At 31.0% G+C, this 52059-nt stretch overlaps 5 protein-coding genes across 5 annotated transcripts; all 5 read left to right on the forward strand.

Moving 5' to 3' along the window:
• The first annotated feature begins 492 nt into the window (after positions 1-492).
• LOC114180813 (probable leucine-rich repeat receptor-like protein kinase At1g35710) lies at positions 493-1905 on the forward strand. Its single transcript, XM_028067102.1, has one exon. The coding sequence runs from the start codon at positions 493-495 to the stop codon at positions 1903-1905; it is 1413 nt and encodes a 470-aa protein (XP_027922903.1).
• A 3240-nt stretch (positions 1906-5145) lies between these two features.
• LOC114180814 (receptor-like protein EIX2) lies at positions 5146-7452 on the forward strand. The gene has a single exon (XM_028067103.1). It carries the CDS (start codon positions 5146-5148, stop codon positions 7450-7452), a length of 2307 nt encoding a protein of 768 aa, XP_027922904.1.
• Positions 7453-7568: 116 nt separating this feature from the next.
• Positions 7569-8598, forward strand: LOC114182069 (receptor-like protein EIX2). Its single transcript, XM_028068817.1, has one exon. It carries the CDS (start codon positions 7592-7594, stop codon positions 8489-8491), a length of 900 nt encoding a protein of 299 aa, XP_027924618.1. The 5' UTR covers positions 7569-7591; the 3' UTR covers positions 8492-8598.
• Positions 8599-14290: 5692 nt separating this feature from the next.
• On the forward strand, positions 14291-29833 carry LOC114180815 (receptor-like protein EIX2). The gene is made up of 4 exons (XM_028067104.1): positions 14291-15149; positions 15337-17611; positions 28812-28988; positions 29668-29833. The coding sequence occupies exons 1-4, from the start codon at positions 14342-14344 to the stop codon at positions 29831-29833; spliced, it is 3426 nt and encodes a 1141-aa protein (XP_027922905.1). The 5' UTR covers positions 14291-14341.
• Positions 29834-42921: 13088 nt separating this feature from the next.
• LOC114180227 lies at positions 42922-49438 on the forward strand. The gene is made up of 7 exons (XM_028066515.1): positions 42922-43140; positions 44627-46816; positions 47667-47752; positions 48119-48463; positions 48556-48777; positions 48861-48985; positions 49093-49438. Exons 1-7 carry the CDS (start codon positions 43138-43140, stop codon positions 49200-49202), a joined length of 3081 nt encoding a protein of 1026 aa, XP_027922316.1. The 5' UTR covers positions 42922-43137; the 3' UTR covers positions 49203-49438.
• The last annotated feature ends 2621 nt before the right edge of the window (positions 49439-52059 follow it).

Here is a 52059-nt window from a genome sequence, read left to right on the forward strand (position 1 = left end):
CAAACTTTGTCTGCCATTAAGAATTTAAGACCCTGATCTAAATGTATCTTATGTGAACCTCAGCATAATAATTAATTAATCAAATTTTACAGAAGGTTTGTTATACTACTGACATAATTAACTAAAGGTTTTGCTCTAGGTGATGAAGAATCACAAAACGGATTCAGAAAAGTAAAAGATGACTGCAACACAATGATTTATCTTTATCATGATTGCGATTTATTCTACATTATGACATCAGCATTGTGGTAATGCACTTTATGAACTAAGTGTTTCAGCAAAGAAAAAGAAAGAACAGAAAAAAGTTGTAAATTTGCTAGAGACGTAATGTAATAAAAAAAAAGGAAAATGAAATAAGAAAGGATAAATATCTACCGTATACACTGATTGTAATGGATTAGAAACAAGATTTATTTATTCATTTTGATTTTTTTTTCATAAAAAATGTTAATTTAGTTTTTTAATTTTTTAATTTTAATTTAATCTTGACGTATGATAATTAATGCAATTTATTGCAACTATTTCTATCCATCTCATTTTTCATTTCACTTTGGTGCCTTTGCCAGCCTCACCTACCTAAACTTATCTACTTCTTCCTTCCAAGGTCAAATTCCTTCACAAATCTCACACCTTTCCAAATTAGCCACCCTCGATCTTTCCTTTAACTTTGATTTAACGTGGAAAGAAGACAGTTGGAAGAGACTACTCCAAAATGCAACACATCTAACAGAGCTTGTTTTGGATTATACAGACATGTCTTCAATTTCAACCAAGACTCTCAATTTGTCTTCCTCTTTAGTTACTCTTAGTCTTTCAGGGACTCAGCTAAGAGAAAACTTGACAGACGGTATCTTTTGTTTACCAAATCTTCAACACCTCGATCTTTCATATAATTTGTACCTTAGAAGCCATCTTCCAAAAGTTAGTTGTAGCACTACTTCTCTTAATATCTTAGATCTTTCACTTTCTCAGTTCCAAGGCTCAATCCCTCCATCCTTCTCTAACCTCTCACATCTTACTTCATTGGACCTCTCATGTAACTCTCTTGTCGATTCAATCCCATCCTCACTCCTAACCCTTCCACGTCTCTCTTTTCTCAATCTCCTTAGTAATAGTCTTAGTGGTGAAATCCCAAATGTCTTTCCACAGGCAAACAAATTTAAAGAATTGCATTTCAATGGTAACAACTTAGGAGGTGAGCTGCCATCAACACTTTCAAATCTTCAACATCTCACTCTCTTGGATCTTTCAGTTAATAAATTCAGTGGTCAGATCCCAGACGTGTTTGTCGGGCTAACCAAATTGAATGTTCTCTATCTGTCATATAACAATTTTGAAGGAAAAATCCCATCTTCATTGTTTGGCTTAACTCAACTTTCGGAACTGAAATTTTCTTATAATAAGTTACAAGGCCCTTTGCCCGACAAAATATCAGGATTTTCCAGTCTAGTTAGCTTATCATTTGATAACAACTTGATGAATGGGTCAATTCCTTCATGGTGTTTATCCTTGCCATCTTTGGAGTATTTGTTTCTATGGAAAAATGAATTCACAGGGCTCGTCTATGCAAACATATCAAATTCCTTGATGTATCTAGATTTCTCCTACAACAAGTTACAAGGTAATATACCAGAAATAATTTTCAACCTTGTAAATCTTACTAAATTAGATCTATCATCCAACAACTTAAGTGGATATATTCACTTTTCACTTTTCTCTAAGCTTCCAAATTTGGAATATCTTCTCCTTTCCCAGAATGATCTGTTATCCCTAAATTTTGAATCTAATGTCAACTACACTTTTTCCTCGTTACTGATGTTGGACTTATCTTCTACAAGTTTAGTTGAATTTCCAAAATTAGCAGGAAAAGTACCACTGAAACTGGGTGAGGAATGGTATCACTGAAACTGTTGTTACTAACATCCAGAGTTAGCAGATTGGGAAAAGATGAGAAATTGAGTGTGAAGAGTACCTTTTATGCCATGATTTCTTTCTCAACTGGGTTTCAAGTTATTGACGAACAAATCCCTAACAGCAGGTTCATCCCAAAAGATTAGAATGATCGAATTGGAGAAAAAAGAAGAAGCGAAATGAAAACCTAAAGATATAAAGAGATCACCTTCGACGGCAACAATCTTCAACGGCGGCGAAACCTTCGACGGCGGCGAAACCTTCGACGGCAGCGAAATCTTCGACGGCGGTACAACCTTCGACGGCGGCGAGTGACGGAGACAGGATCTGTGTGGTTGAATCTCGGTGGAGAAAAAAGAAGAAGTGTGTGTGGACTGATCTGGATCGAAGAGAAAGTAAAAATCACAGTTCAGTGCACTGATGTGAACAGTTAACTGTTTGCAGTACAGTTTTTCTAACTTTAACTACAAAACAGTACAGTTTAATTTTACTGTTAATAATTCAGTTATTTTTGGTTTAAAACAGTACAATTAACCTAAGTACAGTACAATTCAGTTATTTTTGCCCAGCCCTAGTAGCAAGTAATAAATATTGTTTTTGGCAGCTGCTTCATTTTCAATTACGCCTCCCATTTGCCTCTACATCTCTCATCTGTAGCCTATCTTCTCCTCTAACCCTAAAAAGGAGGAAAACCATCATGAATGAAGGAGAAGATCCAAGGAGGAGCGTGAGAGCTTCTCAATACACTTAACAACCTCCGAGAGACTATCCCAAATGCCCAAAAGTGATTTCTATTCATGAAAGCAAGGAATCCCTCTAGACCCTTCAAAAGAACATGTTTAAATACCCATTTTTAACACATCAGTGTCGTCGATGCTTGGCGCTATAAGTTAATAAGTGAAACAACAGCTTTTGTGAAGCCATTGCCCGACACAATTGACGACTGCCTGACGCACTAGCCAAGGCTTGGCCACCCCCAATAGCCTCTGTGAAACAGTTTTTAGGTTAAAAGTGGTGTCAAATGACTTATATGTATAAGACTAATTCATATATATATATATATATATATATATATATATATATATATATATATATATATATATATATATATATATATAACCACAGTCTTTCAATGACTATAACACATATGAAAAATATATAAACTCAACAATTAGACCTATCAAAAAACAATCTCAGCAGAAGAATCCCATGGGGAGGACATTTTGAAACCTTTGATGACTCTTGTTTTGAAGGAAATGGGGTGGCTCGTTCTTAACGTGGACTTGTGTTGAACAAACGAAAATATTGTCTTGAAATTCTCTCAGAGTTTGGCTTCACTGCCTGCAAGCCTGCCGACACTCCTTCCAACCTCACTGTAAAACTGAATGCTGAGAGTGGTGATCTCTTGGATGATTCAACAAGCTTTAGACGTTTAATAAGAAAGCTCATTTATTTGACTAAACCCGTCCAGATATATCTTTTTGCCATTCACCTTGCAAAAAATCATTCTTTTCACGAAAGAAGCAAACACATTGAAGTGGATTGCCACTTCATACGAGCCAAAGTTGTTGAAGGACTCCTTATTCTCTCACATGTTCCATCCAAACATCAATTAATCGACGTGCTTACCACGTCTATGTATATATCCATCTTCTTTTTAAACCAATTTGTCCAAGAAGGGTCTACTCATCATCCATACTCCATCTTGAGAGGGGTTATTAGTGATACAAAAGATCCTTCCTCTGGCCTAACAACTTTGCAAAACTATTTCTGATAGACAATTGTTTTCTTTGTTTTATGTTGAACTCTTTTTTGGTGTATATAAACCTGTCTCTGTAATAATATCAGTTGACTTTATCTTTTCTCTCACAAGGATCGTTGTTCACCTTTCTTCAAACATGTTCTCGTATCACTAATAGTGGATATGAAGATGAGTGTGGATGAAGAGGAGAAAATAAAATTTTGTAAGTGGAGAAATTTGACATGTTTATTTGGATCTTTGGATTGAGAATAATTTACGGTTTAGTCAACAATAAATTAAATAAATATTAAAGATATATTATACTAGCATTGATCTAATCAATTCAATGCTAATTTAAATAGATAAAATTATTGTAGGTCTAACCAACACGGACTTAAATAAATATAAATATAAATACTTGGATTTTGACAAAAAAGATTTATCTATTTTGAACTAAAAAAATCAATTTCATCCTTATAATTAGGAAAATAGTATCTTCACTACGGTTATATTTCATTTATATTACAATAAAAAAAAGTTTTATTAATAGTTGATGTTATTGAGCACGCATTTGGTATGGTATGTGATAATTGTTGGTGTGTTTAGCATATGAAAAATTAATATTAGTATTAATAGGCAATTACCTTAATGACATACCAAACATGTGTTCAATTGCCTAAATGACTTTAATGAAATTTATTAAAACTAATGGAATTAAATCTTTGTGCTAAAATTGTTCTTTTCTTTTTTCTTAAATATGTTAATATTTATTTTATTTGACCGATTATTGTGTTAACCTTAGAGTTAATATAAACAAATATAAAGAAAAAATAAGTTTGAAAAACGTATTACTTTAATGTGAAAAGAATCGGTATTTGAATAAATATGTTTAATATCAGACCGTGACATGATAAATATTGCAAAAGTAGGAAACACGATAACAAGATCATTAAATTAAAAGGTGTGATAAACATAAAGGACACAAGATAATTATTTATTTATTTTTGGTTTCACATAACTGTAAGAGTCCTAACAACGAAACTTATATAATTATAGTAGAATGATAATTTCGGTTGGTTTTCGAGTCAAATTTACTCAATTTTTTTAATCTGTCTTTCTTTGTTCTTGTCTAATAAATGGATAAGCTGAGCCGCTCAGCGTTTTCTTCCACCTATTTTAATTGATAATGCCTTATTTTCTAAATGAAGTTAATGTCATTTTCATATCTATACCTGTTGTCGCATTTTGTTGGCCTGAAGGGTTTCCTTCGATTTTCCTTTCATTTAGTACGTTCAACCTTTGAAACTTTCTTCCTTGCTTGACTAGGAAATTAAATAAAAACAGGGCCAAGAAATTAATCCTCGCTCACGTATGCCAACTACTTAAAATATCCTAATGCTGAGCAAATAATAATTTTAATGGTGTTGTTGATTGATCTTTTATTCATACCACGGTTTAGAGCATAGAAGAAATTTCGTATCAAGAAAATAGTAATGGGCAGTTACTTTCTCAGACTATTGTTATCAGTGTTTGTTCTGCTTATCAAAGTATCCGTTCTTGGATTGAACTCGCCATCAGAGAGTTCTTATGTGAAATGCAAAGAGAGGGAGAAACAAGCACTCCTCAATTTCAAACTAAGTGTGGAAGATTACTATGGCATGCTGTTCACATGGAGGGACGATAACAGAGATTGCTGCAAATGGGAGGGTATTGAATGCAACAATGAAACTGGTCACATAGAGAAGCTTGATCTTCGTGGTTCAACATCGCATTATTTGTCAGGTTCAATCAATATCACTTCATTGGTTGACTTACAAAATTTGGAATATTTGGATCTCAGCTATAATATTTGTCTCGGATGTCAAATTCCAGCATCCATCGGCTCCTTTCAGAGCTTAAGATATCTCAATCTATCACAGTTAATTTTCATAGGGACAATTCCCTATGAACTGGGAGATCTATCAAAGTTAGAGTGTCTTGATCTTAAAAGTAATGATCTTCATGGAGAAGTTCCTTCACAACTTGGAAATCTGTCACAATTGAAGTATCTCGATCTTTCAAACAATCGACTTGCTCATGCAATTCCTTCTCAACTTGGAAGTCTATCACATTTGAGGTATCTCGATCTTTCTGGAAATCAACTTTCTCATTCAATTCCTTCTGAACTTGGAAATCTGTCACATTTGAGGTATCTCCACCTTTCTGGAAATTCACTTTCCGGAGCACTCCCTTTCCAGGTTGGAAATCTTCCTCTCTTGCATTCTCTTAGACTTGATGGACGTAACGGTCTTAATTTAAAGGATGAAAAGTGGCTAACTTCTCTCTCTTCATTAACAACTCTCAGTCTCTATTCATTTTCTTATCTTGACTTCTCTCATCCCTGGCTTCAAATTATTAGTGACCATCTTCCAAACTTACGAGAGTTGACTCTAGTCCGATGTGGTCTTTCAGATCATCATCTTTCATCTTTGTTTCCTTCTCAATCCAACATTTCCACTTCACTTTCCATCCTTTATCTCTCTGATAATATACTGACGTCATCAACATTTCAATCGTTGTCCAACTATAGCTCTAATCTCCAAGAGCTTCATCTTTCTGGTAATAACATTGTCTTGTCATCTCCTCCCTATCCAAACTTTCCTTCTCTTGTGCTCCTTGATCTCTCTTCTAATAATCTAACTCAAGCATCAATATTTCAAGGAAATCTCAATTTCAGCACCAAACTGCAGGTACTTATGTTGTCTGAATGCGGCCTCACTGATAAAAGCTTTCTTGTATCATCTGCTTACATTAAAAATTCTCATTCCCTTGTCACCCTTCATCTCTCGAATAATCTATTGAAATCATCCGTTGTATTTCATTGGCTTTGCAACTTCTCCGCCAATATTCAATGCCTTTCCCTACATTATACATTGTTAGAAGGTCCCATTCCAGATGCAGTTGGGAATGTAATGAAATCTCTTGAAGTTCTCGGAATTGGCTCCAACAAACTGAAAGGCGATATTCCAGCTTCCCTTGGGAGCATATGCACATTGAAGACATTATACCTTAACAGTAACAGCCTGAGTGGGAAAATTTCTAGCTTCATTCAGAATACCTCAAGGTGCAACAACCCTGCACTTGAGGTGTTAGATTTATCTAACAACTTAATTATTGGAGAAATACCAGAAAGCATTGGGTTGCTTCATCAGTTGCAGTTTCTTTTTCTTGAGGAGAATTATTTGGAGGGTGATATCAATGAATTGCATCTCACAAATTTGTCCCAATTGTTGAAACTAGACTTATCAGACAACTCATTGTCATTAAAGTTTGCTACCACTTGGATTCCACCCTTCCAATTACTTAGTTTGGGACTAGCTTCATGCAAGTTGGGTCCTAGCTTTCCAAGCTGGCTCCAGTCTCAAAATCAGCTAAGCTTCCTTGATATTTCTGATGCGGGGATTCATGACTTTGTACCAGATTGGTTTTGGAACAAGTTACAGTTTATAAGTAGGATAAATATGTCCTATAACCGTCTCAAAGGTGTGATTCCGAATCTAACAATGAAGTATGTCAACTATGGTCCCGAGGCAATAATTCTAAATTCAAATCAATTTGAAGGTGTAATTCCTACGTTTTTGTCACACGCTGGCACGTTGGATTTGTCAAGAAATAAGTTTTCAGATTTAAATACATTATTGTGCAGAAATAGAGTAATAAAAGACATGCATACTTTGGATTTATCAAATAATCAAATAATGGGACAAATGCCTGAGTGTTGGGAACATCTAAGTTCATTAGTCCATAGGTACTCTTGTTAACTTGCAGGCTCTGGTGCTACGAAACAACAATTTTAACGGAGAACTGCCACTTACATTGAAAAACTGTTCTAGATTAGATTTATTAGACGTGAGTAACAATTTGTTGTCTGGTCCAGTACCTTCTTGGATCGGGGAAAATATGCAACAATTGAAAATCTTGAGCTTGAGAGTAAATCACTTCTTTGGAAGTGTTCCTGTACAACTCTGCTGTTTGAGTCAAATTCAAGTGTTGGACCTCTCAAGGAATAACTTGTCAGGAGAAATGCCAACATGTCTGAGAAATTTTACCACATTGATGGAAAAGAGTGCATTCGTAGGGGAAATTGTGAGGAGACGAAAAATTTCAATTCAAAGATTTTTCGAATATATTTATGACTCTTATTTGTTACTGTCATGGAAAGGTCAGGATTATGAGTTTTGGGAGCCAGAGAATCTTCTTAAGAGCATTGACCTCTCAAGCAACAGGTTAACAGGTGAAGTACCGAAAGAGGTTGGATATTTAGTTGGATTGGTTTCTTTGAATTTATCAAGAAACAACTTTCATGGAGAGATTCCTTCTGAGATTGGGAATTTAAGTTTGCTAGAGTTTCTGGACTTATCAAGAAATAATTTGTCAGGCAGTATTCCTTCCACTCTTTCCAACATTGATAGTCTTGGTGTGTTAGACCTATCAAACAATAATCTGAGTGGAAGAATCCCTTTGGGAAGACACTTGCAAACCTTTGATGCCTCTAGTTTTGAAGGAAATATTGATCTTTGTGGAGAGCAACTCAACAAAAGTTGTCCAGGAGATGAGACAGTGCAAGAAACTCAACAACCAGCAATGGATGGTGAAGAAGACGATTCAATTTTGTATGGAGGATTGTACATGAGCTTGGGGCTAGGTTTCTTTGCAGGCTTTTGGGGTTTATTAGGATCAATGTTACTTTGGCAACCATGGAGAATTGCTTACATTAGAGTCTTGAACAGAATGATAGACTATATACTTGTAATGGCTGAGCTCAACTTTGCCAAGTGCCATAGGTGGCTAAAAGGATAGTTCATATGTGTGTTCTTCCAATAACTTCTTTCTTATAATTTGCTACTTCATTTCTCTATTTTGTTCAAATCAGTGAGAATGAATGTTTTTATGAAAATATATTGTTTATCTAGGGACCAATTAAGTTGTTTGACTTTACTTATTAAATAAATGTTTTTTCTTTTTTTAATGATAAGTATCCTTTTACTTCATTATATCTCTTCAGTTCACTTGTATGTCTCTTACACCCACAAAGTGGTATGCATTAATTTGAAATTTAAACATCGAGTTTGTCCAATTCTATTTTTTTAATTAGTTAGTGCCTTCACTAGTGCTAATTTTCCAAAAATCACTATTTTACTTGCAATAAATAAATCATAGATGGCATGTTGGGTTTCTTCATCACAACTAATTAATAGAATTTTCAGTTTATGGAAGCATATTGATTTGACTACTGTTGAAGGATAATCTGTTTGTAATTTTAGTTTATTTTCTTTAGCGTAAAATACATATTAACTATCACTTCAGTCTGAAGACAAGTGCAGAAAAATCTCAATCTCACAGCAGAATTGCATTATTCAATAATTGATCCACTGTGAGGAGGTTATCTAACAATGCTCTGCTGCCATGTGAAGTAAAATTTAATAACGGTGGTCGCACTTCAAGAACCATATATTCTTAAATATAAAACAACAATTTATAATTTATACAATCACATATTTCACCATCACAACTCAAGGCAAAAACTAATAACAGTTAAGAACTTTGTGCTTGTCTCTTAAATTGCTTAACTGATTCTTAAAATTTAGTCAAAGTAGTTTATCTATATATTTAATTAGAGAACTACATATACATTTAATGATATTTTTGTATAAATTTTGTTTTTTGTCACTAAAATACTTTTATTGATAATTTTAGTTTTTTCTTTAATCTTGAACTAGATCTTCCGTATTTTCACAACTAAACTATTTTAATTCATAAATAAATTATTTTAATTATACTTTTTATTTTCATATAGTATGAAAATATTAATGAATAAAATTTAATGTTGTGTTTGGTGGCTGAGAGGAAGCAGGGTATGGTAAGCTTATCTTCTACTTTGATTGATACTTTTGAAGAGTAGTTGATAGCAATTAAAGCTGATGTAGCAGTCATTTTCATCTGTGGAAAACTAATACACCGAAGATTTTGTACGATAGTTTTCGTTCCACCACTAATAATTCAATACAACTAAGCAAAAGCCAAACTCATGAACATTGATGAAATTCTTCATTCTTTTCTTCATAAACTAGTCTTTTATACTTAAACAGGATAAATATTTTTATATAATTGAGATTTATAATGATTAATTTTTAGTAAATAAATTAGATTTTAGATTTATGATGATAAAATTAAATATGTTAAAGTCCCGTCGTGGTTGAGGATTTCTTACGACTTAAAGACTCTTACTGCTTATTAAGTCAATTTAAAACCATAAATATATTTAGAATAAGTAATTGCATCTGTCACTTTCTTACATGCTCTGCTTTCAATATCCATAACAACAGATTCTAAAGACCCATCATGGTTGGATGATATGGTTAATCTAGGTGTTGCTCCTTCTCTTTGAATTGAGCTTTCAAGAATAAATTCAATCTTCCTCAATTTAGGTTTAGATAATTGCTCTTTTTATTTGGATAGATTTGGTATAATGTCCCATTTTCTTTATGGTATTTTCTTCGTGTGAAACCATATAATTGTTAGATTTTAATATACAATACAAATTACAAGGATATAACAAAGTCTGAAAAAAAATTACATTAAATATGTTTTAACAGTATTAGAACAGAGGTTCAATATTAAAAATAAGCTCCAAGTCCTTCATGTCCTCAACCTTATATAAAAGGTCTATATCTTCATCGTTTCTTCAACTTTTCTTCAAAATTAGCCTCTAAAATATCTTATTACTAAATTTCAGTCCTCAATTTTTCCATAACAGGACTAATATATTTGCTCTCATTCATTTGTAGCACGAAATTGCTGTGCAGTTTATGGGGGATTAGCTTCATAATTTCAATCTGGGATGAAGGCTTCATGGATTGCTGGATGCATAGGATATGTAGTATTTGAGGTTTATAATGTAATGCAATATATATGTCTGCTTCAAGAAACATATTGATTTCATTGTCTTTCATGTTGTCATATTATAATGTAAGAATTTTCATTCCATCTCAACGATTCTTCCACATTTTAGTTTCCTTTTAATAATATTTTTTTATGTATGCATATTTCGTGTTCTCTTCCCACATAGCTTTATTTGTCATTTGCAATCATCCATATTTGTACACAACTTCCTTTTCTTTCTTTATTAATTTTTCTGAAAAAAATAAATAAATTATCTCATGCAATAATTGAAATTATATTTTCAAGAATGAATTGATGCAAAACCCTAACTAATGGTTTTAGATTAAATTTGGAATCTGCCTGGACTCGATGCACATCATTTTAATTTTTAATTTTTTTCGAACAGATTTTGAAAAATTATTTATCATTATTGTAATATAGAAACTAAAAATTACAGAAATCATAAAAAAATAATTGGCAATTTTATTTGAGTAAAATATCATGTAAAAAGTAGAAAGTATATTCTAAACATTTTGCTTCTTTAATCATTCCATCTTTTTTTTTTCTCTTTTGAATGAATCCTATTAGCTTATAAATAATATAACATTAACAAATTATTAGTGAAATGAGACATTAAAATTAATAATAATAATAACTTTAACCATAATAATTATAATTAAATAGTTATATTTTCGTTAAAACATTAATAGTCATGTACAGTATATATCTGTAGTCAATTCTCATTAAAAAACATTAGGATTTTGTTTTTCATAAATCATATTAGGCATTATTCTGAAGTTTTAGTATCCTAACTAGATTACTATTCTAAAACATTATCAATAATTTTTTATAACATGAAATTTCGTTAAAAAATAAATAAATAAATACAAACAAGCATATTAGCCAAGCCAAGCTTATGATGAGAAAAAGAAATCATCCCAAAAAGCTAATAAAATATTTGGATACTTACAAAACATGTTATAGTTATAGTTTTACTCTAATTTATATTTGAATAAATTGTTCTGAATTATGTCAAACTTAATATATATGTATATAAAGGTAACATAGAATTAAACTAGGTAGTATTTAGTTGGAGGGTTACGTGGGCTTAATGGGAGGGAGGGGTGTGAGAAATATGGTGAGTTTGTTTTTGGTTTTTTGGCATCATAGTTTAGATTTTTATTTTTTGGTTTGTTTTGTTTTCTGATATTTTGAATGAATGAAGATGGAATAATGAGAATAATAGGAATAAAAGGAATAAGAAAGGCTATGTGAGAATTGTACAGAGGTGGTAAAGGAATGGATAGGGAAGAAAATTGGTTAAGATGGTGCTTCTGAGTGAAATTGTTAGAGAAGTTGATGAAGGAGAATGTGGGAAAACCCTACGTGAGGCATGGAGGTTCATTATGATGTGGTGGGTTGAAGAAAATGTGTTTGGTGTTGAAGGAATGAAGATGGGAGTTGATTGAAGATAATGAAGAGTGGAAGGAGAGTGTTTTGACGTTGGTTACAAATGGATGAATGGAAGAAAACGATGAAAACCATTTTGATAACTTATTTGTTAACTATTTAAATGATGTTGAAAAATATTATCATAGAAGTTGCACTGTAGTTTTAATAATTTTTGAACACCTAATTATCTCTTCTTACGTGGATATAAAACAAAAACAAACAAAATAAAATAAATGACCAGTACGAAAAAACTAATACGTTTTTCCATAGCTAATGTATGCATGTGATTGAGGAGCTTAATTTTCTAACCCATATTTTGGGTTGGAAAGACTTGGAAACTCAACAAAGAATGTATTCATTGATGTTGATATGAGCCTTGTTAATATCAAGGCTTTCTGCGTATACATGGGTTCCCCTTCATATATAACATTTCTGTGAAGTTGACAGATGAAGCTTGTTTTCAGGGAGACGTTTAATTCTTTTTTTTTCTTTTATTTTTCAAACATTAAATTTTGTATATTAATTCTGAAATTGAGGCTCTTCTAGCATGAAATTGTTTCATGATCCTAACACAATAATGACTTTCAACGTCACTAATTTTGTGTCGCATGTAGCAAAGTCTAAAGTTAAAAATGTGCAATTGCTTTTTTGTAAATATTTTTCTCAAATTGATGTCTGACATAGTTTTAACAGACGCCAAGTTCAAAATTAACATCGGGTAACTTTAGGTTTGACATTAATTTTGAATTTAACATATGTCAGGAGAGATCCAACGTCAATTTGGGATTATATATAGGGTAAAAAAAAGACACGAGAGTTCACATTTGTACTATTTCGTTACGTGCGAGCACCATTGCAGCAAGGTGTCCACCACAACAAGGTTTTGAGGTCCATTGCACTCCATATCACTCCCATTGCTTGTGGTGCTCATTTTCTATATAGAATTTAGTCTAATAGATTGGTTTTCGCATTATGATTAGTTTTCTTCAACTTTGGATTGTCCTTTCACTCTTGTTATGTAATGGCATTGGTTATCCCTATTGCTGATTGCATGTGATCTTTATCCATATGGTGGTTTTGTGCTTTGTTAAATTCTTAGAATGTTTGTCGTATTAAATATTTAAATTTATTGTTAGTTTTATCTTAGTTTTAATATGAATATTTAATTTTAGAGTTTTAATATGAGTACTAAATATATGAATATTTAGTTTTATCTTAGTGTTATCTTATTAAATTAGTAGGTGCATTTTACTTTATATTAAATTGTATTTTTAGTTTTGTTTAATTGTATGTTTGATTTTAAATTTATTAGTTGTACATTTATATAATTTAGATTCATTAGATGTGTTGGATGAATTTATAAATTATTTTTAGGTGCATTTATGTTGAGATTTATTATAACTTTAGTTGAACACTAAGCAGATTTTAGTTTTCAATTGAGTAAAAAGGCTTAAACATGAATAGTTTATATTAAATTTTGAATTGTCTGATCATTTCAAACAAATATTTTTCATTATTTGTTATAATATATACATTGAAATTTATGCATAAATTTGATAAAATTTTAGTTGAGATCGTTTTGTGTTGTTCTTCAGATTCGTACTTGATTGTGGTCATGAGTAATACTTTCATTTAATGTACTTTGGAGATCAATGTGCAATATTACTAAAATTTTATCAAATTTATGATGTCACACTTCTTTGTATATGTGTACTTTGGAGATCAATTTGCAATATTACCAAAATTTTATCAAATTTATGATGGCACACCTCTTTGTATACCTGTTAGTGAATTATGAAAAGTTTTTTTTTTTTTCAAATACGTAAGGCATCATATTTTTTTATCAATTAATATTTTAATATCATTGAAGTTAAATTGTATATGAAATAGACAAAATTAAACATCTAATTAACTCCTCTTATATGGATTTTCTTGTAACAAAAGTTCTACAAGAATTGTAAATAAAGAATCTGCTCTGTGAAAAATGTTAAATTAATGGGATAAGATCCATCTCCAAATCTTATATCATATTGTAATAAAGGAATGGGATGCGTCTCATAGTTTGATAGCATTATTCAGTCATGCGCGTGACCACAATAATTTGATCGATTATCTTTTCATTTTTATAATTATACCTTTGAAACTTTCTTCCTTGCTTGACTTGTAATTGGGGGCGTAGAAAGTAAGTCTCATTCATGCAAATTATGCAACTACTTAAACCCTGTTGCGGAGCATTTAATACATATAAAAAATCATAATTGGCAGTGTTTGTTCTTTACTCATATCATACACAAATTTCATATCTACAAAATTGCTATGGCCAGTTACTTCCTCAAAATACTGTTCGTAGTGTTTGTGTGCCTTCTGCATATCAAAGTATCCGTTCTTGGACTCAACTCATCTTCAGAGAGTTCATATGTGAAATGCATAGAGAGGGAGAGACAAGCACTCCTCAATTTCAAACCAAGTGTCCAACATTACCATGGCATGCTGTCTACATGGAGAGACGATGAAAATAACAGAGATTGTTGCAAATGGGAAGGTATTGAATGCAACAATGAAACTGGTCACGTACAGATGCTTGATCTTCGTGGTTCAGAATCGCATTATTTGTCAGGTTCATTTAATATCACTTCACTGGTTGGCTTACAAAAATTGGAATATTTGGATCTCAGCTCTAATCATCGTTCCATTGGAGGTCAAATTCCACCATCCATCGGCTCCTTTCAAAGGTTAAGATATCTCAATCTATCACAATCATTTTTCAAAGGTACAATTCCCTATCAACTAGGAAATCTCTCAAAATTAGAGTATCTTGGTCTTAAAGGAATTGATCTTTATGGAGAAATTCCTTCTCAACTTGGAAATCTTTCGAGTCTGCAATATCTTGATCTAAGTGCCAATTCTGACATCCATGGAGAGATTCCTCCTCAATTTGGGAGTCTGTCACATTTGAAGTATCTTGATCTTTCATACAATTTTCAAATCTATGGAAACATTCCTTATCAACTTGGAAGTCTGTCACATATGAGGTATCTCGATCTTTATCTAACTCGACTTTCCGGAGCACTGCCTTTCCAGGTTGGAAATCTTCCTCTCTTGCATTCTCTTAGACTTGATGGACGTAACGGTCTTAATTTAAAGGATGAAAAGTGGCTAACTTCTCTCTCTTCATTAACAACTCTCTTCATTAACAACTCTCAGTCTCTATTTATTTTTTAATCTTGACTTCTCTCATCCCTGGCTTCAAATTATCAGTGACCATCTTCCAAACTTACGAGAGTTAAGTCTATACGATTGTGCACTTTCAGATGGTGATATTTCATCTTCGTTTCCTTCTCAATCCAACATTTCCACTTCACTTTCCATCCTTGATCTCTCTGATAATATACTGACGTCATCAACATTTCAGCTGTTGTCCAACTATAGCTCTAATCTCCAAGAGCTTCATCTTTTTGGTAATAACATTGTCTTGTCATCTCCTCCCTATCCAAACTTTCCTTCTCTTGAGATCCTTGATCTCTCTTTTAATAATCTAACTCAAGCATCAATATTTCAAGGAAATCTCAACTTCAGCACCAAACTTGAAGAACTTATCTTGACTGAATGCGGCCTCACTGATAAAAGCTTTCTTGTGTCATCTGCTTACATTAAAAATTCTCATTCCCTTGTCACCCTTGATCTCTCGGATAATCTATTGAAATCATCCGTTGTATTTCATTGGCTTTGCAACTTCACTGTCAATCTTCAAAGTCTTTACCTTGATAATAACTTGTTAGAAGGTCCCATTCCAGACGGATTCTGGAAAGTAATGACCTCTCTCAAATATCTTAATCTCGGTTCTAACAAACTAAAAGGAAAGATTCCAGCATCCTTATGGTTTCTTTATCAGTTGAAGCTTCTTCGCCTTAACGATAATTACTTTGAGGGTGATATCAATGAATTGCAACTCACAAATTTGTCCCAATTGGCAACACTAGACTTATCAGGCAACTCATTGTCTCTAAAGTTTGCTACCACATGGACTCTACCCTTCCAATTATTTCAATTGGGCCTAGCTTCTTGCAAGTTGGGTCCTAGCTTTCCAAGTTGGCTCCAGACTCTAAGTCAGCTTGAATTTCTGGATATTTCTGATGCCGGAATCGATGACTTTGTACCAGATTGGTTTTGGAACAAGATACAGTTTATAAGTGACGTGAATATGTCTTACAACAGTCTCAAAGGTGTGATACCGAATTTAACGATGAAGTTAATGCACTACGGTCCAGATGCAATAATTCTAAATTCAAATAAACTTGAAGGTGTAATTCCTACATTTTTGTCACACGATCGCACGTTAGATCTCTCAGGCAATAAGTTTTCAGATATAAATACACTTTTGTGCAGGAATAGAGTAACAAACTATATGGAGACTTTGGATTTATCAAATAATCAAATAGCAGGACAACTACCGGAGTGTTGGGAACATCTAAGTTCACTACGATTTCTTGATCTAAGAAATAATAAATTATCTGGAAGGATTCCACAGTCCATGGGTACTCTTGTTAACTTGCGGGCTCTGGTCCTACGAAACAACAATTTAAATGGAGAACTGCCACTCACATTGAAAAACTGTTCTAGCTTAGGTTTCTTGGACGTGAGTAAAAATTTGTTGTCTGGTCCAGTACCTTCTTTGATTGGGGAAAATATGCAACAATTGAAAATCTTGAGCATGCGAATAAATCACTTCTTTGGAAGTGTTCCTGAACATCTCTGCTATTTGAGTCAAATTCAAGTGTTGGACCTCTCAAGGAATAACTTGTCAGGAGAAATGCCAACATGTCTGAGAAATTTTACCACATTGATGGAATGGAGTGTAGTCCCAAGGGATATTGTGAGGAAACGAAAAATTTCAACTCAAGAATCTTATGTCGATATTTATGACTCTTATTTGTCATTGGCATGGAAAGGTCAGGATTATGAGTTTTGGGAGCCAGAGAATCTTCTTAAGAGCATTGACCTCTCAAGCAACAGGTTAACAGGTGAAGTACCGAAAGAGGTTGGATATTTAGTTGGATTGGTTTCTTTGAATTTATCAAGAAACAACTTTCATGGAGAGATTCCTTCTGAGATTGGGAATTTAAGTTTGCTAGAGTTTCTGGACTTATCAAGAAATAATTTGTCAGGCAGTATTCCTTCCACTCTTTCCAACATTGATAGTCTTGGTGTGTTAGACCTATCAAACAATAATCTGAGTGGAAGAATCCCTTTGGGAAGACACTTGCAAACCTTTGATGCCTCTAGTTTTGAAGGAAATATTGATCTTTGTGGAGAGCAACTCAACAAAAGTTGTCCAGGAGATGAGACAGTGCAAGAAACTCAACAACCAGCAATGGATGGTGAAGAAGACGATTCAATTTTGTATGGAGGATTGTACATGAGCTTGGGGCTAGGTTTCTTTGCAGGCTTTTGGGGTTTATTAGGATCAATGTTACTTTGGCAACCATGGAGAATTGCTTACATGAGATTCGTGGACCGAATTATAGACTATATACTTGTAATGGCTGAACTCAACGTTGCCAAGTGCCATAGGTGGCTAAAAGGATAGTTCGTAGGTATGTTCTTCCAATAACTTCTTTCTATAATTTCCTACTCCATTTCTCTGTTTTAGTTTAAATCTGTGAAAATGAATATTTTTACGGAAATAAATTGTTTATCTCGGGACCAAGTTGTTAGACTTTACTTATTAAATAAACGCCTTCTTTTGGTGATAAGTATCGTTTTAGTTCATTATATCTCTTCAGTTAAGTTGCATGTCTCTCACACCCACAAATTGGTCTGCAGTAAATTTAAAATTTAAACACTGAGCTTGTCCAATTCTATTTTTTTAGTTAGTTAGTGCCTTCACTAATAGTAATTTTCCAAAAATAACTATTTTACTTGCAATAAATAAATTATAGATCGCATGTTGTGTCTAGATAAGGGTTTCTTCATCACAACTAATAAATAGAATTTGCAGTTTATGGAAGCATATTGATCTGACTACTGTTGAAGGATAATCTGTTTGTAATTTTAGTTTATTTTCTTTAGCGTCAAATACATATTAACTATCACTTCAGTCTCAAGACAAGTGCAGAAAAATCTCAATCTCACAGCAGAATTGCATTATTCAATAATTTGACATTAGGCTGAGTCTGCAATTGCTTCACTGTGAGGAGGTTAATAACGGTGGTCGCACTTCAAGAACCATATATTCTTAACTATAAAACAACAATTTATAATTTATACAATCACATATTTCAACATCACAACTCAGGGCGAAAACTAAGAATAGCTAAGATCTCTGTGCTTGTCTCTTAAATTGCTTTACTGATTATTAAAAAGAGGCTTGGAAGTTGGTTAGGATTAACCTCAATGGGCGAGCTAGAGAAGATATATTGGAGGGTAAAAAACCTTTCTCCTATTCTTTGTTATTAAATAAAGAAAGGAAATCTAGTTGTAACTTTTTTAAGCTAAAAAGAAACATTAATTTTTTAAGCTGAAATTTGTAGCAAACCACATTCAAATCAACTTTGTACATATAGAAAGTCCATTATCTAACTGTACTTACTCCATAAATTTTCCTTTCAGAATTTCCACACATATGCACTTTACAGTACCAAATTTCCCAATCTTTCAACCTTAATACCTAGTTGTACTGTTGCATTCGATTAAACTTAAATATCACAGCATTCAACAGAAATTTTGACATCTAATCATTCTCTAAGACTTATCACAGAGTTTTCCCCGATTGGAAATCACCCAGAACCCCAAAATCATCAAAATCGAGACCCTATGCTCACGCCGCTGGCGGCTGGATCAACACCGCCAGGCCCTTCATCCCAAAACCCAGAAACTGATAAGAACCCCACGCGTCGCCTGGTGGTTGGGAGTGTGCTGCCAGGCGGTTCCCCTTCCAAAACCCTAAAACCAGCTTAAAACAGATGAGTCGCCTGGCGGTGGTTTATCACCCGTCAGGCAGTTTCTGGAAATTTTCCAGAAACGCAGAAATTCGTGAATACAACAGCAGATAGGCATTCAATTTATCATACATCACGTGTTATTATTATTTAAAATAAAACAGCGGAGTCCAGCTCCCTTAACCTGGATCCTTTAGCTTAAACTTTGACAATTAGGAAGTTCTCCTTCGATCACCAGACCCTCCTTGGTTCCTCTCTATTCAGCCCCTCAACTCTCACTCAAACCTCACAAATTCCATATTTTCGTGCTCTCTCTCTGGGTATATTTTCCAGCTTGCCAAACCTTCACTATTAACCCACTTTTACCTTTTAAAGTGTGCCTAAAAAACTAGGTGAATATCTTAGGACAAAAATTTGTTATTAAGTGATGTTTAATGTCATTTACCAACTCATTATGGCTATTTTCCGGCCACCCGTCAGCTGCCATACTACTATGGTTTTCTTTCAACCTTTCCATATTCAAGTCAAAGCCAACAATACCAAATACTAAAATACAACGAAAATAACTCAAAGCAAGTCCTCTCACACCAATCAAGTACTCTCAACCATTTGAGCTAGTACTTTTCCATGTCATGCTCTTCATAATTTAATGTCATAATTATTTTCTCACCCGCATTTATTAATTAACTATTTATTTAATTAATTAAATCTCACGGGTCTTACACCCGCCTGACCCGTTTGGGTCGTCAGACCCGTTTGACCCGTCTGGGTTGTCAGGCCTACTCGACCCATTTGTGTCGTTAGGTCAGTCTGATCTGTCTAGATCGTTTGGTCAACCCAACCGGTCATGGTTGTCAGGTTTGCCGGGTCCGTTTGGGATTGAGTCCAGAGTGTGAGATTGAGTGAGAAGAATTTCAAATTCCACCCTTTTTTAGGGTATTTGAATTTCTTCTAATTTAGCTAATTGAAATACTTTAAAAGAAATGCATGCATTTTAAATGTTTTTAAATTTCTCTATCCAAACAAAGCATTTCATTGCAAAGAATTTCAAATTCTCCAAATAAATGAATCACCCTCTTGAATTGCAACATCCAAACAGACCATTAAAGTTGAAACAAATCATTGTTGCTTACATGAGATTCTTGAACAAACTGATATAGACGATATGTTTGTAATGGCTGAATTGAACGTTAGCAAGTGTCAGAGGTGGTTCAAAGGAAAGTTAGTAGTTATGTTTACCAATAACTTCTTTTATATAATTTTCGACTTCATTTATCTGTTTTTGTTTAAATCTGCGAGAATGAGTAGTTTTATGAAAATATATTGTTTATCTCAGGACCAATCTAATTGTTAGACTTTTCTTATTAAATAATTTTTTTTTATGATAAGTATCATTTTACTTCATTATATCTCTTCAGTTCACTTGTAAGTCTCTTATACCCACAAAACCACAAACTGGTGTGCATTAATTTAAAATTTAAACATTGAGTTTGTCCAATTCTATTTTTTTAATGTTTAAATATATATTTGGTCCCTATTTTTGTTGTTTTTATTCAATTTAATCCCCATTTTCATTTGTGTTCAATTAAATTATCATTTTCGTCAATTTGGTCATCTTCACTAAAGGTGTTTAAATAGTCAACGTTTTTGAACAGTATATGTCACGTGTCAACTCTTACTTTTTTTTATTTTTATTTAATTATTTATTTATTTTAATTTATTTTAATTTCAAAAAAATTGTCCATGTGTCAAGTCACAATTGTGCCACGTGTCAAGTTACAATTGTGTCACGTGTCAATGCTAGTACCATGTATCAATTTGTGATAATATTATTATTTTTGTTTAATTTAGTTCTTATTTTTGTTCAATTTAATCCCAATTTTTATTAAAATAAATCAATTTTGTCCCTTCAAATTGACACTAAATTTAATATCTTTTATACAAATTATATTAATATTTTTTCTAAAATTGATATTTAAATTTATTATTTTTTAAATTTAATTATAAATTATTAAATTTAATTATAAATTGAATAAAATTCTTATATTTAATTGCTAAATAGAATATAATTATTTAAAATAGTATAACAATATAATTATTAAATTTTTTTTCTAATATTTATATTCTAAAATACTTTTAAAATTGATATTTAAAAAATTTAAAATATTCAAAATATTTTAGAAAACTAAACTTATATTTGTAAAATTAACATTTAAATATAAAATAGTTTAGATTTTAATATCTAAAATACGATAAAAATATTAAATATTTTAGATTTAAATGTCAATTTTACAAATTTTAATATATATTTTTAAAATTTTAATAATATTTAAATAATTATATTTTATTTAACATTTGAATCTAAGAATTATGTTCAATTTATAATTAAATATTATGATTTATAATTGAATTTAAAAAATAATTAATAATAATGTCAATTTTAAAAATTAAATGGTTCTATTTTAAAAATATTTGGGACTAAATTAAACAAAAATAACGAATATAGGAACTGAATTGAACAAAAATAACAAATATTGAGAAGAAATTGAAAAAAAATAATAATACAACCACAAACTGACACGTGACACTAGCATTGATACGTGGTACAATCGTGACTTGACACATGGACAATTTTTTTGAAATTAAAAGATTTAAAAAATTTTAAAAAAAATAAAACAGGAGCTAACACACGTGACATGTACTGTTCAGAAGTGTTAACTATTTAAACATTGTTAGTGAAAAGGATCAAATTAAGCAAAATTTAACGAAAATGAAAACTTAATTAAATACAAAACGAAAATAAAGACCAAATTGAATAAAGATAATAAATACAGGGACCAAATATATATTCCATATTTTTTAATTAGTTAGTGCCCGTGCCTCAGCAATAGTATTTTTTCCAAAAATTACTATTTTACTTGCAATAAATAAATTATAGATGAAATGTTCCGTTTAGATAAGGTTTTCTTCGTCACGGCTAATTAATGTATGTATTTGAATCACAGAGAATTTGTCGTTTATGAAGATTTTTTTATTGTTATATATCACTTTTATAAATTGTTTTTGAATTTTATCGACTGAGTAGTAGATTATTAGAATTTTATTTTCTTAAAGTAGATTCTTTTATTATTTAAGGACAATTTCTTTTAGTGAAAAAATGTTGCTAAGATTTAGTTCCTAAGAAACATAATTTCAACTACAAATTCACATGTTTTTATTATTTATCATATTTTTTTCTAATTTTAAAGATTATTTAGTTAAAATTATGTTTTTTAGGAACTAAACCGTAACAACAAATTTTTTTCTAATTTTATAGATTTATATATTTATTTATAAATTAATTCATAATAAAAAATTAGAAGAGTAAATTATTATAAATTAATTAATTTAAATATATTGTAATTATGGTAATAGAAAAATTGCCATAGTAAAATATTGTAATTAAGAACTCTGTGCTTGTCTCTTAAATTGTTTAACTGATTCTTAAAAAGAGATTTGGAAGTTGGTTAGGATTACCCTCAATGGCAGATATATTGGAGGATCAAAAACCTTTTCTCCTATTCTTTTTGTTATTCTATAAAGAAAAAGAAAATCTAATTGTAAGTTTTCTGTCATATAATATAGAAAGAAACGTTAATTTTTTAAGCTAAAATTTGTAGCCAACCACATTCAAACTGATTTTGTACATATAAGCAACAATGCTATATATCCAAATAATATTGGCTGATCCTATTTTCATGTGTTAGTATCCATTGAGTTTCAACTTAAATCTCTATTTTCCCATGCATACTGTGTCTGCTTAAGTCCCAAAGAAGAGCGAAAACATAACTAATCTAATAATGGAAAGAATCTAATGTCAATGTATTACTGAAACCTAAGCCAATGAAGAGTCTCTAAAAGTTTGCGGATATCCTATCAAGAAGATTTATATATAAATCCTCAGAAGCAACAATAACAAAAATTCTTAATATTATATAAAACTATTGTGTTTCTTAGAAATAACTTTTTCAGTAACGTTAGCATAATCTACCAGCAAGAATTTATTCAATAATTTTAAATATAAAATTAACAACTCCAATATATCTAAAATCAATAACTTTATTAGCAATGGGATAGGAATTCTAGGTAGAAAAGAAACTAAGAGTTTTTTTAATGGCTTCAGTAACATACTTAGCAATAGGAATTATATCTTAATGATAAACTAATCAAATCAAATCGTTCATTTACTCTATTATCTATAATAATTGCATCGATAGTTAGTGTGATATTTTTATTTCTGATATTTGTATGTACATATTTTGGAAGTATGGGTCAACCGGAAGAGTCGTCATCAGCATGAAAAAATAATACAATAAGGACTTTATTTTTCCACAATCACTTTTTGGACCAATAATAATTGAAGACAAAAGCAATTGAATTACGCAAAGCCAAAAATCAACCAAGTGGGTGAATGCAATTTAATTTTGTTTCAACTTTTCGCATACTCATCACCAAAAAAAATTATCTTCATTCTCTTAATATATGTACGGTTTTTAAATTTTTGTCTCAATTGCATCTCCATAGACAATTATCCTCTTCCCATACAGGATTTCTCACACATTAATACACTACCAAAACTCTTTATATATATATTCTCAAATTCACAAATAAGATACAAAAACAAATTTAGACATCTACCTCCCCCAACTGGATTGGTACTTTCGCTCTAACTCTTGATATTTCAAATGCCTCGCCACCGTCCCAAAATATATAGATTATCTCAATGCCTGAACACTAATAAAATTCTAATCACTACCACAAACCTACTTCATAAGTGCTTATTTTAAGTATAATTCACATACATTTTAACACTTATCTCATTATTATATTGCATATACCGAGGATTTTATCCCTTTTGATTAAAATTAAGCAAAAGCATTTGGATTTTATAAATATATGTGGTGAATTAATGTAATTTTGATGAATTTATGCAGAATTAAAATAAATATAATATAACAGTTTGAGCCCCAATCACAACTTGAGCAACTCAAAAGCGGTTTTAAGAAGATTTAAATTTGGTTTTCACAAGCAAAGAAGATGGTGTCTAAGCTACACTTAGAAAACTTCATCCTGAAACAACCTCAAGCGCCAAACTAGAGCTCAACCATGGAACAAACCTGCCATTGAAGAAAGCTTTATGATTGAATGTTAGAATCATCATGAGTTGTTGAATTTTCTTGTGTTGGGATTGGATGTAGCCATTCTGAAATATTGTGTTGGTACTGTTTTAATGTTTTATTCACTTGCTCTTTCATGTGTTAGTAATTCAATTTGCATTTCATTTGTATGATGAATTGATCAATCGTTTGTTGCATATATAACTTGAGTTAGGTGAAAGCTAATTCATTTTATAGATCCAATTGAATCATCTAAAGTTGTTACGAGACAGACATGTGTGTCCCTATATGACTTAGCTGGCTAAAAGAATCTTGATCTTAATGCAAAAGTCTCTTCGCCGGCCGTGGAGAATTCATCCTAAGTTAGAATGCTTTTATGTCCTAGTGTTGTAAACATTGATCGATGGTGTACTTTTAGGAACAATGAAAAACTTTGATAAACTTATAGGAACAATGAATAAACTTTGTATCTTCCTAAAACAATATTTAATTAGTTTGTTCCTATAAGCTCAATAATTTAACTTGGTAAAATAAACCTATTCAAAACATCAAATAATAAATTTAAAGAAGCCCTGTTAAAATAATAATAATAATTATTATTATTATAATAATAATAATAATAATAATAATAATAGTTCAAAATATGCATTTAAACTATTTTAAAGAAACAAACGATTTCTTTAAAATGCTGAAGCTATTCACTTTAGTTAGAAACTTAAGTAAAATGATAAAAGTATGAGGTGATACATAATGTGGTTTCATTTAGACAATAAGGAATTTTTTTACATATTAATTTATATATTAATCAGTGTCGAAAATCTTACATCGACTAAAGATAAGGTCGATTTAGAGTATATCAGTGATTGCAAAACTTGCCTTACAAACTGATTTTGTAGAGTTAAGTTAGGCTTAAAATTCACTTTTTAACACAATATCAGAGTCCGAGGTTTGAGTTTATTCCAGCAAGAATTGTTTGTTGGGCTTATCGTGACACTCACAATCATATTGTGACCAGACCACCCATTAATGTTCAAGCTCAAATCCACTTCTTAACAATTAGTCATAGTACACATGTAATGGATAATGGAGTACTTAAGGGGGGCGACTCAAGGATTTAGGAGGCTTATTTCATTAGAGATTTCATCTCCAACAAATTGAAGAAAAAATAACATATTAACCAGAGATAAGGATAAGAAGATCGGTGCACACAAACGACATGAAATTCAATGAATAGAATCTACTAAAACCCTCAAAAGAAAGACTCTAAAATAGGTTAAATTAATTTTTAATACCAATAAAAAGTAATAGACAGGGATAATAATTTAATTAAATTTTACTCTCAAACATAAATTTATAATTAATTTAATAGAAGTATATATTAATACTAAAAAATATATTTTGAATCTTTTTTTCTTAAAAATAATTTTATAATTAATTTAATAGAGAAATATTAGTATTAATTTTTTTTAGGGCTTTATTTTCTAGAAACCTAAAACAAGTGTTTTACCTGTTTCATCGTTGAGTGCTTATTTTACAAATTATCAGGATACAATGTATATATTATAGGCTGAATGACACTATTTCGCATAAGGTTAAGAATGTTTTTAGTTTTTGAACTTTGACTTAAAATTGAAATTCGTCCTTGTCTGCAATTTTGATACATTTTGATTCCTAAATTTTAAAAATTAATGAATATAGTCCTTTTAAGAAAAACTTTATAAATTAATATAAAATAAACTATATTTTATTTTGTTTAAGTTTTAATTTAATGAATATTTAAACAAAATTGAAGAAATATTTTAAGTAATATAATTTAATAATTTAATACATGTTAACCTGATTTAGAAATCCGGTTAACATTTTTTGAAAAAAAAATATTTTTTTAACTTAAAAGTGGTAAATATTAACAATAATTTTGTATATATTTATAAAATTTAATATGAAGTAAAATATGTATTTTTAAATTTTAATTTAATTAAAATTTATTAAATATTTAAATTAGCATAATTTAATAATTTTAATATAATTTTACATATGTTAACATAATAATTTAATACATGTTAATCAGATTTAGAAATCTGGTTAAGTTAAAAATAATAAATATTAACATAATAATTTATTAAACATTTATAAAATTAATATAAATTAAAGTATATTTTATTTGTTTAAATTCTTATTTAATAAAAATTTAAATAAAACTAAATATTTTAATTAAAATAATTTAAAAATTTTATATAATTTAATATATGGAAATCCCATTTGTTTAAAATGTTTTTTAACAGGTAGTAAATTGGACATTGGACGTTGACATCCGTGAAAAAAAAAATAATGACGGATGTCGATATACATAAATAAAAAATAAAAAAACTTAATTTCGAATGTTGACATATATATAATACAAAAAAATGAATTATCGGATTTTGACGTCCGTAAAATAAGATGTGGAGAAAAAAACTTTGGGATGGGAGTATAGAGAGAAAAAAATGTAATTCCTTTTAATTGAGAGATAGAATGAAAATTTAAAAACAATTTGAGATCAGAAGAAATGTTTGGAGGTTGCATAATAGAAAATACTTACTGAGTTTTTAACCAACTAATAGACAAAATTCACAGACTCGTATACCCATTTAAGAAATCAAATCGTTCATTTACTCTATTTTCTATAATAACATTTTATTTAATTTTTATTTTGTAATATTTGTATGTAATTGAAGACAAAAGCAATTGAATTACGCAGAGCTAAAAATCAACCAAGGGGGTGAATGCAATTTCTTTCAACCATAATTCTTTATGATTTTATAAGTAATTTTCAAACTGTAATTTGTTAATTCTTTTCACCTCTAATTTTATAAGAAAACGAATAAGGATGAAAAAGAAAATTATGCTTTTAAATACTTCTGTTTTTTATTAGATGAACTTTGCAAGATTGTGTAACAAACCCAGGGTCACCACACATGACATTGAAAATCATTTTAAAGAGATGGATGAATTATCACTATAATTTATTATAAAAATGTACGAAAAAATCTAAAGAGAAAAATGATGATGAGATTCGAAATCAAACATAACAAGTTTGTGTGATGTCTCCTGTAGGATGTCAATGGTATGGATAAGATAGGACCATTAGGTCTATCGCACTTCACATGTTGAATAAATATGTATATGTATCCATATTCATCGGATATCCATTATACGGGTACCCGCATAATTTTTTAATATTTATGGTATTTATGGGTATTTAGAAAAATATATAAAAAAATTTGACAACATATTTTAATCATAAATTCAAATAAAATACAATACATAACATTCTTAAATTTAAAAAAAAAAGTCCAAATAACACATTTAAATATTGTTGAATGACAGTTTACAAAGAAATAATTTTTTTAAACTAATTGATAAAAAATAATTCATTCAAAATCAATATGTTAATATTTTAATCATGTGTTTTTTTAATTTAAATTAGAGTATAGCGAATATGGGTATCCATAGGTACGAATACTATGATATCCGTACCCGTTCCATTAACGTGTGAGTATCCAAACCTGTTACGTGCGAGTATCCATTTACAATATTCATTTCCTATCTATTGTGGGTTTTATCCGCAAATATCCACATCCACATGTACATATTTTTTTTTGGGTTAAATATGTTTTTGGTCCCTCAAGTTTGAGCGAAATTTGGGTTTAGTCCCTCATCAAAACTTTTGACCAATTTAGTCCTTCATCTTCCAAAATGCGTGAATTTAGTCCTTTTAACCAAATTTTGTTAAGTTTATCTGACATTTCAAGCGCATTTCATGATAGTATTTAAATTATTTATACTGTTTGACACATTTTTGCTTCAATGTTAACTTAAATACTATCATGAAATGCGCTCGAAACGTCAGATAAACTTAACAAAATTTGGTTAAAAGGACTAAATTCACGCATTTTGAAAGATGAAGGACTAAATTGGTCAAAAGTTTTGATGAGGGACTAATTCCAAATTTCGCTGAAACTTGAGGGACCAAAAACATATTTAACCCTTTTTTTTTTTACTTCTCTGTTCCGAACTCTCGTTCTCTTATTTTCTTCTTCTTTACTTCCTTTCTCTTTCCTATTTTTTTTTTCTTCCGCTTATCTCAAGATTTTTATTTTCATATTTCATCTCTTTCAAAATCCGGTCACACCTCGTCATGATCGAATGGATAAGGAACATTTCAATCCAATTAGATTTTTAAATTGAATAAATTATTTACTTTATAAAAAAATTTTCTCTTATTTTCTGTATGATTTTTTCATTAAATAGACTCTACTACTATTGGCCAAGGCCACGCTAATCAAACACTAACACTAATGCTTTTTTATTTTTAAATTAGTGTAATCTTAGAGTTGGCTAAGCCAGATCTATTTGTGTTTAATATTGAGCAGTCTCTTTTTTTAACATGGACTAATCAAACATTAATACATACTTTTATTTGTTAAAAGGACATTGACTTAGAGATGCTAAGTAGGGCTGGGCAAAAATAACTGAATTGTACTGTACTTAGGTTAATTGTACTGTTTTAAACCAAAAATAACTGAATTATTAACAGTAAAATTAAACTGTACTGTTTTGTAGTTAAAGTTAGAAAAACTGTACTGCAAACAGTTAACTGTTCAATCCAGTGCACTGAACTGTGATTTTTACTTTGTCTTCGATCCCGATCAGTCCACACACACTTCTTCGTTTTTCTCCACCGAGATTCAACCACGACCAAAACAGATCCTGTCTCCGTCGCCTCGCCGCCGCCGTCGAAGGTTGTACCGCCGTCGAAGATTTCGCCGCCGTCGAAGGTTTCGCCGCCGTCGAAGGTTTCGCCGCCGTTGAAGATTGTTGCCGTCGAAGGTGATCTCTTTATATCTTTAGGTTTTCATTTCGCTTCTTCCTTTTTTTCCAATTCGATCATTCTAATCTTTTGGGATGAACCTGCTGTTAGGGATTTGTTCGTCAACAACTTGAAACCCAGTTGAGAAAGAAATCATGGCATAAAAGGTACTCTTCACACTCAATTTCTCATCTTTTCCCAATCTGCTAACTCTCGAGGTTAGTTGTGATCGCAAAATAGTTATCAAATTCAAAAGTTTTACATTGTTATACATTCAGCCATATCCTAGGGTAGTGAATGCTGGGCTTTAAAGGGACAAAAAAATGGAAAGGTAGGACTGTGGGAGAAGTAGAAAAGAGAAATATAAGATGGTTTTTACGGAATTATTTTACGAGATTGGTCATTATGCATGAATGACATGTCATGTTGGAATTACTCAAATTAGTCAAAACTTTCCCCAAGGTAGTAGCCAACCAAGCCACTCCCAGAATCAAATTGACTCGTCCAAATTCAAAGACCCAAAAAAATTTAGACAACACACTCCTATACTAGGGTGGAGATCATTGTAGCATCCTTGTGTTTGCTTTTCAAATCCACCTCCCAATTTAACCCAAAGAAGCTAGAAGCAATGTGGTTATGGCCCACACCAAAATTTGTAAAAGGTTTGAGAGGATTATTTAGTCTTACTGGGTATTATAGATGCTTTGTGAAAGACTATGGTAAGCTAGCCAAACCCTTAAACTCTTTATTGAACAAAAATGACTTTCAGTGGGATGATGCAGCACAAACAGCATTTGAACAATTAAAATCTGTTGTCACAACCTTACCCACACTGGTTGTTCCAGATTTCACTAACAATTTGTGATAGAGATAGGCACTTCAGGTACGGGATTGTGGGCCATCTTATTTTAAAGGAGGAACATCCTTTAGCATTTTGGAGTCAAGGATTACCAACTAGAGCACAACAAAAAGCTTTTTGTAATCAAGAATTTTATGACTTATGTTGGAGGGCACCTTCAGTGGTTTCATTTTGTGCTTCTAGCATAGGAGGGACCTCTTTGTCAGTGGTTTGCAAACTTTGTTTTCCTTTGTCATCATCTGCACTTTTAATGTCTGGATTTGGGATACTTTTGGGTTCAGATTGAGTAACTTGTTTCTCAGATTCATCAACAGAATCTTTGGGAGAATTCATGTAGTCAACTTCACCTTGTTTCTTGGATTGATCAGGTTCTGTGGCCTCATATTGTGGTGCATCTTTCAATGTTGGTTTAGGGTCTATAGAGTGATCCATGAAACCAACCTCTCTGTTAGATTGATCAGATTCTGAAATCTGGTGTGGTGGTGTTACACCTTTGAGCTTTTGGTTAGGACCTTCAGGGTAATCTATGTATTCATCCTCAACTATGTATTCATCCTCAACTTCAACTTGATTCTTTTGCTCTTTGAATTCACCATGTTTTGGAGTTAGTGGACCTTTCAACTTGTGCTTAGGACTTTTTGGTTGATCCATGTACCCAACCACATCTTCTAATTCATGATTTTTCTTCTTGGAATGATCAAATTCTGGAGTGTGGTGTCGTGGTCAGGGTTTTTTCGAACATATAAATGAATAGTAGGATTTATTTATTGGGTGCGTATGAGGACGATATTAAAGAATATGTAGCTTCTTGTGATAGCAAATCAATCAGCAAAAATAAGCCTAGTATGTTGTCTCCAGCAGGATGTTACATTCTCTTCCAATTCCACATAAAAGTAGGGCTGACATATCAATGGACTTTATAGGTGGCCTTCCTAAGGCTCAATGAAAATATTTTGTTCTAGTGTCTCTGTATCATCTAACTACACATGCTCATTTCTTTGCATTATCACACCCTTTTTCAGCAAAGACTATAGCATATTGTTTATCAAGGAGGTGATTCGGCTACATGGATTTCCCGTTACCATTGTTTCAAATCGAGACCAACTTTTCATGAGTAGGTTTCAGAACTAAATATTTTGTGGTGAAATAGTTAGAGAACTGATATATTACTTCACATTAGTGAAGACTCTGTAGTCATAAACACAATCGTTTATTGTTATATATTTTGACAAAAGATTAATTTAAAAAGACAATAATTCTATACCTTTAATCACTTAAAGTGTGAGGACACTTTTCACCAAATAATTTTTCTAGAAGAGACAGTGTGATCGACAACATATGATTATTAAATATTAAATTAGAGGTAGAACTAACACCACATGCAGAAGGCACTGAAGGTGATAGCGTGATAATTGAAGCATGTATATTATTTATTTAGATAATTGAAGCATGTATATTAGAACTACAGAGTCTTCACTAATGTGAAGTTTCAACCCCTGCCTGAACTATTAACCGAAGGTCATGAGTTGAATTTGATTCCAAAAGTTGTGTTAGATTGCAGAATAAATGATGTTGGTCAGCAAGAGATTTTGGTTATATGGAAGCAGTTACTAATTGGACAGTCTCTTATTGCAAAGGTTTATGGGAAAAGAAATAAGGGAAATGGGAATAAAAACTCAACCATTGTTCCAAGGAGATTGCATAATAGATGGCTTAATTGCATGGAGAAGACAAAACAAATGAGGATTCACGTGCAGATAATTCTGGTGTTTTTCAGAGATAGATTTCAATTCCCTTGTTGCAGATTGTCTCAGTAATTCTGGTCTTGTCTGCCTTGACGTTGAAACCAGATGGAATTCAACTTATCTAATGTTAGAGGCAAGCTTGAAATACAAAGATGCCTTTGTCTTGCTAGATATGCAAGATAAGAAATTTGGTGCTGAAATGGCCAAAAGTAGTGGTGTGCCACTAGAAGAGGATTGGGAATATGCGAGGTCTGTTCTACCATTCTTAAAGATGTTTTATGACTCTACCATGCGGATTTCTGGTTCTTCTTATGTCACTAGTCATATGTATATGAAGGAAGTGTTTGGAATTGGTAAAAAGATTCGACAATATTCTGAGAGTACTGATGTGAGCATAAGATTGATGGCAATGAGGATGAAGGGTAAGTATGACAAATATTGGGGAAATCCCAATGGAATTAATATCTTATTATTGATTGCTGTTGTGCTTGACCCAAGGAGTAAGTTGGATTTTGTTAATTACTTCATTGACTATATATTTGAACCTAGCATGGCCAGTGGATTGAAATCAAAATTATTGTCATCTTTAAAAACACTTTATGATCAATATCAAGGGGTTGAGGAGGGTTCTCAAAGTAGCCAACAAGAATCCCAACTAGATGATGAAGATGATGATCCTCATGGCATGAGCTTCTACCTAAGAGCTACAGGACGTAGATTTGATTATATATCAGAGCTTGATAAATATTTGAGAGAGGATCCTGAACCTTATACAAAGTCAGTTGAGCTTGATGTTTTACATTGGTGGAAGGTCAACTCAACTAGATTTCCTATCCTTGCAAACATGGCTCGAGAGGTGTTAGCCATTCCCATCTCTACCGTAGCATCAGAGTGTGCATTCAGTACAGGAGGAAGGGTGGTTAATCCTTATCGTAGTTGCCTAACGCCTAAAATAGTGGAAGTACTTGTTTGCACACAAGATTGGTTAAGAGGAACACCTTTCTCTATACTTTTCAATGAGGATCCTAAAGAGCTTGATGAATTTGAGCAAGGTGAGTTTATATCAAAACTTTATATACTTTTTATTTGATACTTTATATGAAAGCCTAAAATATTTTTTTTTTTTTTGTAGATATAACTTCTCAAGACGAAGTGGGACCTTCAAGTGCAATTAATTTAGATGATTGAAAATGTATTAAGATGTATTAACATTTTGATGTTGTTTATGGGAGAACCTACTAGAGAACCTATGTATTAAGATGTATAAATATTTTGATTTTGGTGTATTGAAGTATGAGGCTTATTTCAAGTATTATTTCCTAAGCACTTTCAAATTATAAACTTTATATTATTATTGCGTATTACAATCATATATAATTAGTGCAATTCGGTTCAAAATAATGTAATTCAGTTCAAAAACAGTGCAATTCAGTTCAAAAATAATGCAATTCAGTTTAAAATCAATGCAATTCGGTTCAAAAATAGTACAATTCGGTTCAAAAATAGTGAAGTTTATTCAAAATCAGTGCAATTCGATTCAAAAACGGTTCAAAAATAGTGTAGTTAAGTTAAAAATTAGTGCAGTTCAATTCAAGAATAGTGCAGTTCAGTAAAAAATAGTGCAGTTCAGTTAAAAAATAGTGCAGTTCAGTTAAAAAATAGTGCAGTTCAGTTCTGATATAGTGCAGTTCATAAAACAGTTCAGTTTATAACAGTTCAGTACAGTTCATATTATAGTGCAGTGCAGTTCAGTACAGTGCAGTTCAGTCCAGTTTATTTTTCAGAAAAACAGTTCAGTTCAGTTCGTCTGAACTGATTTTCAGTTCAGTGCAGTTCATACGAACTGTTTTTTAGTTCAGTGCAGTTTGTGGTAGTTCAGTACAGTGCAGTTATTTTTGCCCAGCCCTAATGCTAAGTCGAATATACTATTGTAGTGAGCATTAGCGTAATGAATGTATATGTTTTACATAATATAAAATTAAATTTAAAAGTATTTTTTATGTTTTGTCTTCTCCATGCAATTAAGCCATCTATTATGCAATCTCCTTGGAACAATGGTTGAGTTTTTATTCCCATTTCCCTTATTTCTTTTCCCATAAACCTTTGCAATAAGAGACTGTCCAATTAGTAACTGCTTCCATATAACCAAAATCTCTTGCTGACCAACATCATTTATTCTGCAATCTAACACAACTTTTGGAATCAAATTCAACTCATGACCTTCGGTTAATAGTTCAGGCAGGGGTTGAAACTTCACATTAGTGAAGACTCTGTAGTTCTAATATACATGCTTCAATTATCTAAATAAATAATATACATGCTTCAATTATCACGCTATCACCTTCAGTGCCTTCTGCATGTGGTGTTAGTTCTACCTCTAATTTAATATTTAATAATCATATGTTGTCGATCACACTGTCTCTTCTAGAAAAATTATTTGGTGAAAAGTGTCCTCACACTTTAAGTGATTAAAGGTATAGAATTATTGTCTTTTTAAATTAATCTTTTGTCAAAATATATAACAATAAACGATTGTGTTTATGACTACAGAGTCTTCACTAATGTGAAGTAATATATCAGTTCTCTAACTATTTCACCACAAAATATTTAGTTCTGAAACCTACTCATGAAAAGTTGGTCTCGATTTGAAACAATGGTAACGGGAAATCCATGTAGCCGAATCACCTCCTTGATAAACAATATGCTATAGTCTTTGCTGAAAAAGGGTGTGATAATGCAAAGAAATGAGCATGTGTAGTTAGATGATACAGAGACACTAGAACAAAATATTTTCATTGAGCCTTAGGAAGGCCACCTATAAAGTCCATTGATATGTCAGCCCTACTTTTATGTGGAACTGGAAGAGAATGTAACATCCTGCTGGAGACAACATACTAGGCTTATTTTTGCTGATTGATTTGCTATCACAAGAAGCTACATATTCTTTAATATCGTCCTCATACGCACCCAATAAATAAATCCTACTATTCATTTATATGTTCGAAAAAACCCTGACCACGACACCACACTCCAGAATTTGATCATTCCAAGAAGAAAAATCATGAATTAGAAGATGTGGTTGGGTACATGGATCAACCAAAAAGTCCTAAGCACAAGTTGAAAGGTCCACTAACTCCAAAACATGGTGAATTCAAAGAGCAAAAGAATCAAGTTGAAGTTGAGGATGAATACATAGTTGAGGATGAATACATAGATTACCCTGAAGGTCCTAACCAAAAGCTCAAAGGTGTAACACCACCACACCAGATTTCAGAATCTGATCAATCTAACAGAGAGGTTGGTTTCATGGATCACTCTATAGACCCTAAACCAACATTGAAAGATGCACCACAATATGAGGCCACAGAACCTGATCAATCCAAGAAACAAGGTGAAGTTGACTACATGAATTCTCCCAAAGATTCTGTTGATGAATCTGAGAAACAAGTTACTCAATCTGAACCCAAAAGTATCCCAAATCCAGACATTAAAAGTGCAGATGATGACAAAGGAAAACAAAGTTTGCAAACCACTGACAAAGAGGTCCCTCCTATGCTAGAAGCACAAAATGAAACCACTGAAGGTGCCCTCCAACATAAGTCATAAAATTCTTGATTACAAAAAGCTTTTTGTTGTGCTCTAGTTGGTAATCCTTGACTCCAAAATGCTAAAGGATGTTCCTCCTTTAAAATAAGATGGCCCACAATCCCGTACCTGAAGTGCCTATCTCTATCACAAATTGTTAGTGAAATCTGGAACAACCAGTGTGGGTAAGGTTGTGACAACAGATTTTAATTGTTCAAATGCTGTTTGTGCTGCATCATCCCACTGAAAGTCATTTTTGTTCAATAAAGAGTTTAAGGGTTTGGCTAGCTTACCATAGTCTTTCACAAAGCATCTATAATACCCAGTAAGACTAAATAATCCTCTCAAACCTTTTACAAATTTTGGTGTGGGCCATAACCACATTGCTTCTAGCTTCTTTGGGTTAAATTGGGAGGTGGATTTGAAAAGCAAACACAAGGATGCTACAATGATCTCCACCCTAGTATAGGAGTGTGTTGTCTAAATTTTTTTGGGTCTTTGAATTTGGACGAGTCAATTTGATTCTGGGAGTGGCTTGGTTGGCTACTACCTTGGGGAAAGTTTTGACTAATTTGAGTAATTCCAACATGACATGTCATTCATGCATAATGACCAATCTCGTAAAATAATTCCGTAAAAACCATCTTATATTTCTCTTTTCTACTTCTCCCACAGTCCTACCTTTCCATTTTTTTGTCCCTTTAAAGCCCAGCATTCACTACCCTAGGATATGGCTGAATGTATAACAATGTAAAACTTTTGAATTTGATAACTATTTTGCGATCACAACTAACCTCGAGAGTTAGCAGATTGGGAAAAGATGAGAAATTGAGTGTGAAGAGTACCTTTTATGCCATGATTTCTTTCTCAACTGGGTTTCAAGTTGTTGACGAACAAATCCCTAACAGCAGGTTCATCCCAAAAGATTAGAATGATCGAATTGGAAAAAAAGGAAGAAGCGAAATGAAAACCTAAAGATATAAAGAGATCACCTTCGACGGCAACAATCTTCAACGGCGGCGAAACCTTCGACGGCGGCGAAACCTTCGACGGCGGCGAAATCTTCGACGGCGGTACAACCTTCGACGGCGGCGGCGAGGCGACGGAGACAGGATCTGTTTTGGTCGTGGTTGAATCTCGGTGGAGAAAAAAGAAGAAGTGTGTGTGGACTGATCGGGATCGAAGACAAAGTAAAAATCACAGTTCAGTGCACTGGATTGAACAGTTAACTGTTTGCAGTACAGTTTTTCTAACTTTAACTACAAAACAGTACAGTTTAATTTTACTGTTAATAATTCAGTTATTTTTGGTTTAAAACAGTACAATTAACCTAAGTACAGTACAATTCAGTTATTTTTGCCCAGCCCTACAAATGATGATTTGCAATGTGATGACAATCCAGCAACAGGGTTTAACAGTCTGTACACAGTTGTAGCTAAGACTTCATTTCCGTCTTTGCTGACTACTACAAGTCAAATAAGAAAGAAAGTCTTTGTTGACTACTACAAGTCAAATAAGGAAGAAAGTTTCGCAGGCAAAATTAATTAAATGGAAACAAAATCAAAGGAAACTAATTCCTAAATCCAGCTACCAAATGAACTAATGAGAATCAAGATGAATATGATAAACACTATTATTTTTATTTCAACTACATAATTAAGCTACGAGAAAGTTTAACATGATGAAAACATTTTAATTATCTATACTTCTATACTATCATTTATTATTATATTTATATATCTATTATAACTATACTTTAAGATATACACCTTTTTTGGGTTACTTTTTTATTTTTCAATTTCACTTTTTTAATAAATAATTTTTAAATTTAAATAATTATACTCGTAATAAAAAGAATTCTTTACTCATTTCAATATAATATTTTTTATTTCAATAACTAAAATTTATAATTATTTACACAATACTACATATAACTAAAATTTATTTTATATATGACTCTTTATATATATATATATATATATATATATATATATATATATATATATATATATATATATATATATATATATATATATATATTCAATTTTATCCCTTTAATTACTACTTTTAAAATTAAAAAATGTATATACATTTAAAAAATGCATGCATTCATCTATATAACGTTTATATAATTGCGCTAGTATATATATATATATATATATATATATATATATTATTTTATATTTATTTTATTGATTACAAATTATTTTATTTTAAACTAGATTTATTACGATTTACTCCTAAGGCTCACCTACATGGGAAAAAGACACAACAAAAACACATCAATTTATATAAGTGTTTTAACTGTGTTACATTATTTTAACTGTGTTTTTGGTTTCCTTGCTCCTGAGTTGTGATTATAAATGTATTATCGATCCAGATTGCTTGTAAACTTGAGACCGTGAATCTGATCCTATATTTTGTTGTTAACTAGAAGATGAAGCTTTACACAGGAGAGTGTTGGTTTCATATTTTCAGTTAGTTCAGTGGGGCCCTTTTAGGTGCAATCCTATATCAGTATGCTCTGCAGGAATATGCATTCAGGAACTTCTTGTTCTGGACTCAGTTCCAATAAGATTAAGATGCCAAAGTTGGAGGCATATTTTTCCAATCATGACCACGTAGTTTCATAAAGAAGCTATTTTCACAGCCTCTTAGTTAATTAATAGACTTTCTACATGAATCTTGAGCCATAATACTCCTTTGCAGCTTTTCTAAATTGTTTTCCCATTCTCAGCTAACAACACATCCCATTAAAAGTTTTTTTACTACAAAACTTTGATTCATAATCATGAGGCAAAAGGTTCAAAACATGAACCAAAGGCAACTAAATATATTTTGTGCAGGCTCTCCTACCAACCAATGAGATTACAAATGCTATAATCCAGTTTTGGAAATATGTTTATTTCTATTGTTGTTACTTTTTATTAAGCAACCTCATACTATAATATGCAGGCTCTTTCTTTCAGCAACTGCTTAGTCTCATTCAGCTACCATTGACTTTCCACTCAACTCTTCAACTTCAGACTCCATAGTGATGCATGTAGAGGATAGTGTCCCTTATACAAATATTGACATGTCACACACCATAATTCCTTCTTGGAATCATGCATACTGAGTGCCAAGTAACTTTTTCCATATAAACTAAAGATCCTTATTCCTAACACAAAATTTGCAGTTGTAGAGATTTGTGTGAGATTTCTTTGGTATGACATGATCAAGAAGAAATAATTTAGATTTCATTCAATAAACAACTTTTAAAACATTGCTCCAAGAAAATTGAGATTACAATAAATATAAGAAAATAGTTGAACCTCATGAGAATTTATTCATGGAATTTCTCCATGAAATAGTTTACATACACTATATATATTACAACCAATGAAATTTTTCCATGAAATTCTCTTATCTTTCGGATGTGATCTCAGATTCAATCATATATTATACAAAAAAACATATCAAGTCATACATAGTTCATTCATCATATTCTATCACAATACTTTCATTACATATATCAAAATAGTGAACAACTTTTCCCTAACAAAAGACCTCAAAACAAAGATCCCAACAATTACTCAGAATGTAATATCTACAAGTTTACAAGATAATATTTGATCATTATTTCATACTTATTAACCCATAAAGATAAAGATGAGATAAAAATTTGATATTTCTTAAAGTTTAGAAATATGAATGGTGTTGAATTTTTTTTATAGTTTCACACATCGTCATCCCTACTTGTAAGTTGTAATTGCACCTTTTCATCCTTACATTAGTAACGATGGCATTACTTTATTTTCTTAAATTAAATATTTGAATAAAAATAATTAAAATTTCATAATTTTAGTTTTTTATATTCTTATGGTGTTGTAGTTGAACTAGAAAATCAAATCATTATATTACTTGTGTTGATGGTAAATAATTAAGAAATATAAAAGATTTAGATACTCAAAGTTTTAATACATATAATTAAAATAAAATGTAATTGACTTTATGATTGATTTTAAAATTTAATAATATCATCTTTATTTTTAAAATATGTAAATAATGATAACATAAAATAATGATCACGTCAATTCAAACCATGATAAAATCGACTGATTGAAAATTAAACAAATTATGAAGAGATAAATTGGTTGAACTAATTAAAATTACATCTTCAATTGGTAGATCTAATCGAGGAATATAAAAGATATAGCCACTCAAATATATTATATATATATATATATATATATATATATATATATATATATATATTTAATTACAAATACTTAAATATGATATATATTAAAAATTAGTGCGTCGTTTTTTTTTAATATTTCAATATCACAAATAGAATTAATAGATAATCTATAATAATATATAAAAAGATAACTGTATAAACAGAATTCTCTTTTTTCACATTTCATAATTTTAATTTTATCTTTTATAATATAATTATTTGTTAAATTTTTAAAAATTAACTATTATTTTTATATATCTTTTATGAAATTATCTTCTCTCCTTTATTTTCTTATCCATCAACAATAACGTAGGTTATTGAGTGGGTTAAGATTAATCTTAAAAGTCAAAATTTTGCATTAGTAAAACTAGAGATGTCAAAATGGGTTTCAACCCGTGAGCCAATATGACTCATCACGAGTTCACTTAACCCACCCGTTAAACGGGATGAAGGTGAGTTGGTCCACTTATCCCACCAACATTTTTTTTTAATTTTTTTAAAAATTATTTAATACTCATGTTATACATGTTCACAATTTCATATTTTGAAATGTTAGAATGTTGCTAAATAATATTTGAATATTTAATTAATTTGATTGTCAAGTTATACATGTTGATACTTTAATTTTTAATTATAATCTTTATAATAAATTATTTAAACAACTGTCTTATAAACAATTTTTTCTAAAGTAGCATGACAAAAATGTATAGTTTTTTATTTATATTTTATTGAATATATGGCAGAAAATGTTTATTGAATATAGCCATGTTTTCTTAGACTATATAGATACTTTCTTAGAAACAGGTCATCATATATTGGCGGTGAGCATGATCAAGACATTGATTCTTGATTTTACTATGATTGTCATCTCATAGGTTGCTTAAAAATTTATTTAAATATTTGAATACTAAAAAATAAATAAATAAATAATTTTTTTAAATAAGTTGCCAACCCACTTAACCCACCAGTTCGTGGTGGGTTGAGCCGGATTATAAAATTTCTGGCTAACATAAAATGAGTCGGGTTGGGTTCACTCATTTTTCATCTCGGCTCGTGGTGAGCCAACTCGTGTGAGCCGGGTTGGCTCACTTTGACATGTCTAAGTAAAACTAAGTTTTTTAAATAAAAAATAATTAAAAATAACTAAGTGTAAGACTAATTTAAAATTTAATCAAATTATATCTATATTATTATATAAAGAAGATAAAAATATTCTGTAACTTTTTTGGTGTTATATTTTAATTGGATAATTTTATTTTTTAATAAATATCAAATAATTCATTTATTTAATTTATTTATTTAATAAAATAAATAAATAAATACATTTATTTTTATTTTACATTGACTAAACAATTTCATTTCTTTGAAATAATAATATTTTTACAAAATTATATATATATATATATATATATATTATCATTTTTTATTTTTTAATTATTTACTCATTAAAATTATAAAACCATATATAATTTAATATAATCAAAATGTTAATGTACTTATGCAATTTGATCTATCTAATCTAATAAAATTTGGTTTTCTGATTTTCGGTTAGCTCATTTATATACAATTTAAAAAAGATATTTTAATTGTTTTAAATATCTTATATATAGGTTGTTTAACAACAATATGTATCCATGCATTACAAGGGTTATGATTAGAGATGGCAAATAAATCCGTTCCCGTGGGTATTGTCCGAACCCGTCCCCGTTTTGGCGGGGAATCCCCGCATTGACTGGGTATGGATATGGGTATGGGGAATCCCGATTTTTTTAATTGGGTATGGGAATGGGAATGGGGATGGGGATGAATATATCCCCGCCATAATACCCGTCCCCGCCATATTTCCATCATCGTTTAATTTATTTTAATAATTTAATAATTTAAATATATATTTTAATAATTTATTATGCTTATTATTTATTCTTTGCGTAATTTTTTTATCAACCATTGAGTATATTGATATTTGAAAAGTTTTCTTAGATCTCTAAGATATTTTTCATCTTATCATACCATTAATTATATATTTGTTTTCCTTTGTGTGATTCCTTCCAATAGTCTCCAAATTGTTTATAAGACACACATTTGTTAATTTTTTAATATTTTTATTTTTTGTTTATTTTCATCATGTAGAATACTATTTCGATAAATTTTATCTAATTATTTTTTATTTCTAACTCATTAAATCATACTTTAATTTTTTCACTATAATTGTATAAATAATTTTTATTTACTACAATATAAAAATTTAATGTAATTACCATGAATTTTTTTTTACCACCATCCAACATATATTGTGGTTCAAAAGATACAATATCTATGTTAAAATTTTATTATTTGTTCTTTGCCTCATTTTGATCAAGTGATGTATTATAACTTCTATTAGTGTATAACAAATAGATTCATTATAATTTAAAAAATTGAAGTAAACAAACATTTAAAATATATTCTAATTTAAATATTTTTTCCTTTTATATTTTTTTAAAAATATTTTTTTCCTTTTATATTATTTTAAAAATATTTTTAAAATTTATCAACTACATTTCATTAATGTTTGTAAATTTAATAAATGTTTTGATTCTCATTAAATTTTATTTGGTATTCTAATCTAAAATATAAACAATTATAATTTATTTCAAAGTATTTGATATTGAAGAAACAACTATACTCCTAATATTGAATATTTGATAATATTATGTTTCTTTACCGTAATTTTTTATTATTTTATAAAAATTAATTAAAATTAATATTAAAGTAGTAAGAAAACGGGTACGGGTATGGGTACGAGATTATACCTGTTACCCGGTGAGGATGAGGATGAGACAAAAGTTTGATACCCGTTGGGTTTGGGTTTGGGTATGGGAATGGGGATGTGGATGAATTTTTTTTATGGAAATGAGTATGGGATAGTGAAACCCGTCCCTGCCCTGCCCCATTGCCATCCCTAGTTATGATACCTGTTTATCAATTTGTAAAAATAAAAAGTAGATACCAATAGTGTTATAAATTTATAAATAAAGAACATACAGTGTCATTAGTTTGGTTACCGGATCAATTTTTCTAAATAAATGGGAAATTAGTTTAATAAAATTTTGATTTTCCGATACCTAGTCACTTTTAATAATAAATATGTTATATTTAATTATAAAATAAAATATAAAATATAAAATATAAAATAAAATAATAATATATAAGACTGTTAAATGGTAGTATAATAGAAAAAAGTGTCAAAGTAACAAGTGTTTATAAAAATAGAAAATTATTTTCACTCCAAAATTTTCTTTTACTTTTATTTTACAATCTTTTTAATAATAAAATATTATATTTAATTAATAAAAACATATAAATAATTTTAAAATAAAATAATAATATTTAAGATTGTTAAATGAGAGTATAAATTAGATTTAATTAATAACAATACAATATAGAAATAATTTTAAAATAAAATAATAATATTTAAGATTGCTAGAAGAGAGTATAAAAAAATGAGAGTATAAAAAAAGTAACAAGGTTCTTTTTCTCATTTTCTAATAATCCCAATAATTTCACTGTTTTCCAAAATTCCCAGCTCTTGTAAACCACTGCACAACAATGACGGCTTAACTTTCCTTTTCCTTTCACTTCCCAATTTCTTCTCTTCGAATTTTGGCGCCTTGCCAATTCTGAATACGTTGCTTCTTCTTGATACTCTCTGTTGTTGCCCTCTGATTCCGCCCTTTCTGCAATATTATCGGCATTGTCATTGTTGAAAAATTGATAACATGGTTAGTTTGCTTTTTCGTTCATTTCCTTTCGTACTTTTGTTTTCCACTTGGTTTTTCCATCTTTTTGTTTGTGGGTTCATATGTTTTTTATTACTGTGTCAGCTTTGAAAAATTGCTTGTGTGGATGTATAGTTTTGAATCCCCATGCTATATGGTTTGATGGCTGTAAATATTTGTCTCATCCTGGGCTGGGTGGGCATAGCTGCAGCACTTGTTGTGGACAGTATGAGATAAATATTGGTGGTTGAATATATGCGAAATTGAAATTAGTCTTTATCCAGATTTTCGATATATTTTGGTTACTAAATTTTAAAGATGAACTAATATTGTTCTTTTAGTCCAACAATATTAACTTTCTTTTTTACCTATGAGATGGTGTTTTGACATTTGAGTTGTTCACACGTTTTTGCTATACTGAAAAAGAAATTAACATAGTTGGGTTTAAAATGATTATTTTCATTTATTTTTAAGGTTTGGAAACAAAAATATATCAAAATTTGGAACAGGAATTCCAATTTTGTGTTTAAGAACTAAAAGCATATTTAACTCTTGAATATTTGAATTTTTTTTAATAAAAAATGAGCAAGGAGGTTTGTGCTTTGGAGATTGTTGTTTTCCTTGCAAAACTGGCCCTTCATAGCACTATGAGGAAGAGGATTACTATGGTGGGTGTAGAGGAACACATTAAGAGTTTTAGTTTGGTAGCAACTGTTCTATTTGAAACATTTTTAAATTTGCCTGTTTGTGCTATGAAGCATTTTAAATACGTTAGAATTTTCACAAATTCTGAATGCCGTATCAGCCATGTCTTTAGTTGCATGGCAGATTAGTCAGGGAGGAGCATTTTGTTTGGAGAGTTGACGGGTGTGTGATGTCTAGTTAGATGTTATATTTGGTTTGGCGTAGGATGAGTATATTTTCTTAATTGTGACATGTGCTGAATTTTAGAACCGCTTGTTTATGATGTGTGAGCGGTTAGAAACATGTATAATGTTGGGTAATTAACATTGATAAGCCTGGACAGTGTTTTCTGTCTCGTGTGAAATAGTGAAGTGATTGTGCCACCGCATGTTTTATTTTATGTAATTTATGGACCATCAATTTTTTCTAAACTGATATATAAATAAACATGCTGGTAAATTTTACAGTGTCATTGTTGGGACCCTAATATGTCGATTGTGATAGTATTTCAATTTTTAACCTTTTTTCTTGTTAAAACTGAATGTTTTTCAAAACTGAGTTTGGTCAAAAGTCCAATATGTTCTGTTTGATTATAGTGTGGTTGAGTTGTTGGATTGCTCAAATGGTTCAATGGCTTGATCCTGATTGCAAGCAACTCCAGATGATAGTGTAATTAGTGTGTTCAGTCTGGTTACTAAACCTGTGGTGACCTAAGAATGTTTGTGTCTCTTCTCTAACCTTCATAGTTTCATACTTGAATGCTTTAGCAAATATCATAATTTCATACTTGAATGTTTATTTGCAGAATGGGAGGTTTCCAAATGGAAATAACTGGAATGATATATCATTTAGAGATTGCGGTCAGAACCAGTTTAACTACTATGGTCAAGTTCCTCATCATGGTTGGGATTTCCACTATGGTGGTGGTACATACGTACCTCATAATGGTTGGGATTTGCGCTCTGCTGGTGGTACATATGTGCCTCATCATACCCCTGAACCAACTATTCCTGCTCTAGGACCATTACACCGGCCACAACCAAGGCTATATTGTAAAATTTGTGAGGTTAAGTTGTATAGTTACAAAAGTATGGAAGAACATAATCGTGGAAAGAAACATCAAGGAATGTTGAAGCGACGTGAGGAAACTGATACACGAAGAATATCAAATGGGCAGATTCCAAATTCTCAAGTGGATTTAGCAGGTCAACCTAAGAGAATTCTGAAATCTGGGGAAAATAGACGCGTAGAAATAAAAGAGATTTCTGAAGCTACTGTTGCCAAGCACAAGAATTATGTGCGGAAAGATAAAGGGGTTACTCCGGAAGTTCCGGCTGAAGGGAAACCTAGGGATAACACTAGCACACAGGGTGGGGTTAAACCTGAAGTTCCAGCCCAAGGAAAACTCAGGGATAACACAAGTGCACAGAGTCATAATTTAAAGCGTAAGATTGGTGGAGCCAAAACTGCTAAATACATGAAGACAAATGATGGAGAAAGAAGGCCCATGGAATCATCAAAACTTGATACCAATTCTCTGTCAGCTTCTGTAGAATCTCCCATCCAAATACCTGCATTAGCACCGCACCCAGCTGTGACATCTCATGCAATGGCCCCATCACCTGTGGAGGGGACAAGTTTCAAATTTGTACATCAGCAGATCTTAGCTTTTCAAACACAAGTATTGGAAGGTAAAGAATATCATGAGATTCCAGATCCTACTGTAAAAACAAGAAATCATCCACATGCGTCTTCATATTCAAATATTAACACCCAACCTAAAGTTGTGACTTCTGATTCTGCAGCAAAAGTAATAAAACCATCAAAAACGGGATACTGTAAAATTTGTGAGGTTCAGCTATCACCCCATTTCAGAATGAAGGAATTGGAATTACATAAAAAAGGAAAGCGACATCAAAGAATGTTGAGACATCAAAGAGAGTTGAAACGACAACAGAGATTAGGGAGTCCAAAAAGTTCAAATGGGAAAATTTCAAATGTTCATAAGAATTTAGTAGTTCAATCTAAGAAAGTTCAGATAACTGAAATAAAACAGCACATGTTAAAAGATATGAGTTCTGAGGCTAGTATTTCAGAGCAGAAGAGTTACCTGCAGACAGTTATGAGACTGACCTCAGAATTTGCAGCTAAAGGACCTGAAATGAAACCTACAGATAACAGTGGTGGTCAGAATCATGGTTTCATCAAAACAGGTAAACATATAACGAAGAACGATGGGGTAAGAAGACCCATGGAATCATCAAAAGTCAATATCAATTCCCAATTAGAATCTGTAGAATCTCCTGTACAAAACTCAATACCTGTTTTAGCAGCGCTGCCTGAGCCTGTGGCATCTCACATAATTGCACCAACACTTTTGTTGGAATCAAGTCTTGAGCCACAAATTCAACACATTTCTTCATCGGAGGCACCTGTGCTAGAGGGCAATGAGCATTATGAGATTGAAAATCGAAATGTAGAAGTGACTGATCAACCACTTGCCCCTGCAGATAATATTAAAATCCTGACTGAAGATATGGGTTCTGATTTTTCCGCAATGGCAATAGTACCATCAGAAGGGTTTATGACATCTCAGGTATTTGCTCCATCTCTGGATGTGGCATCTAATTTTGAACCTCAAACTCAACATGTTTTACAGACATCTGTGTTAGAAAGCAAAGAACATCATGATATTCAGAATCTCGCTTCGAAAACAAATTACCAGCCAACAACATCAGCAAGATCAAGTTCTGAACTCCAAATTCAACATGTTTTACCTATTGAAACAGAATCTCAGTTATCAAAACGCACAACTGATTCTCAGAGCCAAAATTTTGTTGATGAGAAAAACAATCAGCTGGTGCCATCAGTTCTAGCAGAGTTCAGTTCTCCTTCATGTCTTCATGCTATCGACCACTCTGCAGATGGATGTTCTAATCATGAACAAAAGATGGATATTATCACCCATCAGTCAGGGACCACTCAGCGTTCTCAGGTTTTTCTCATTTTCTATTTTATGTGAAAGGTGGTGTTAGTGAACTAAGTTTTGAGCATTACTATTACTGTAATATGCTTAACCTACCCATTATGATTAATTTAGACTCGTTGGATGATCAAATTTATAATTCAGGATAGGGGAGAGGGGGGCGGTGGTGGTGTGTTTCTTTAAGACTAGACTACATAGAGAATTTTTACTGCTTCACCCTAAACATTTGGGCTACTTCCAGTTCACAGTTCATTAGACTGTTGCTTCATAAAAACAATTTAAGTATAGATCTTATATCCATTGACAGAAACTTCTTCATAACTAATTGTATCTAGAAAATATTTTATCATTACAGCTTTGTTAGACACATTAAGCAATTATAAAATCCTATAGACAAGATCCATTACACTTTCTACTGATCTTATTATACGGTGTATATAAGATTTTGTAAGGTCTAATGTAAACTTTAGCTGTCACAAAAACACATAGTAGAGTGTTCAGATAGAATAAAGCACATAACACTTAGAATGTTTGTTATCATCAAAATCTATGGATGGTTTACTTGTGTTAGACCGTGTTGTTGTGTTTTAAGGATTAAACCTTTTAACCTTTTAAACTCTCATCATAAATGACATAAATTACAAATCTTTTTATCATGTTCTTTATGAAGAATATTGAAGCATTAGATGTGGCAAGTTTTATGACTCTGACTATCATTTTGAGATAGTCTTTTCTGTTAACACAAAAACCTACTAGTTTCTGCTTGCATGCATTTTTGGACGAATGTGTTTCCTTTCAAATGTACATTTGCTTTTATAAAATATCATTGAAGTAAAATTCTGTACAAATTTTGTTGCAGTTGGCTGTTTGTCTTAAATGTGGCGATGCTGGCTTTCGAGAGACACTTGTCTTTTGCAAGAAGTGTCAGATTTACGCCATTCATAGGTACTTTTATGTCTATTTGCTTAAATGTACTTTTAGCAATCTTTATCGTTGTGCTTGACTCAGATGCTAGGACTTCCGATCTGATGTGCCAGAGGGACATTCTTAAATTTTTTGTCAATAATAAAGAGGGAGTATTCCCATTTTAGGTGCTGAATCTATAGAATATTCAAGTGATGCACATGCATGGTATTTGTATCTTGAACCTGTGTCAAAATGCATGTGGTATATTGTATGATACAATTGTAGTAATACCATGAACTTCCTTTAAAGCCCCAGAAGCTTTTACTTTGTATGTACTATGAAGTTATAGTTTTACGTTCTTAAAAGCATATATATTGACATTATACTCCTCAACTCCCTTTTCAGGTATTGTTTAGATGGGCCTGTGATTTTTACCGCTGATGTTAATTGGTTCTGTGATTGTGAGTCCGAGGTAGTAGATACATCTGCAAAAAATGTCTCTCTAAACTCAGCAGATATTTCATCTCAAAATAGCAGAGATAAAGTAAAGAACAAGCAAGGGCAACAAAATATTGAAGCTAAAACAATGGCGCTGTTATCTGACAATCACAGCTTGTCTCAATGCAGTAACAACACTGAAAAGGAAAAGTTTGGGAAAGAGTGTCAACCAGCTCCAATAGATGAAGCTAATAATACTGAGGGGTCTATGATTCTGACTGTTCCACATCCTATTGCAGATCCAGTCTGGAGGTAAGAAATTTGTTTTTTACCCTTTGAGAAGCGGATAGTTTTTCTAGCTTCTATGATGAACCGTTATCTAAAGTTAAATTTCTGGCAAATAGGGGAAGACTGTACCTCTCCTGCCCTGGTATTCATACCGTTATTGGGCTTTTAGCCCATATGTCAACTTTAGCATGCTCCAAAGTTATGGAGGAGACAAAACTTTTCCCTGATGTGCTTTGCCCGGACTTGCTCTCAAGAACTGCGGTGTGGCCGAAGTCCTTCATGAATTGTGGTCCAAATGATGATAGCATTGCTCTTTATTTCTTTCCTGACACTGAAAGGTGATTTTAAAGATAAACTAACATGATCTCATTCTTCTCTCTTTAATTCAGTATTAACTATTAAATCTCTCATGGTTTTGCAGTGTTGAGAGGTCCTATGACAAGCTGGTTGATCACATGATGTCCGGTGACCTCGCCATAAGAGCTGTGGTTGAAAATGCAGATCTTCTAATTTTTCCTTCTGCATTACTCCCTATCCAATGCCGAAGTGAGTCATATTTATATTTCATAGAACTCTTTTCAGTGGCACTGTCCAAATTTATTGTCCGTAAAACGAAATTGTACAGTGATTCTATTGAATTTCTTGTTTTACAGGATTTCAAGAAAAGTACTACTTGTGGGGGGTCTTTAGAGCAAAAAAAAAACTTCACACAATACAAATGATGCAGTGTGTGGAGAGGTTACTAGTGGGCACAAGCCCTTGACTCTTAAGAAACAGAGTCAGCCAAAGACTTTGAGGACTTATCATTGATTCAGTGTCTATACCCATCGATTTATTGATGCCAATTAGTACATTTTGATAGTTAGTACCTGTTTCTTTGCTCTGTTTGATAGAACTGGTGTTTTAGATTTTAGTTATTAGCAGTTGGCCCATAACAAAATTATAAGGGCTCTGGGTATAAGTATTTTTGAATTTAGTATATAACTGTTCTTTTTTTTTTTGTTTGACAATATCTTATAGTTTCAATTTTATCCTTTACGATATAATTATTTGTTAAATTTATAAAATTTAATAGTTATTTTTAGGCTTAATTGATGTTTTAGTTTCCTAATTTATTGATTTGGTTCATTTTGGTCTCCTTATTATTTTTTGGTTCAATTTGATTATCTAATTCTCTAAAGAAATTCAATTTCGTTATTGTCGTTAAGTTGATGTTAACATCATCGTCTACGTATATGTCACGTGATGGTTGTGTCACGTGTTAATTTGAGAAATTTTAATTTCTTAAAAATTTTAAAATTTTTAATTTTTTTTTAAATTAAAAAAAAGTGCCACATGGCAATTCATCATTGTGCCATGTGTCAAATTAATCATGGTAGTTTTCAATTTAGTTTCTTTATTTACAATTTTGATTTAATTTAGTTACTTAAGTTTTTAAAATGATTCAACATTGTCCTCTCTATTTACACTTTTGATTCAATTTAGTTACCTAATTTTTTAAAATGATTCAACGTTCCTCTCTAATTTATAGATCAAATTACTTCACCTAACTATTCAAATTATTATTCTTTATACATGTGTAAAAAATTTCAAAGGTAAAACAATTACAAGTGAAAAATGTAAGAAATAAAATAACATGAATATTTAGGGAGTGATTTGATGTATAAATGATAAAAAATTATTTTAACCTAAATATATAAGTTGTAATTAAACTTAATTGTTAATTTGGTTTTAAATTGGAGAGGACAAAATTGAATCATTTTAAAAATTTGGGGGATTGAATTGAATTAAAATTGTAAATAAAGGGTTTAAATTGAAAACAATAAATGTTAGCTTGACCTATGACATAATCTTGACTTACGTGGCAGTTTTTTTTTAAATAAAAAAATAATAATAAAATCTCAAATTGACATGTGTCACAACCATAAAGTGACACATGTTTAATTTAAAAAAAAATTGAAAAAAAAGTAAAAAAGTAATAAAATAAATTGAAAATTCCACAAAATGACATATGACATATACAAACACCGTGTTAAAGTCAACTTAATGACAAGAACCAAATTGAACATTCTTAAAAAATTAGAAGATCAAATTGAACATTCTTAAACAATTAGAAGATGAAATTGAACAAAAAAAATAAGAAGTAACCAAAATGAACCAAACCAACAAGTTAGGGACCAAAATATTAATTAAGTCTTATTTTTATTTGTTTTCATAAAATTGTCTATCTTCTCTCATTTTTTTTATTCATCAATATATATTTACTCATCTTCATTCATTTCCTTTTGTTTTTAAAATAAATAAATTTATTTTGTATATTAACTTAATAATATTACAATATCATTACCTATTAATATAATATTATACATATTTAAAAATTCGTATATACATATGCTATACATGTTTAAAAATGTGTACACACAACTTATGTTTACGTTATTATATATAATAAAAATTATAGAATCAATTTAATATTAAATAGCAACCATTATTATAGTTTAAAAAGGCGTCTTATAATTATTATCTCATCAATTCCTGTCATCTTTCATTATTAATACTCGCTAACAGCAGCAGACAAGACAAAAAGCAAAAAATTATGGTAAAAAATTATTTCTTCCACCATTTTGAGATGCAAAATCATTTTAATAAGAAAACTAATACGTGGATATTTTCTTACAATATCTTAAGGGATAAATTTGTTAAATAATTCAACATTTTGTGACATTGATGATCTTACGATTTAATTAATTTCAATTTTGAAAATTTTCTTCCAGCTTATGCTGTACTCACATTTAACAATAATCTGTAAGCAATTAATGCATTTGGATAATAACTTACATTTTTGTCAGACTCAAAAATTTTTGTGGCTGATATTAAGTTAGTAGACCGAAGTTGTTCCCACAGAAAATGAATCTTCTAAATCAACATATGGATAGTCATGAGAAAAGGCAAAATGACTTTGACTTTGAATCAAAAAGAATTCAAAATTAATTTAATTGCTCAAATGTTTGTTTCATCAAATTGCTTATATTTTCATCAAATTATTATTATTTTTCCTCTGAATGTTGTTGAAAAGATATAGTCTGCACTCATATAATGAATAATCTTTAGACAATATTTTGAAAATGTCAAAATGATTGAATTATTTTTTATCTATTTTTCTTTTAAAACTGTCAAGTTAGTCATTTAAGTTTTTTAGTCTCAATTTGGTCACGATTTTTTTAGATTGATAGAATTTGATCTTTTTCATTAAATTTCTTGAAGCAGAGCAAGAATTTTTCATTTAAAATTGACATTAAGATTATGTTAATTATACCAACAAATCAAACCATCCTTATTCACAACCTCAATCTTGATAAAAAAAACATTAATCCGATTAAAGAAATTAATAAAAAAAAGACAAAATTACATAGTTTTTCAAAAGTCGTGACCAAATCGAAACTAAGAAGACGGGAGGACCAACCAACTTGATATTTTGTGAACGAAATAAAAACCAAAAGAATAGTTCCAAAAGTTTTATATAAACTAGTAAAAACATTGTATTTTACTTCTTTTATAATAATAAAATAATAATTATGTTATTATTATAATTATAAAATTAAATATAAATAATTTTTATA

The sequence above is a fragment of the Vigna unguiculata genome, chromosome 4, assembly GCF_004118075.2.
Source record: "Vigna unguiculata cultivar IT97K-499-35 chromosome 4, ASM411807v1, whole genome shotgun sequence".
NCBI classification, from domain to species: Eukaryota; Viridiplantae; Streptophyta; class Magnoliopsida; order Fabales; family Fabaceae; genus Vigna; species Vigna unguiculata.

Coding starts and splice junctions, on each gene's coding strand:
- LOC114180813 (XM_028067102.1), top strand. CDS start 493: ATGATAATTAATGCAATTTATTGCAACTATTTCTATCCATCTCATTTT.
- LOC114180814 (XM_028067103.1), top strand. CDS start 5,146: ATGGGCAGTTACTTTCTCAGACTATTGTTATCAGTGTTTGTTCTGCTT.
- LOC114182069 (XM_028068817.1), top strand. CDS start 7,592: ATGCAACAATTGAAAATCTTGAGCTTGAGAGTAAATCACTTCTTTGGA.
- LOC114180815 (XM_028067104.1), top strand. CDS start 14,342: ATGGCCAGTTACTTCCTCAAAATACTGTTCGTAGTGTTTGTGTGCCTT. Junction 17,612..28,811: donor CATAGGTGGCTAAAAGGATA/GTTCGTAGGTAT, acceptor GATCCCGATCAG/TCCACACACACTTCTTCGTT. Junction 28,989..29,667: donor GAAGATTGTTGCCGTCGAAG/GTGATCTCTTTA, acceptor TGGGTATTATAG/ATGCTTTGTGAAAGACTATG.
- LOC114180227 (XM_028066515.1), top strand. Junction 47,753..48,118: donor CAGATTTACGCCATTCATAG/GTACTTTTATGT, acceptor CTCCCTTTTCAG/GTATTGTTTAGATGGGCCTG. Junction 48,778..48,860: donor TTCTTTCCTGACACTGAAAG/GTGATTTTAAAG, acceptor ATGGTTTTGCAG/TGTTGAGAGGTCCTATGACA.